Raw genomic sequence first — 72,089 nt, 5'->3', positions numbered from 1 at the left:
CTCGCTGAAAAAAGGTACACTTTTTCAGATTAATCAGCAGCTTGTTTTGCTGCAGCTTCCTCAACACACTCTGCAAATGCCTGAAATGCTCCTCTTTAGTCCTGCTAAAAATCAAAATATCATCCAGGTAAACTATCACGAATTTCCCATTAAATTCCTTCAATACCTCATTCATCAAGCGCATGAATGTGCTGGGAGCGTTACTCAATCCAAATGGCATCACCAGCCACTCATATAAGCCTTCGTTTGTCTTGAAAGCTGTCTTCCACTCGTCGCCTTCTCGTATTCGAATCTGGTGATATCCACTCTTCAGGTCAATTTTTGAGAAATAGGCTGCCCCACTCAAACAATCCATCATATCGTCCATCCTTGGTAAGGGAAACCTGTACCTGACAGTAATCTTGTTTATGGCTCTGGAGTCTGTGCACATTCGCCATTCTCCTCCCTTCTTTGGAGCCAAAACAGTCGGTACTGCACAAGGGCTCATACTCTCTCGAATCAACCCTTTATCAAGTAGTTCCTGAACTTGCTTCCTAATTTCCTCATGATCTTTGGGACTCATACGGTAAGCAGCCTTATTTGGTAAGCTTGCCCCTGGTATAAAGTCAATACAGTGACTAATACCCCTCCTTGGTGGTAATTCATTGGGAAGATCATCCACCACAATGTCCCCAAATTCTTGCAGCAACTGCTGAACTTCCTCAGGCAAATCTGATAGCTGTGTGTGTAATACTACTGCCTTTGGTCTCCTTATGACAGCAAAATTGATTTCGCTGTCCTCAATCTGTTTCACAAACTCCTTTCCTCCCAACAGCAATGCCTTCACTCCACTGGCTTCTGCTGTATTTTCCTCCTTGATGGGTACAAGCGTGTGCTTGATCCCATCTTTAACAAACTTATAGCAATTCTTTTTCCCGTCATGAACTGCACTTCTATCGAACTGCCAAGGTCGTCCCAACAGTAGGTGACAGACATCCATTGGCATGACATCACAAAGGATCTTATCCTTGTACTTACCAATCTGAAATTCTACCTCACATTGTTCGTCGACTAACAGCTGATGTCCTTTCTGCAGCCATGACACTTTGTAGGGTGTAGGGTGCTTTAATTTCTTCAATCCCAACTTTTCTACCATCTCCACCGCCACAAGATTGTCCGTACTCCCACTATCAATAATCAATTTGCAGCACTTGCCCCGCGACTTGCAGACAGTGCGGAACAAAGCTTTACGTTGATCTGGTTCTGCAATCTCCTTTGCTGGTTTCAACAGCACTTTGTTCAACACCAAAGCTTCACCTGTCTCTGGTGCATTTTCTGCTTCCTGAGGTGTTGTCTCAGCATCCTCTGGCTGAACAACATAAGTTCCTCTTCCGCCTGCTGGTTCAGCTTCAGGACATTCATAAGACTTGTGCCCCCATTTGTGGCAGCGATAGCACTGGACAGCTCCCCTGCCCCGACCATTTCCTCGCCCCCGCTGAGGTGGTCGTCCTCCTCTCGTGCTATTGTCTTTTTCTGTCGCTCCAGCAGATTTAGAGCTGCTGCTTTCTTCACTTGGACCTGTACCTCGGCCTCTTCCAAACACTTTACCCTTTCCCCTGCCAGTTCCACCTCCTCTCCTGGCATTCTGCTTCCGGTTAATCTTTTCTTCTGCCTTCAGTGCAAACTGATAGGCTTCTTCCAATGTCCGGGGTGAAAGGATACCAATTTCATCTAAGATTTCCCCCCTTAAGCCATTCACAAATCTGGTTGTTTTCTCCGGGGTGTCTTCCACATATCCTGCTCGCAAATTTAACTTGTAGAACTCTTCTGTAAATTCTTTCACAGTCATTCCCCTCTGCTTCAAGTTCTGTACCTGCCTGTACAGCATAATCTGATAATCCTGCGGTAAGAATTTCTCTTTCAGTTTGGCCTCCATTCTAGACCATTTCTTTATAGGCTGTTTGTTAAGCCTCCTCCGTTCCGCCTGAACGCTGTCCCACCATAAGGACGCATGTCCCTTCAGTTTGGTGGCGGCGAACTTCACCTGTTTATCCTCGCTGGTTTCCTCAAATTCGAAATATTTGTTGACTTCACTTAGCCAATCCAACAACACGTCTGCGGACAGACTTCCGTCATAAGTCGACAACTCATGTTTTGGCTTATGACTTGACAGCAAAACCGACTTCAACAGTCTGAATTCTGGTGTCACCCCCTCCAATTCTTCCTCTGGTTCTGCCTCATCTTCATCACTGTTATCTGCTGGGTTTCTTCTTCCCCCAGCTTCTATTGCTTCTAAACGTTCTCGCAAGACACGGATCTCGTCACGGAGTCCTTCTTCTGCAACCCTCCGGACTCTTCCTCTTCCCCTTCCTCTTCTGCCAACCTCCATCTTCTTTTACTCAAAACCTGCTCTGATACCACTTATGATGGCCCAGCCCTTTCGGTGACGTGGACACAGTCACGTGACTCACTTCAGTCCCACGGTGGTCACTTGTGCGCGGACAAATATCTTTGTAGACTTTACCTGGCCCCCAATCCGAGGCTCATTAAGACATATCTGCCGGTTCTTGGGTGTAGTCACCGGCTCGTCCAGTTAAGGAGTCTTCCCGCCTATGTTAAACCCTAAAGGGTTATCCTTAGCTCATTTTCACTCCGCCATTCTGCCGCTGCTCCCTCTGCATTTCTGTGACGATGCTCACTGTTCTATAGTCCAACGAACCCTATACTCGGTTGATGGTTACAGTTCTGGTTGTAATGCCATCCCTTCGCCTTCGCTGCTGTCTTCGGTGGTTCTGTTCGGAAATCTATGGTAAGTTACTCACGTTTTTATGGATTCTTTGTGGGAGTCTTTTCGTTTTCAACTTCTGAGCTTTAATTCTGTACAGGTATTCGTGACCACGAGGCTGCCGCTCTTCGGAACCCTTTCCGCCCTCGAGGTAAACTCTCGTGCTATGATTTACCTTACTCTGTCACCTGTTATCGACACTTACAGGTTTTTGTGCATTCTCAGCTCATGGAACTGGGCTTGGTCTCAGCAACCTCCGTCGACCTGTGGGTAAGTTTACAGTTCCTTCTCACTCGCACCTTGTTGCTCCTTTGTTTTCTTAGATTGATAATGGTTCTGGTTGATAGCTGGACTAATCTCACGTTATTTTTATGTGCAGGTTGACCTGGAGACTTGCTCGCGAGGGTTTCGAGTTATGCTGTCTTCAATCCCTTTCGACCCTGGTACCCTTTGCAACCGGGTAGGGTTTACTCCTGCTCCAGCATGTCTATAGTTTGCTCCATTTAGCTGTAGCTGTATTTTCTTGTTTGCTTAAGTTATGTTAGGGTTCGGCTGTGTTCCTTTGCCGGCGTTTACAGTCTCTGTGCTCGGTCCTTTTGAGTCAGTCTATGGTTTTTGATACAACAAGGGTTTGGAACTTTTGTAATGTTACGGCGATGCCGGGTTTAATACATGGTGCTGTGATGATTGTCAAACTTTCTGTATGTAAGACTATGAAATGCTTTATTAATAGAAACAGAAGGGTTTAATCTGTTACCTCTTCCTTTTAAGCTTATATATTTGATTTGTATGTGGCCGTGTTGCTCCTCGTATTCGGCTTGCGGGTTCTGTGCTTTACAACCGTAATCTAGGTTCACTTTGATGTCTGTGACGTCCTCTGTTCTTGTACTGCTCTGCAACTCATATGCTGTTAAAGTATGGCCGCTTTACGCTGTCTCGCTTGCGTGTTGGTTCTGGTAATATGGTTTATGGTCTTGACTTAATGCCTGTAACGCTCTTGAATTTATAGTTACAGTATAAAAATTCTTTCTGTCTCAATTCACTTCTAAAAACAACAAATACTCAGTAGTGCTTAGATGCACGATATGGGAAAGATAATTAACAGTAGATTATCTCAGAAAAGAATTCAATATTTCTGTTACAGAGGGTTTTGTATATCGTCTTGCTTTTCCTTCTTATTTCGTTATGAGGGGAACAAAAAAGTCCCTGTTACATCCGTCCTTTTCATTTTTAAACTACATGGAATATAACTGTCTATTGAACTGAATTCTGTAACTGTCACTTGCTTCTTTAAACAAAAAGTTAACTAAACAGTTTTTTGGTTTCCTAAGCTAACAACTAGTAACTTAAATTGTTCTGAAATAAAAAAGAAATAAACATTAATTAACAAAAGACAACAACCAGTTTTGATGACCTGTCCATCCACTCTTGGAGTCTTGTCGTGTTCTTGTTTCACCGTGAGTCAGTCAGCGATCTTCTGTCTCCTCGGAGCTGGATGCTCCTGCATCAAAGACTAACACTTCTTCTACACACCTCATTCTTACAATTCATCACATGAGAAATATATACATTAAACACACATTTAGGGAAGTTAAAACAACACCGTAGAGAACATGAGAAAACTCCTTAAGGTTTTCTTTGAATGTTCACACCATTCTACATTTCTTCATTAATATTTGGAGAAATGGATTCACGGATATGCTTAACGCTTCCCTAAACAACTCAAACTTGATTTTACCAAGAGTTTTGGTAAAAATATCACGAGCATTGTCACAACTATTACAATATGGATTTCTTTTCACTCAACTTTCTCTCTGAAAAAATGAAATACTTAATTATTTTCAAGTTTGATGGAGCTCTCGTTGTCCCGTTTGATCACTGTTGCAAACTTATGTTCTTATCCAACATCAAGGAGAAGTCTCCTCAACCAAACTACTTCACATCTTGCTGCACACATAGCTTGATATTCAGCTTCCACAGAAGACAAGGATACTGTGTTTTGCTTTTTGGTGCTCCATGTAATGACATGAGAGCCAATTCTAAATACAAAAATCCAAGGTTCCCTCGAGATTGCTTAAAACACCTTTTTCTGCAACCCAATGACTCCCAAGGGCCTTTGACATAAATTTGCTCAATGCACTCATTGCATAATCCAAATGAGGCCTACTTGTTGTCAAGTAGATTAGACTCCCAACGAGTTATCTAAACAAAGTCACATCTACCTCCTTAGATCCATCTTCATTCTCAAGTTTCAAATTCTGTTGTAAAGGAATTTTTGTAGATTTGCACTGATCCATTCTAAACTTTTCCAGTAAGCTCCTCACACACTTACATTCTGATAGAAAAGTTTGTCAAGAATCTCTCAAGACTTCAAGACCCAAACAATAATGTAGCTCCCTAAGGTCTTTCATCTCATAGACTTGTGACATCTCTTCCTTGATTTCTTTAATGAGATTATCAACATTCCTTGCAATTATTAGACCATCTACATATAAAGAAATCAAAACAATCCTTCCCTCTTTATCAAGCACGGTATAAATATTAGGGTCTTTTTTTTCTCCTTTTATAACCATTCTCTAGGAAAAATGAATAAATTTCGTCATACCATGAACTTGGTGTCTGTTTTAGTCCATACAATACTTTCTTAAACGTGCAAACTAAATGTTATTCACCGTGTTTGACAAACCCCTCAAGTTGCACTAACTAGACTTCTTCTTTCAAGTCCCCATTTTAAAATGCAGATTTAACATCTAGCTCACGAATCATCCAATGGTGTTTGGTAGCTAAAGAAATTATCATTCTAATTGTGTTTAATTTAGCTACATGGCCAAATGTTTCATCATAATCTATGCCTTCTTGCCGCGAATACCCCTTTGGAACCAACATAGCTTTATACTTATATATGCTCCCATCTGCTTTAAATTTAGGCTTATACAACCATTTTCATACTACGGGTCGTTTTCCTTTAGGTAATTGAGCTAAATACCAAGTTTTTTTTTGATGATTGATTCATATTCCTCATATATAGCAACCCTCCATTCACTATATTGACTCGCTTCTTTATAGCTCGAGGGTTTAAGAACATTCTTCATACTAGTTGTAAAAGCACTTTTCTTATATCTTGCTAGAAACTAAACCTTCCTACCTCATCCCCTATGTGGTGGGGTAGCTTCAAACCTTGTCTCATCATCATTTTCTAGACTTGTCTTGATAGCTACATCATCTTCTTTATCTTCCTGCTCCTGCTGCTACTCATTGTTGTCACTTGATTTATCACTTCCTTCTTCCCCCAACAATGGCATGTGTCGTTCTTCATTAGCACTATCACGGCTTCCATCACTAACCGGCTCATGAAACACTACATCTCTACTAACAAAAACTTTATGAGTAAAGGGATTAAACAATTTGTAAGCCTTAAATTCTGTATAATACCCAACAAAAATACATTTGATGGAATTTGAATTGAGTTTCTTTCTATCTTCCTTTAGGACATGGGCAAAGCCTTTATTGCCAAAAACTCCCAAATGCTTAAGCGCAGGCTTATCACCAAAAAAAGCTTCAAAAGGAGTTCTGAAATCTAAACTTCTTGTTGGACTCCTATTCTTTAGATATGCTGGAGTATTAATTGCTTCAGCCCAAAACCCATTAGAAATATTCTTCCCTTTCAACATTTTATGAGCACACTCCACAAGGGTTCTATTCTTCCTCTCTGCAACCTCTTTCTATTGAGGAGTGTGGGGTTCTATAAACTAGTATTGTATCCCATTATCTTTGCAGTATTTTACGACATAAGCTTTCTTGTACTCTCCACTTGATCCGAGCAGAGAATCTTGATGCCTTTAGGTGTGTGCTTTTCAACCATAATTCTCAACTCCTTGAAGTATTCAAGAGTTTGGCTCTTCTTCCTCAATAAATACACAAAATTAAATCTAGTACATTCATCAATAGATAGTAGAAAATAGTATGCACCACCTAACGATCTTATCTGCATAGGCCCGCATAAATCTGTGTGTACCATCTTGAGTATATCTCTCCTGCTTCTATTAACATTCACACGAAATTCATCTCTGTGCAGCTTTGCTAGTGCCTATGCATCAAAATCAATAAGAACGGGTTTTAAAATGGGAAGACCTTCGACCATACCTTTTTTCTCTAACAACAGTAGATCATTGAAGTTAATATGGACAAACCTTTGATGCCATAAGTCCACTGCAGTCATGGCAGATGATGTCAATGCCTACTGTGGTGCGCTTTTGACATTTATCTTGTAAAATCCCCCCATACAAATATGTGATGCAATAGGCTTCATATGGTCCAACAGGTCTTTAATAATATAATGTGATTTATAAAACTCTACCTTGAGATTCTGATGAGTTATCGTAGAGACAAAAATGAGATTCTTTTTTATCTCGGGTACATACATCACATTATGAATATGTCTAATATTTCCATCAAGAAAAACAATAGGAATATTACCATAACCTTTGATTTGGTACCCTCTATCATCGCCAAGATAGATGTTTGCTCCACTACTAGTCTCTTTGAAGTCTTCAAACCACTGTGTGTTCCATGTCATGTGGATGGATGCACGTGAGTCCACAAACTAGGTATTTGTTTCATCATCCTTAGTCGAAAGTGCTGAGTCATTTATGAACAGTCTCAGGTTCTGACTCTATTCCTCATCTACAAAATGACCTGCATGTTGTTTATGTCTCTTCTAGCCTTCATCAAACTTCTCCATGCAATATCTCGCTATATGGCTCGTTCTACCAAAATAAAAAAATTTGGTCGCAAAGTCATTTCTATTGAAAGATGTACCTTGAGGTGGGGGCATCCTTCGGTGTGGGGCTACACTGCTCCTCTGTGTTGCATTTGGATTTCTTCTAAAGGGATTCTTTTTCACCATCAAGGCCATATTTGAACTCTGAGGTTTATGAGTGAGATTACTTTCCTCCTTTTTTATGAGGATCCCTGTCAATTCTTCAAATACGGGGGATTTTTCTCTTGATTTCAAGCGAGTGATCAACATCTCATACTCGCGAGTCGTACCATTCATGGTAATTGTGACCAAATCTGTATCGAACACAACTTCCCCTATATCACGGAGCTTGTTCCTGAGCTCCTTGATTCGTGAATTAAATGCTACAATTGTTTCATTCTCCTCCATCTTGATGGAGGGAATCTTGCTCTTTAAGAACAATAATATATTGGTGTTGTTGACCTTATAGGGATCCTTGAGGGTCTTCTAGATATCTCGTGTAGTCTTGTAGTCACGGATATGGGAAATAACCCAATCTTTGACCGACAATTTCAGGAGAATTCTCGCCTTAGTCTCCCACTTGTCCTAGTGTTGGATTGTTGATGTTGTTCCTCCTGTAGTCTGGTTCGGCTTCACCTCATCATTATTCACAATTCTGCATGCATTATGTCCATTAAGCAAGGTCTACACCTTAAATTTCCAACCAAAATAATGGAATCCATCAAGCTTGTTATTCTTATTTAGGTATTCTTATGCTAACTGATTATTCATCTTGAATGAATAAAGAAACTTCAACCCCAACAATTTAAAAAAAACAACTCCAGATCTTCAAAACTACTCCAAATGCGAGATCCAAAAAAAAATAGCTCAAATCCTCTTTTTTTTTTAAAGATCACTTCAATTCCTTCCTTAAAGAAAAAACAATCGCCCCCTTGAAATAAAGAGCCCCTTGTTTTATTTAATTAAATAATTAAAAAAACTTTAATTGAAAAACTTAATTTGAAAAATTCCAATATCACCTTTCAATCACTGAATTTCTAGCACTTTTGAGCATCAAGATGAAAGAGGCGAGCAACGAAAAATCTCCCATTGGCAACACGACCCCAAAAACTGAGCCCAAATGCCGCTATTTCTTGATTGAACAAAGGAATGTGAACGTAAAATCTGAGTCTCAATTTATTAAAGTCTCGGATATTTTCTGTTTGAAAATTTAGGTAGCAGCAATGGCAGCCTCTGTTCTCAAGGCCGGTGTGAATTTGGGCCCTTCTCAATTGACTCGGGAGTCGCTCACACAAAATATCGATTCCCGTAAGCAACCGAAAGCACAGAGAGTCTCCTTTTCGATCATTCTTGGATCGTATGTCAAGCAACTCATTCAAACTATGAAAACTATAGCCATTTGTGGGAAGAGGTGTGCTTCCATCAGACTAAAAAACAATGAAACCAACCGCCAAGCATACAGGTGCAGAGAAACAAGTAAGGAGGCTCCCTACTACCAAAAAGAAAGGTTGCCAGCACTTACCACGTAGATAGCAGCAACTGATGAGCACACACGCTAGCAGCACGCACAAATCGCTCTCACCATAGTAGCATGAATAAATTGCACTGATCGACGTGTTAACACACACATGCTGCCCCCAAGGCTACATTCTTCCCACAACCAGTAGCAAGAAAAACTTTTCTCACACTGCACGCCACACAACAACGATCGAAAAATCATTAGCTGGATTTAGAACAAGGAACTCGTCCTTCCACCTCTTCATCGCAAGAGTGCTGGCTCTAGGTGGGGGGTTGTTAGTGAGATGGATAAGAAATATTTTTTGCCACTCAAAATTTAATTCTAAATCAGTTTTAACTAAGTGATGAAGATTATGGATGCAATGAGTTACTTGGAATTGTCCATTTTCCTAAGGTTTCTAATGTCTTGTTCTCCTTACAATTTACCAATTGGTCTAGCTTGGGGTTGTTAGTGAGATGGATAAGAAATATTTTTTGCCACTCAATACTCAATTCTAAATCAGTTTTAACAAGTGATGAAGATTATGGATGCATGAGTTACCTAGAATTGTCCATTTTCCTAAGGTTTCTAATGTCTTATTCTACTTAAAATTAACCAATTCAATGGAATTGTTTTTATTTACATTTTGTGTTTATTTTCTTTGTTCTGCATATCATTCCTAAACACTTCTAAACATATAGCTGATATTAATTCCTAAACACTTCTGAAGATATAGATGATATTAAGTGATTATTGTTTGGACTTAAGATGCTAGGTTGGAATACTCATGTGGTGAGAGGATTATGTGATATCTCATTATTTTTAATGAAGATTATACCAGAAAGTACAAACATACAATGGATTATGTGATATGATATTTGGTTTACAATGTTTTTTAGTTTTTTTCTTTTGTGGTGAGAGGATTATGTTATATCTCATTTTTTTAATGGAGATTAAATGCTCGCAAAATAGAAGCATAGAATGGAATATTTGATAAGAAAGATATGTTTCTTTTGTGGTGAGAGGATTATGTTGTATCTTATTTTTTGATGGAGATTAAATGTTGGGAAAAGACAAACATAGAATGGAATATGTGATATGCAAGATATGTTGCTTTTGAGGTGAGAGGATTATGTCATATCTCATTTTCTTAATGGAGATTAGATGCTAGGAAAATACAAGCACAAAATGGAATATGTGATACAAAAGATATGTTGCTTTTGTGGTGAGAGTATTATGTTATATCTCATTATTTTTAATGGAGATTAAATGTTGGGAAAATACAAACATAGAATGGAATATGTGGTATGCAAGATATGAGATTAAGAATCTTGTAGTGTTATTTCTTTGGGATATATGAATTGTGGCTGGGTGGAAGCTAGGTGGTAGAATATTTATTAAAAGTTTTAAACAATGATGGAAATGGGAGAATCTCACCCAACCAACATCTATGGCACCATCACACTTCCTTGTCACTATCTAAAGTGCCCGTGTGATATTTTTGTGGATAAGTAACCCTTCCTCATATTTCCTGCAGGATTGAGATCTTTGCAATAAACTTTCCTCTTGCGGGCAGGATTGGGATCTCTGCCATATTTTCATAGTATTGTTGTATTCTGCTGCTGAAATATGTTTTTGGTTATCAGATGTACTCATACAGATCTTGTTAGTTTCCAGTTTATTATTATTTGTGTAGGATTTTCATTCTCATGTATGTTGTGTTAAGGGTGTGCAATTGGCTGGAAATATCAGTTCATATATTAAAAATTACATTAGTTACCCATCTACAAGTGGTGAACATTTTGGTACCCATTCCTTAGTGATCAGTTTTTTAGTTATTAGTTGTACACATGTTTCTAGATTGTTTCCATTTTTTTTAATTATTCTAGTGTTTAAGTGTATGTAACTCACTCGAAAGATCAGCTCATAGATTAAAATTCCATCACAAGATCCAATCATATTGCTCATTAATTTGTTATATCGAGATGGCCATATATTGTTTCAAAAAAAACATTGATGGTAGATACCTCATAAATAGCCCTAAGTTGTTGTACAATATCTGCAATCCATGACACAAAATTACAACCACATTAATTAGTTGTACAGTAGTAACATTCCCACATACTTCATCATATTCAAAGGAAATTCACCATGACATCTCTACATGGTCACTACATATTGACAAATTCTCTAGAATTTCATTAAGGTAATTTGTTGAATTTGTGGTGTAGATATTTCCATTATTGTAGGTCACTTCTAATAAAAAGTGAAAATTGATCTTATTCTTGGAGTGCATTTTACCATAACTAAATTTTCTGGAGGTCCAATCTGTTATAATGTAATGTATGGAGGTCCAATCTGTTATAATGTAATGTATAGAAAACTGGAATAGAAAACTAGTTTGTAAATCAAAATCAAATTATCAATTGTGCAAAATGAACCCACAAACAAATGAGAAGAGGGATGAAGTGGTCACCAAATAGGAAGAAAACAAACTTAACAATGCTTAAAGTCCTAAGTTACTTCAACTCACAACCAATATTTCAAACCTCATGACGCCATAGTAAATTTTACCATACTTACCTTGCTCTTCCCTCCACCACAAAATTGTACTTCAATTTCTATAATTATATTTATAATTTTACCACACTTACCATTCTAGTTTCTCCACCAAAAAATTGTAATCCAATTTGTATAATTATATTTATAATTTTACCACACTTACCATTCTAGTTGCTCCACCACAAAATTGTACTCCAATTTGTATAATTATATTTATAATTTTACCACACCTATCATGCTGCCTACACCACCACAAAAATTGATTTTGATTTCAATGTTACCATTTGGCTAAATATTGTCTTATGTGCAATACATAAAATGAGATTAAAAGAATTAATAGCGCATTACATAAAATTATATTAAAAAGAAATTCAATGTATTAATGCAATTTAATTGGTAAATGTGATGGAAAGACCAGTTGAGTGGCTAATGGAAACATGAATTGACTAACTTAGATTAATGGCAAGAAACTAGATGATAGAAAAACATAGTTATTTGGAAAATTTATCCAATTTTAAAGAAAAATGATTTGGAAAATACATTAATATAAGAAATGATAGCATTGTCCATTTCAATGTTAATCTAAAAACAATTAGTTGAAGGTTATGTTTGTAAAAAAATACACGAATCAAATTTATTAAGAAACTTGACACATGTGGAACACCACGTGTAAGACTAACACTTCCTTTGCACACCTCAGTCTTATAATTCATCACATGAGAAATATAGACATGAAACACACATTTAGGGAAGTTAAAACAACACGATAGAAAAAATGAGCAAACTCCTTAAGGTTTTGTTTGAACGGTCACTCCATTACTAAATATCTTCATTAATATTTGGAGAAATGGATTCACGGATATGCTTAACGGTTCCCTAAATAACTCAAACTTGATTCTATCAAGAGTTTTGGTAAAAATATCACGAGCATTGTCACAACTATTACAATACTCAATATGGATTTCTATTTACTCAACTTTCTCCGTTAAAAGATGAAATTGTGTATGTATATGCTTTGCATTCTTATGAAATACTCGATTATTTTCAAGTTTGATGGAGCTTTAGTTGTCCCATTTGATCACTGCTGCAACCTTCCGTTCCTATCCAACATCAAGGAGAAGTCTCGTCAAACAAACTCCTTCACATCTTGCTTCACACATGGCTTGATATTTAGCTTCGACAGAAGACATGGATAGGGTGTTCTCCTTTTTGGTGGTCCATGTAATGACCTGAGATCCAATGCTAAATACCAAAATCTAAGGTTCCCACTAGATACCTTAAAATAACTTTTTCGCAACCCAATGACTCTCAATGGGCTTTGACGTAAATTGGCTCAATGCACTCACTACATAAGCCAAATGAGGCCTACATGTAGTCAAGTAGATTAGACTCCCAATGAGTTGTCTATACAAAGTCGCATCTACCTCATAATATCCAACTTCATTCTGAAGTTTTAAATTTTGTTGTAAAGGTATTATTGTAGCTTTGCACTGATCCATTCTAAACTTTTCCACTAAGCTCCTCACATACTTACTCTGTGACATAAACGTTTGTCAGGAATCCCTCAGGACTTCCACACCCAAACAATAATGTAGCTCTCCAAGGTGTTCCATCTCAAATACTTGTGACATCTCCGCCTTGATTTCTTTAATGAGATTATCAACATTCCTTGTAATGATTAGATCATCTACATATAAACAAATTAAAAAAATACTTCCCTCTTTATCAAACACGGTATAAAGATTAGGGTAATTTTTTCTCCTTTTACAACCATTATGTACGAAAAATGAATAAATTTTGTCATTCCATGAATTCGGTTCCTGTTTTAGTCCATACAACGCTTTCTTCAACATGAAGTCTGAATGTCCTTCACCCTGTTTGACAAACTCATCAAGTTTCACTAAGTATACTTCTTCGTTTGAGTCCCCATTTAAAAATGCAGATTTAAAATCTAGCTCGTGAATCATCCAATGGTGTCTAGTAGCTGAAGCAATTATCATTTTGATTGTGTTTAATTTAGCTACAAGGGGAAAATGTTTCATCGTAATCTATGCCTTCTTGCTACGAATACTCCTTTGCACCAAGCATAGCTTTACACTTATCTATGCTCCCATATACTTTAAATTTAGTCTTATACAACCATTTGCATCAAATGGGTCATTTGCCTTTAGGTAATTTAACTAAATCACAAGTTTTGGTTTTCATGATTGATTCATATTCCTCTTTTATAGCAGCCCTCCATTCACTATATTTACTCATTTTTTATAACTCGAGGGTTAAAAAACATTCATCATACTAGTTATCAAAGCATTTTTCCTATATCTTACTAGAAACTAAACCTTCCTACCTCATCTCCTCAGTGGTAGGGTAGCTTCAAGCCTTGTCTCATCATCATTTTCTGGACTTGTCTTGATAACTACATCATCTTCCTTCCCTTCCTACTACTATTGCTACTCAAAATTGTCACCTGATTCATCACTTCCTTCCTCCATCAACAAGGGCACGTGTCATTGTTCATTAGCACTCTCATGGCTTCCATCATTAACCTGCTCATGAAACACTACGTCTCTACTCACAAAAACTTTATGAGTAGAGGGATTAAACAATTTCTAAGCCTTAAATTTTTCTACAATACCAAACAAAAATGCATTTGATGGTCTTTGAATTGAGTTTCTTTTTATCTTCGTTTGGGACATGGGCAAAGGATTTGCTGCCAAAAACTCCCAAATGCTTAACTGTGGGCTTACAACCAAAAAAAGCTTCAAAAGGAGTTTTGAAATATAGACTTCTTTTTGGACTCCTATTCTTTAGATATATAGGAGTATTAATCGTTTTAGCCCAAAACACATTAGAAAGATCCTTACCTTTCAACATACTATGAGCACACTCCATAAGGATTTTGTTCTTCCTCTCTGCAACCCCTTTCTGTTGAGGAGTGTGGGCTACTGTAAACTGTTCATGTATCACATTATCTTTGCAGTATTTGAGGACACAAGCTTTCTTGCACTCTCCCCCTTGATCCGAGCGGAGAATCCTAATGCTTTTACCTGTGCGATTTTCAACCAAACTTCTGAACTCCTTGAAGTATTCAATAGTTTGGCTCTTCTTACTCAGAAAATACACTCAAGTAAATGTAGTAAATTCATCAATAAATAGTAAAAAATATCATGCACCCCCTAACGATCTTGTCTGCATAGGCCCGCATAAATCTGTGTTTACCATCTCGAGTATATCTCTCCTCCTTCTATCAGCATTCATAGGAAATTCATCTCTGTGCAACTTTCCTAGTGAACATGCATCACAATCAATATGAGTGGGTTTTAAAATAGGAATACCTTCAACCATACCTCTTTTCTCTAACAGAAACAGATCATTGAAGTTAATATGGACATCATTGTACCAGACTTACTTTGTGTGGTCGAATAAAGCCGTTTATTGGGTTGAAGGTTTGAACCTATTAGTTCCACCTATATAGCCCTCATCCCCAAGGTGGACTCCCCGATATCTTTCAATTATTTCAGACCTATATCCCATTGTAATTTCCTTTATAAAGTTATTATGAATATTATTAAAACCACATTAAACCGATCTTGTCAGGCCAAATCTACTATATCATTCTCTGTGTGTACTCAACAGGAAACCCACATTACAATACAAAATTTCTCGTTTCAAAACCTGTCATTGGAGGAAGGTTTGAAGTACTTGGGATTTACGATAAAAGAAGATGGATACAAAATTGCAGACTCGACATGGTTGATTGCCAAGGTGGAAAGAAGATTAAACATTTGTAGCCATCGTCTACTCTCCAGAGTCGGTAGACTGCTGCTCATTAAATCAGTTCTGTAAGCCACACCAGTCTTTTGGATGTCCCTGGCTTGGATCCCCCAAGGCATACTACAATGGATTCAATGAGTATGTTTTCATTTCATATGGAAGGGCCACAAGGAAGGAAAACCCTATGCATGTGTCAAATGGAGTAGAATTTCTACTCCCAAAAAATGGGGAGGTTGGGGCCTAAAAGTCCTCTCTACTTTTGTACAAGCACTTACAACAAAACTAGGTTTGTTTCTCTTGAGGCAAAAGAGACTTTGGTCAGAGGTGGTTACCTACAAATACATCTGGGCAAGCTTTGTGTTGGATTGGTTAAGGTTACATACCTAGAATAGGAAGGGTATATCAGTGATCTCGAGGGATGTAATAAATACCCTTCCCACCACAAGAAGCGGTCCCACATGGAGGATCGATAATCTGGGTCTGTCCGCAATGGAATCGATCCATGCATCGGCTCCAGAAACTCCTACCATATCTCACTTGACCTGATTACTTTCCTCAATCAAAACGGAGTGGTCAACATAGCGCAACTCAGAGACCCTCACAAGACAACTATATATTAGCAAGCATGGTTATCTGGGGAGGCCTTGGATATACCAACTCAATGGCACATGGAGTGCAGGACCTACATGCAGGCATTAATCGACTCCCATCTGAGATTAAAGGATGAGGATGATGACAAGATGTTAGGATTTGCATGGAAAGTAAACTATACCCCAAAGGATGGATATCCTATCATCGATACTGGCCACAAGCCCAAATCTCTGAAAAGCTGGCAGAGTAATATCTGGAAATTAAAAGGTACACCACACACTCGCTTGCTGATGTGGAACATAATTATGGATAAAACCCAGAATGGATCTAATCTTAGGAAATGATCGTATCTGGGGCCTACACGGTGTGTTTTATGTCAAGCAGAGGAGGAATCAAATCAACATCTCTTCCTCTCATACCCCACTACTCAAAAAGTATGGGCATAGGTCTTACACACACTAAACATACCACTTACATGGACTGGCGTTGATATACCAACTAGCTGGAATAGCTGGTGGGTAGCAGAAACTAACCCAAGAGCTGGAAACCTACCTTTAATATTATGCTCATACATTTGGATGTGCTAGAACAACAATATCTTTCAGGGGAAAAACATTGTCTCAACATAGATAATCCCCAAGATCTGTAATAGCTATTTTGAAATCTTGGTCAATGAACAAGTTGTCCGGGCTTGGAACATTACTCCGAAAGTCATTGAGAAGGTGCACCATTTCGCCTATTTCAATGGAGCAGCACAAGAATACGGCTGTGGGGGCAGAATTATCCTTCATTTGATTGAAACACACTATTTTCACATCTGTTTGGGGTTGGGGGATGGAACAAATAATTTCATGGAGCTCCTTACACTTTGTCATCTCTTATATTTTGTTATTTACAAAAATTACAGACAAATACAAATTTATGGGGATTCCAAGATTGTTATTAACTCGTTCAACTCCATATCAACATGCCATGCATATACACTCAGAACCATATTAGATGATGTTTTATTTCTAAAAACACAATTTGATCTTGTTTCATGTACTCATATCTATAGGGAGCACAATGAATCAGCGAACCGACTTTTCAAATAGTCCACAGTTGACCACGGTCACTTCTTATACATATTCCTGTGGCACTTACAACATGTTATTTTCTCTGTTAATGAAAATTATGATATTTCCCCTTAGGAAATATATATATTAACGTTTTATTTATTTATTTATTATTATTTATTATTTATTTATTTATTCATTTTTTTCATCTATTTTTAAAATGTTTATTTTTATTAATTTAGTTAAAATATATTCTCCCTTGTTTGGTTACAATAATATGTTTTATTTATTTGTTTTATATTATTTTTTAAGTCTACCGAGCTATTTAATAGAATAGGCCCTCTGATAACAAATAATATTATATAAATAATTATTAAATTCATTGAAATAGAATTTTCTAGATTTAGTTATTCCTAAGAGCTAGTTCTTAACTAAACTCTTACTATTTTAACATATTATATACATAATTATTAAATTCATTAAAATAGAATATTCTAGATTTAGTTATTCATAACACCTAATTTTTAACAAAATTTTTAATAATATTTTTCTTTCCTTAATAACTAATTTTTTAACGACTAACTCTCGCCAATGATGCATCCATGTTATTTATTTCCATAGATAGATTGATTTACACCTTGTTGTGAGGATGAACCACATTAGTTGGTTAGAAATGTCAACCAAATCCTAATAATGTGATTAATCCGAAAGACATATTTCAACATTATGGATCACAAAGTCTTAGATCTAACATGTTTATTCTTGTTTGGTTTTCTTTGAAGAATTGCCATGGATTGGTAGTTTGGAGGGTTCAATACACCATTAGGTTTCTAGCCTTGTTTATTTTTGCGTAAATAGCTTTAGATAGTAAGAAAAATACTCATACAAACAAAATTAGAATGTATCGGACATGAAATCTTGGTGAACATTGTATAAAAAATTGAGAACTTTGTTAGCTATCCTATGAGAGATGATTTATATGCTCAAAAATTATATCTCAAACAAGTGTCTCGGGGAAGATCATCATAACTCTCTTTTGATACATTAAAATTTAATTTTGTAAAAATTGGTCGAAATTTGAGAGAATCTAGGTTCATGGGTACTGTTTTAATTGTCAAATGTTGAAAGAGTGTCTTGTGGTAGTCCATAGAAGTTCGGTCTATTCCACGAGTCCATAAGGAGGTCATCTTTGGAGAATTGGTGTAACATTGACTTGAAGAATATAATCCCGATGTAACTAGTGTTGTTGGAAACACGATACCATAGGAGAAAATTTTGTATGTTGGAAGGCCAATATTATAGAGATACAATAATTTCAATATGAAGATCCAAAATCAAAGGGAAAAGCTATGCATTTTTAAAATTTGCATCACTTTTGTTTGAAAGAATAATATGAAGCATTTCGGATAGCATAGTAAAAGAAAAATAAGGGTTGAGTGGTGATAAATATTAAACAAAAATATTCAATGGTGGAGCATGTTAGGGTCCTATAATAATAGGATTCATAATTTTGAATTGGCTATGGTTAGTCTTGTAATGTTGTACATACTTGTGCTTTCTGCAAAATGTTTTCCATATTAAAAATTAAAAAATATAAAGAGGGTATGTCGTAAAAGAATAATCAAAGGACAAAAACAAAGAAGGATAAAAAAAAGTAAAAAATATGAACCCCAAAAATAAATAAAACTAGATCATGAAAGTGTGAAAATTTAAACGCCACTTCTTTCTACTATACTGTGCAAAATAAGATTGTGTGAATCTTGTAAGAAATGCCACAATCCATGATGGTCAAGTAGTTTAATCTTGACTCATCCATGCTTTAAATTTCATGTTGATAGATAAAGAATAAAGATCTAGCCAAACTGTTATATCTCGGTAGATCAATAGTTAGGTAGAAAATAAAAGTGAGCTCATGAGTTTAATGTGATCCATTGGAAATTATAAGGCTAGAATTAGATAGTTTGCTAATCAAAAGAAAATGAAATAAAGAGTCAGCAAGCTCAAATGCACCCATTGAAATTTAGAGAAAATGTTAGGGTAAATAAAGGGTAGGTAGAGGAAATGTTGCAAATGCACAAGGTTGCTAAGTCAAAAACACATTTATCATGCTTAATCATATGTTCCATGTGCATCAAGAATTGTGAGAAAGAAAGGATATTCACCAAGCTTATTTACTAATTTCCCCTCATTTCACTACACCCCACATACTTATTTTCTAATTTCCCCATTTTTCCCTTCATTACTTATAAATACCCTCTTCCCCTCATTCTCAAATTTACCCCTTGGTTTCACACACTCCCCTAGAAATTACACTTAAAAAATCATCCTCCTCCCTAAAAACCCCTTTCCTAGTGTGAAACCCATTCCCCATTACAAATATTACTTTCCCCAATTACTAATTTCTCTATTCCCCTTAAAAACCCACAAAAACATTTATCCTAAGTCTTTTCTATGCTCTCGCATTATCCAATTTCTGTCCCCCACTTTATATTTCCCTGATACCCCTTTTAACCCAATAACCCTTGGTGGAGTTAAAAAACCTCTGCCACATAACCCATGGTCCCATCTTTTTTTGTAGAGTCTAATTCTTCCTCCTTTAGCTTAAACTCTATCTTTTTAGGTTCCTTTAATAGGACTTCATGTTTAATAAAATATTTCACCTCTCTAAAGACCACATATCGGCTGTACACAACCTTCCTTGTTTCTAAGTTCCAAACCTTATAACCCTTTAAATCATCCTTATACCCAATGAAGATGCACTTTTCAAATTTACTATCCAACTTTTTCATTTTCTCATTTGGAACATGTACATATGCATCATATCGAAATACCCTCAAATGTGAAAGAGAAGGTTTCTTACGAGTCGATACCTATTGTGGAGACTTATGCTCCAACACTGATGATCGTGATATGTTAACCAGGTAACATGTAGTCTCCACTCCCTCTCCCAAGAACTCTTGTCCTAACCCCGCACCACTGACCATGCTTCTTGCCTTTTCCATCAACATCTTGTTCATTCTTTCTGCAACTCCATTTTGATGAGGTGTGTATGGAGTAGACTTTTGTGGTGTTATAACAGACTTCTTACAGAACTCTTCAAATTCCTTCTTGTAAAAGTCTCCACTATTATCTCCCCTCGACACCTTTATATTTTTATCTCTCTGGCTCTCCATGAGAGCCTTAACATATTTGAGCCTATCAAAAACTTCAAATTTCTTCTTGAGGAAATATATCCATGTATTCCTTGAGAAGTCATCTATAAATGATACATAGTAAACAAACTTTTCCAGCAATGGAACCGACATAGGTCCAAACACATCACTATGTATAAGCTTTAATATTTGTTTCGCTCTCTTACGACCAGAGGGAAAACTCACTCGACTCTGCTTCCCATATACACAATTTTCGCAAGAATCAAAATCTAGAGAGGACTTAGATGTAACTGCTACTATACCATTACCATGAGGTATTCGAAGACCCTTCTCTCCAGTATGTCCAAACCTTTGATTACATAGCATGGTATTTTCTTTATCCAACCATCTTGCATATATCTTTATCGAACATTGTTCTTAAACTTGCATGATCCAACTTTCTTACATAAATCAAATTTCTAGCCAATGAAAAAATATGCAGAACACCGGGAAGTGTTCTAATCCTTCTACCTTGAAACTTCAACTTGTATTTTTTGTGACCCACGATTCTAGACTTCATGTCATCCCCTAAGAAAAAATCACCACCATCATATTTGTCTTACTCGCAAAACCACTCCGTGTGGGGAGTGAAGTGAAAGGATGCACCTACATCAATCAACCATGCCTCATGATCTACATGTGTACATGAAGAAGAAGCCAAGCACACATCCCCACCTTCATCTAAGGTGGTTTTCACCTATGCAAATGAAGCATCATCACGTTCCTTTCCTTCCTAAGGAGGTTTAGATTTATAATCCCTTTTTAAGTGCCCTTCCATTCCGCATTTCCAACACACCTTTAATGTTTTTTCTAGAGATTTGGATCTCCCACTCGAGAAATTATTTTTATTCCTCTTTTGGGACGAACCTCGTACAGATAAGGCATCAACATTTTGGTCCTCCATATTTTTCTGTCTCATCTCCTCTAATAGCAAGGATGAGACTATTTCATCAAACTATAACATAGATGCATTGCTACTTATTGCAACAACCAGAATATCCCACGAATCTGGTAGAGAACAAAAAAAACTGATGCATTTATCTTCATCTCAAATTTTAATATCAGCAGATGATAACTTACTTACCAAAATATTAAAGGCATTTAGATTCTTTGTCACTGAGTCTCCATCTTTCATCCTCACGTTATACAGCTTTTTCCGTAGGAACAATTTATTGTCTATAGACTTAGATTGTTACAAAGTCACTAACTTGTCCAACAAAGCCTTCACCAAAGCTTCCCCTCATAAATTAGCAATAGTGAATGTGAGTCACGCAATCGTATTGTGCTTTTTGCCTTCCCTTACAACTTTGTTGAGTCTTCATCTCACATTATTGTTGGTTTAGTACTCAGATCTATTACGATCCATTGATCTTTATCCACCAATACATCTTGCATCTTGAGTTTCAGCAACTCAAAACTCTCACCATTAAATTTCTCAATCTCTATATTTCCACCACTCACCATATTCTTTCACCACAAGAATCAATCTTGCACATCTCCTAGTGAACAGGGTCTACCACACGCTTGAGCAAAAACCACTCAATAGCAAAGGCATCCCCTTGAAGCGAAAACAAATCTAGTACCAAATGTAGGTTTTAACCGTGTAGATAAATTATGTGCATATGAATTCTAAAAACATAAAACAAACAATGGGGAGAGCAAAAAACATAAAACAGATATACATAGAGATTCCCCCCTGAATCCTAAAACTACGAGATTGATCTTTCATTATGTCCCTTTCAATGTTACAATACATATATATACATGCAGAAGCAACCATAAACCTATTCCTTTAACCATGGATTAGAACATAACCGTAGTTCCCTTGACCAGATCTACAAAATACCATCGACAAAAAACCATCATGCCCAAAAAGCATGTGTGAAATCCATGCACAAAACCATGATGGTCGAATAGCTTAATCTTGAGTCAACCATGCTTTAAATTTCATTTTCATGGATAGAGAATAAAGATCTAGCTAAACTATTATATCTTAGCAGATCATTAGTTAGGTAGAGAATAAAAATGAGATCATGAGTTCAATTTGCGCCATTGGAAGTTATAAGGATAGAATTAGATAGTTTTCTAATCAAAAGTAAATGAACAAAAGGTCATCAAGCTCAAATGCACCCATTGAAATGAATAAAAAATGTTAGGTTAAATAAAAGGTGGGTAGAAGAAATGTTGCAAATGCACAAGGTTGGTAAGTCAATAACACATTTATCATGCTTAATCCTATGTTCCATGTGCATGAGGAATTGTGAGAAAGAAGGGATATTCACCAAGCTTCTTTATTAATTTCCCCTCATTTCACTACACCCCAACATATTTATTTGCTAATTTCCCCATTTTTCCCTTCATTACTTATAAATACCCTTTTCCCCTCATTCTGACCTTTGCCCTTTGGTTTCACACACTCCCCTAGAAATTACCCTTAAAAAAATCATCCCCATTCCTAAAAACACCTTTCCTAGTGTGAAACCCATTCCCCATTACAAATATTACTTCCCCACTTACTAATTTCCCTATTCCCCTTAAAAACCCACAAAACCATTTATCCTAAGTTTTTTTTATGCCCTCACATTATCTAATTACCCTCCCCCACTTTACATTTCCCTGATACCACTTTTAACCCAATAACCCTTGGTGTAATTAAAAAACCCCTACAACATAGCCCATGGTCTCATCTTCTGTTGTAGAGTCTAGTTCTTCCTCCTTTAGCTAAAACTCTATATTCTTAGGTTCCTTTAATAGGAATTCATGTTTAATAACATATTTCACCTCTCTAAAGACCACATCTCGGCTGTACACAACCTTCCTTGTTTCTGACTTTCAAAGCTTATAACCTTTTAAATCATCTTTATACCCAAATAAGATGCACTTTTGAGATATATTATCAAACTTTGTTATTTTCTCATTTGGAACATGTACATATTCATCACATAGAAATACCCTCAAATGTGAAAGACAAGGTTTCTTACGAGTCAAGACCTCTTGTGGAGACTTATCCTCCAACGTTGATGATGGTGATATGTTAGCGACGTAACATCTATTCTCCACTCCCTCTCCCCAGAACTCTTGTCCTAACCCCACACCACTGAGCATAATTCTTGCATTTTCCATCAACTTCTTGTTCATTCATTCTGCAACTCCATTTTGATGAGGTGTGTATGGAGTAGTCTTCCGTCGTGCTATACCACACTTCTTACAGAACGCTTCAAATTCCTTCTTGTAAAAGTCTTCACCATTATCTAACCGCAGCACCTTCATATTTTTATGTCTCTGGTTTTCATGAGATCCTTAACATATTTGAGCTTGTCAAAGACTTCAAATTTCTTCCTTAGGAAATATATCCATGTATTCCTTGAGAGGTGATCTATAAATGATACATAGTAAATAGACTTTCCCAGTGACAGAACCGACACAGGTGTAAACACATCACTATGTACAAGCTCTAAAATTTGTTTCACTCTCTTACCAACAGAGATGAAACTCACTCGTCTTTGCTTCCCATATACACAATTTTCACAAAAATCAAAATCTAGAGAGGAATTAGAAATAACTTCTACCATAACATTACCATGAGGTATTGGAATCTTACCCTTCTCTCCAATATGTCCATGCCTTTGATGCCATAGCATTGTCTTTTCTCGAGAGAGCACTAAATTTTTTGCTCCACTTTCAGGAATTACATAACTACTCCACCCATAAATAACAATGCTATCCTAATGCTTGTAAAAAGTTCCAATTCAAACTCCCCGCATCAATATGAGTGCTCCTTGAACCATCTTGCATGTATCTTTATAAAGCATTGTTCTTAAACCTACATCATCCAACTTGCTTACATAAATAAAATTTCTAGCCAATGAAAAAATATGTAGAACACTCGAAAATGTTCTAATCCTTCCACCATGAAACTTCAACTTGTATTCTCAGTGACCCATGATTCTAGCCTTCATGTCATCCCCTAAGAAGAAATCACCGCCATCATATTTGTTGTACTCACAAAACCACTCCCCATAGTGAAATGTTTCACCTACGTCAATCAACCATGCCTCATGATCTACATGTGTACATGAAGAAGAAGCCAAGTACACATCCCCACCTTCATCTGATGTGGTTTTCGCCTCTACAGAAAGAGCATCATCACATCCCTTTCTTTTCTAAGGAGCTCTAGATTTACAGTCCCTTTTGAAGTGCCCTTCATTTTGACATTTCGAGCACACCTTTAAACTTTTTTCTAGAGATTTAGATCTCCCACTCGAGGACTTATTTTTGTTTCTGTTTTGGGATGAACCTCGTATAGAAAAGGCATTAAAAGCTTGGAACTGCATATTTTTTTGTTTCATCTCCTTTGATAGCAAGGATGAGACTATTTCATCAAACTGCAAGGTAGATGCATTGCAACTTATTGGAACAACGAGAATATCCCATGAATCTGGTAGAAAACAAAAGAAACTGATGCATTTATTGTCATCTAAAATTTCAATATCAACAGATAATAACTTGCTTACCAAAATATTAAAGGCATTCAAATTCTTTGTCACTTAGTCTCCATATTTCATCCTCATGTTATAGAACTTTTTCCATAGGAACAGTTTATTGACTAGAGACTTAGATTGGTACAAAGTCCCTAATGTGCCCCATAAAGCCTTCACCTAAGCTTCCCCTCATACATTGGCAATATTGAATCTAAGTCACATAATTGTATTGTGCTCGTTGCCTTCCCATGCAATTTCATTGAGTCTTCATCTGACATTATTGTTGGTTTAGTACTTGGATGTACTATGATCCATTGATCTTTATCCACCAACACATCCTCCATCTTGAGTTTTGACAACTAAAAACTCTCACCATTAAATTTCTCAAACTCTATCTTTCCACTACTCGCCATATTCCTTCACCACAAGAATCAATCCTACAGATCTCCTAGTGAACAGTGTCTACCACACGCTCAAGCAAAAACCCCTCAACAGCAAAGGCATCCCCTTGAAGCCAAAACAAATCTAATACCAAATGTAGGTTTAACCGTGTACATCAATTATGTGCATACGAATTCTAAAAATAGAAAACAAGCAATGGGGAGAGCAAAAAAAATAAAACAGATATACATAGATATTTTCCCTTCAATCCTGAAACTATGAGATTGATTTTTCATTATGTTCCTTTCAATGTTACAATACATATATATACATGCAGAAGCAATCATAAACCCAATCCATTAACCATGGATTAGAACATAACCATAGTTCCCTTGACTTGATCTACCAAATACCATGGACCAAAAACCATCATGCCCAAAAACCATGTGTGAAATCCATGCAAAAAACAATCAGTAGGTTTTCCCACCTAATATAGGGTCCAAAAGCTTTTCTCGGGGCATTGCCCAACACCCCATGCAAGGGGGCTACCAGCCCCATACATATCCCCCGACACGGTGGAAGCCACCACCCTATGACCCTCGGTAGCACCCGATGCAACTTAGAGGGGGGAAGTTGACCTCGTGTGACCCTGTGCACGTGGGGTAGTTGTGGAAAGAATTATTTCATGTTGGGACTTTCATATTCTATATTTTGTTCTCTTTCCTTTTAAAAATTATATAGTTTATAAATACCCTTCCCACCATAAGAAGGGGTCTCACATGGAGGGTCGGTAATGTTGGGTCTGTCCACATTGGGATCGATCCATGGATTGGCTCTGAAAATTCCTACCATCTCCCACCTGACCTGATTACCTTCCTCAATCGAAACAGAGTGTTCAAAATAGCACAACTCGGAGACCCTCACAATACAGCTATATATTAGCAAGCATGGTTATCTAGGGAGGCCTTGGATATACTATTTCAATGGCACATGGAGTGGAGGACTTACATGTAGGCATTAATCGAATCCCATGTGAGATTAAGGGATGAGGATGATGACATGATGTGGGGATTTGCAGAGAAATGAAACTATACCCAAAAGGATGCATATCCTATCATCCATGCCAGCCACAACCCCGAATCTCTAAAAAGCTGGTGGAGTAATATATAGAAGTTAAAAGGTTTACCATGCGCTCACTTACTGATGTGGAACATCAGTATGGACAAAACCCTGAATGGATGTAATATTAGGAAATGATCCTATCTCGCGCCTACATGGTGTGTTATATGTCGAGCAGAGGAGGAAAAAAATCAACATCTCTTCCTCTCATGCCCCATTACTCAACATGTATGGGCATAGATATTACACACACTAAACTTACCACTTACATAGACTAGCGTTGATATAACAACTACCTAGAATAGGTGGTGGGCAACAGAAACTAACCCAAGAGCTTGGAACCTACCTTTAATAGTATGCTCATACATTTGGATTTGCTAGAACAATAATATCTTTCAGGGGAAAAACATTGTCTCGACATAGATAATCCCAGAGATCTGTAATAGCTATTTGGAAATGTCTGTCAATGAACAAGTTGTCCAGACTCAGAACATTACTCTAGAAGTCATTGACAAAGTGCATCCTCTGGCTTATTTAAATGGAGCAGCACAAGCATAGGGTTGTGGTGGTGGAATTATCCTTCACTTGACTAAAACACACTATTTTTACATTTGTTTGGGGTTGGGAGATGGGACAAATAATTTCATGGAGCTGTTTACACTCTGTCATCTCTTATATTTTGTTATATACAAAAATTGTAGACATATACAAATTTTTGCGGATTCAAAAATTGTTATTAACCAATTCAACTGCATATCAACATGCCATGCATATACACTCAGAACCATATTGGATGATGTTTTATTTCTAAAAGCACAATTAGATCTTGTTTCGTGTACTCATATCTACAGGGAGTGTAATGAATGTGTGAATCGACTTTCAGAGGAGGCAACACGTCATCCTAGAGGGGAATGGATGCTGAGGGAGCATACACATCAACAAATATATGAGTTCTTCCGTAGATCATACATGGATTAAGATCTACATAGGGTTGACACTCCCTAACTTATCAATTTTTTGCGTGTTATTATTTTTCCTAAAGAACAATAATCACCATGGGTGAATTTTTGAATATGTAAATAAAATGTATATGATTAGATACTAATAGAATACCCTACACAAGGCCTTTTTATAGTTTCTTTACACTTACAAATAGTCCACAGTTGACCATGGTCACTTTTTATGGATATGCCTATGGCGTTTACAACATGTAATTTTCTCTGTTAATGAAAATTAGGATATTTCTCCCTGGGAAATATATATATATATATATATATATATATATATATATATATATATATATTAGCGTTTTATTTATTTATTTATTCTTTTTTTCATCTATTTTTAAAAGCTTTATTTTTATTAATTTAGTTAAAATATATTTTCCCTTGTTTGGTTACAATAAGATGCTTTATTTATTTTTTTTATATTATTATTTTTTAAGTCTACCTAGCTATTTAATAGAATAGGCCCTCCGATAACAAATAATATTATATAAATAATTATTAAATTCACTCAAATATAATTTTCTAGATTTAGTTATTCCTAATGGCTAGTTCTTAACTAAACTCCTAATATTTTAACATTATAATATTATATACATAATTATTAAATTCATTAAAATAGAATATTCTAGATTTAGTTATTCATAACAACTAATTTTTAACAAAATTTTAAATAATATTTTTCTTACCTTAATAACTAATTTTCTAACGACTAACTCTGGGCAATGATGCATCCATGCGATTTATTCCTACAGATCGATTGATTTCTCACCTTGTCATGAGGATGAACCACATTAGTTGGTTAGAAACGTCGACCCAATCCTAATAATGTGATTAATTCAGAAGACATATCTCTACATTATGGATCAAAAAAGTCTTAGATCTAACATGTTTTTTCTTGTTTCATTTTCTTTGAAGAATGGCCATGGATTGGTAGTTTGGAGGGTTCAATGCACCCTTAGGTTTCTAGCTTTGTTTATTTTTGTGTAAATAGCTTTAGATAGTAAGAAAAATACTCATACAAACAAAATCAGAATCTATTGGACATGAAATCTCGGTGAACATCGTATAAAATTTTGAGAACTTTGTTAGCTATACTATGAGAGATGTTTTTATATGCTCGAAATTTCTATCTCAAACAAGTGTCTTGGGGAAGATAATCATAACTCTATTTTGATACATTAAAATTGAATTTTGTAAAAAATAGTCGAAATTTGAGAGACTCTATTTTCTTGGGTATTGTTTTAATTGCCAAATGTTGAAAGAGTGTCTTGTGGTACTCCATACAAGTTCGGTCTATTCCACAAGTCCATGAGGAGGTCACCTCTGGAGATTTGGTGTAACATTGACTTGAAGCATATAATCTCAATGTAACTAGTGTTGCTCGAAACAGGATACCATAGGAGAAAATTTTGTATGTTGGAAGGCCAATATTATAGATATAGAATAATTTCAAGCACAAGATCTAAAATCAAAGGGAAAAGCTATGTATTTTTAAAATTTGCATCACTTTTGTTTAAAAAAATAATATGAAGCAATTCAAACGACATAGTAAAAGAAAAAAACGGTTGAGTGGTGATAAATATCAAACAAAAATATTCAATGGTGGAGCATGTTAGGGTCCTATAATAATACGATTCACAATTTTGAATTGGCTATGGTTAGTCTTGTAATACTGTACATACTTTTGGTTTCTGCAAAATGTTATCTGTATTAAAAATTGAAAAACGTAAAGAGGGTATGTCCTAAAAGAATAATCAATGGAAAAAAAAATGAACAAGATAAAAAAAGTAAAAAATATGAACCCCCCAAAAAAAAATAGATCATGAAAGCGTGCAAATTTAAATTCCACTATTTTCTACTTCACTGTGAGATATAAGATTCTGTGGAGCTTGTAAGAAATTTCACAATCCATGATGGTAAAATAGCTTAATCTTGCCTCATCCATGCTTTAAATTTCATGTTGATAGATAGAGAATAAATATCTAGCCAAACTGTTTAATCTTGGGAGATCATTAGTTAGGTAGAGAATAAAAATGAGCTCATGAGTTTAATGTGAACCATTGAAAGTTATAAGGTTAGAATTAGATAGTTTTCTAATCAAAATAAAATGAAATAAAAGGTCAGCAAGCTCAAATGCACCCATTGAAATTAAGAGAAAATGCTCAGGTAAATAAAGGGTAGGTAGAAGAAATGTTGCTAATGGACAAGGTTGCTATGTCAAAATCACATTGATCATGCTTAATCCTATGTTCCATGTGCATGAGAAATTGTGAGAATGAAAGGATATTCACCAAGCTTCTTTAATAATTTCCCCTCATTTCACTACACCCCCACATACTTATTTGGTAATTTCCCCCTTTTTCCCTTCATTACTTATACATACCCTTTTCCCCTCATTCTGACTTTTATCCCTTGGTTTCACACACTCCCCTAGAATTTACCCTTAAAAAATCACCTCCCTTCCTAAAAACCCCTTTCCTTGTGTGAAACCCATTCCCCATTACAAATATTACTTTTCCCACTTATTAATTTCCCTATTCGCATTAAAAACCCACAAAACTATTTATCTTAAGTTTTTTCTATGCCCTTGCATTATCAAATTACTGTCCCCCACTTTATATTTCCCCGGTATCCTTTTTAACCCAATAACCCTTGGTGTAGTTAAAAAACCCCTGCCACATAACCCATGGTCCCATCGTATTACCCGCTGCCTATATTGAAAAACCCTGACTTTATTAGTTAATTATTTACAATCATCTGTAATTAAATCCTGAGCCGTGCCAAATCACTTTCCCGATTCCATCCGTGAAACTCAATTGTGCGATATCCCTCCAATCACCTGCCCCTAGATCCGACGGTGTACAGCCACATTGCATGGATTCATCGTCCCACCATTAACAACCTGAGAGAACGCGATATTTGTGGTTTTGGCAGAACACTCTTTGGCTACGCGATCGCACTGCGTTACATCATGTGCTTGCAAAAAATACTGCCAGCCATCCAAAAGCGGTTCGACGGCAAACAAAACCACCTCCCCGCCTGAACCAAAAACTACCCACTATTCATTTAATAATTTCCATGCCAAAATGTGATTGTTATCGGTTAAAAGGCAAAAAAGCTCCAATTCGCTCTTTTCTTGCATTTTCATTGTAAACCTTCACTAAGCTGTTTGTGACACCTTGAACCTTTGTGCAACCAAATTGACCACCTTTTTATGCGTGAAGACATTTCGAAGACCCAATTGAAGCAACCAATTGACAGTTGAAGTCTTATTACCTTCTGTAGTTGCCACAGAACCACTCTGCACACGAAAATTGCTAATTTCTAAGTATTCTTTGGAAAAAACTAGAACGACCCTTGAATTTGAAAACACACAGTTGTAATTAAGTGGTTAATTAGTTGAATTAATTAAGAAACCTTTCTAAACTTGAAGAGGAACTTATTTGTACATCCCAAACCCTTTTACAGACTGTAATTACCCTCCCACTATTATAAGCTTCTAAAACTCAATCCTGAAACCACTGAAAGCCTAAATTCAATTCAGTGAACCCAATTATGGCTTCCCATGCCTCATGATCTACATGTGTATATGAAGAAGAAGCCAAATACATATCCCCACCTTCATATGAGGTCGTTTTCACCTCTGCAGAAGGAGCATCATCACATCCCTTTCCTTTTTATAGAGCTTTAGATTTACAGTCCCTTTTGAAGTGCCATTTCTTTCCGCATTTCCTGCACACCTTTACAATTTCTTCTAGAGATTTAGATCTCCCTCTAGATATAGATCTCCCACTCAAGGAATTATTTTTGTTTCTATTCTAGGACGAACCTTGTACACACAAGGCATCAACATTTTGGCCCTCCATATTTTTCTGTCTCATCTCCTCTCATAGCAAGGATGAGACTATTTCATCAAACTGCAAGGTAGATGCATTGCTATTTATTACAAGAACCAAAATATCCAACGAATCACGTAGAGAACAAAAAAAACTAATGCATTTACCTTCATCTAAAATTTTAATATCAACAGATAATAACTTTCTTACCAAAATATTAAAGGCATTCAGTTTCTTTGTCACTGAGTCTCCATCTTTCATCCCCACATTATACAACTTTTTCCATAGGAACAATTTATTGACTAGAGACTTAGATTGGTACAAATTCCCTAACTTGGCCCACAAAGCCTTCGCCGAAGCTTTCCCTCATTAAATAGAAATATTAAATCCAAGGAACACAATCGTATTATGCTCGTCGGCTTCCCATGCAACTTCGTCGAGTCTTCATCTAACATTGTTGTTAGTTTAGTACCCGGATTTAGTGCGATCCATTGATTTTTAACCACCAACATATCCTCCATCTTGAGTTTCGACAACTCAAATCTCTCACCATTAAATTTCTCAATCTCTATCTTTCCACTACTTGCCATTCTTTCACCACAAGAATCGATCGTGTAGATCTCCTAGTGAACAAGGTCTAACACACACTCGAGAAAAAACCCCTCAGCAACAAAGGCATCCCCTTGAAGCCAAAACAAATCTAATACCAAATGTAGGTTTTAACCGTGTACATAAATTATGTGCATATGAATTCTAAAAACAGAAAACAAACAACGACGAGAGGAGAAAACATAAAACATATATACATAGAGATTTTCTCTTCAATACTAAAACTATGAGATTGATTTTTCATTATGCTCCTTTCAATGTTACAATATATATATATATATATATATATATATATATATATATATATATATATATATATATATATATATATATATATATACACATGCAGAAGCAACCATAAACCCAATCCTTTAACCATGGATTAGAACATAACCATAGTTCCCTTGACAAGATCTCCAAAATACCATGGAAAGAAAACCATCATGCCCAAAAACCATTTGTGAAATCTATGCACAAAACCATAGGTAGGTCCGCCCACCTAATATAGGGTCCAAAAAAATTCCCCGAGGCATTCCCTGAGACCCCGTGCAAGGGGGCTACCGTGACAACGGGGCAGTCATCCCCCTGGGACCCCTTGGTAGAACATGACGCAACGTATAGGGGGGCTGCTAACACCGTGTGACCCTGTGTGTGGGGTTGTCATGGAAAGAATATAAGAGAACTCAACAATGTTAATATGAATTATTATTACTAATAGAGCCTATAACAATATATAGTTATCATTGCAATTTTAAAATATTTCATGTTGGGTCTTTAGTATGCTACAGTTCGTTCTCTTTCTCTTTAAAAATTATATAGCTATTTTCATTTATATGAGGAGGTTATTTAAAGCATTCTATATATATATATATGATTTTATTATATCATATATAGATTATTTGGCGGAATTGGTATGTAATGCCCTTGTACACCCATGACACACAACTGATCTTGTTTGTTATTATTATGACCTCTATTGGTTCTCATGCTATCCCATACATGGCATAGAGGATTAATGGATGTTTTTACCAATGATATTATAAGGAGTGCCTTAAGAATGAACTCTCTGACACCCTTATCTATATCCTAGGGGATTTTCATAAAAGAAAGATGGGGTGAGCTTAATCCACTTATGTAAACATTGGTCACAAATCAATTAATATAATACCTTTGGGAGAAATTTGAGGGTTGAACCATTACTTCATGGTATTTCCGTAATTTTTAAAATTAGTGACATAATTAATGTGCTTATATGTGTTTGGGTTAGAAGACCATCAGTATAATGTCTAGGAATTCAACCACGGGGTTTTACAATTACCTCAAAGTAATTCCATAACTTTTAAAATAGGTAGCCCTCACTAGAATTATAATTCTACCAAAAAAAAGTCAGGTTAACATATCACATAACAATACCATGAGAAAAACCATAAACTCCAAAATTTTATGTTTTTAATTTTATTTTTAATTTAATTGTATTTTTTTTAAATGAAACTAAATTTATAGAATCTATAATATTTTAGCCATTCACACTCTACTTAGTTTAAAAAAAAAAAAACAATAAATTTTATTACAAAATTGAGTTGAAAATCAATTTTGGTAGTTTCTTGCAATCCTATTGGTAGACCACAATTCTCATGGGTGTGGCCATGCCCTTCCTTGACGTATAAAGCAAATTTGCATCTATAGTAAAATGCTTTTCATCGACTCGTGTAAAAACATCTGGGTGTTCTTTAGGCACACAATCGTGGACTTGTAATGGTCCTGGGGCAATCAGGCATCCCGTCGGTGTCAAATTCTTCATTGCCTTTGTGTTAAGGGGTTCTTGTTTCTTGTCTGATCGAACGACTTATGACCCTTATCCGTCCTCGATAATTTTCATCCATAATCACACTACCCTTCAGTCTGTGCTGGATTCCCCTATCAGCATAGGTTTTTATTTTGGAGGATCAGTGATATTTTCAGGCCAAGGTGCAGATATTTGTGAAGGCTCTCAAAGTGAGGACGATCGTCCTCGATGTTGAAAGCAGTGATACCATTGATAATGTGAAGAGAAAAATCCCGGTATTTCTCTTGAAATTGGAATCATGTTGTATCCCAATTAGGTTTTTTTTTTTTTTTTCAGTTGTTTGATGCGAGTGAGGTTTTGTATGACAGAATTTTTTTCTTACATGTGGGGTTTTGCTTTTCCTGATGGCTTTTTGTTATGAATGGATTCATTTATGAATTTCTTTCTGCTCTATGTGGTTTTGTTCCGGGCATTCATGCAACGTTGTTGCCGTTTTATTTAGTTTATTGCGTGATTTTGTTGTGTCATGTGAGCTTTGTGTATGCATACTTTTCTCTCACTTTTGATCCAAGGGGAATAAGGCTTTATTAATTTTTTTTAGATTCTGCAACTCTGTATTGTCAGTGATTGCGCTGTATTGTTATATTTTTACTTCTGTTAATGAAATTAAATGCTATTTGTGTAGAATTTTTTACTTTTAATTCTATAAAATGCCTCTCATGTATTGATTATCCACCATATATCCAGAGGTGAGATAAATTTTATATATGAATTGATCGTCCGCCATCTATCCGCTAATGAGATGCTACTTACATTATACACCTACGTTATCCACCATATATCCAGAGGTGAGATAACTTTTATATATGAATTGATCATCCGCCACTTCTTTGGTATATCTTTGAACCCTGGTGGCGGATATAATAGCTCCCCACATTCCCCCACTCCGATGACCTCTTAAATCTGGCAAGTCTTAATCAAAGCACAATTGTGAAACTCCCTTTATATGTTCACCTACAGACTTTTAAATCAGTGTGGATTTTTGTAACATCTATGGTGTTTCATGCTTGCTCATAGTCGTTTAAACTATTGATGAGTTTTAAGGTTTTGCGTAGTATTTGAAGTTTAAGCACTGCCTATACAGAGTGTTTTCTTTCCGTTGTAAAATGCAATTGCACTTAGGCTTTAACTGGGTGTGTTATTTGGATGTTGTGATAGTACAAGAGGGGTATCCCTCTACATAAGAAGCGATCAATATTTGCTGGAAAACAACTAGAAGATGGGCTCACTCTAGCTGATTATAATATGGAAAACTAATCAACTCTTCCCTTGGTTTTGCTGTTAAGGGGAGGCATTTCCATCTGTGGAGGTTTGCTGTTACACCAAAACCCTCATGTGGCTCACTCTAGCTGATTATAATATGGATAACGAATCAACTCTTCCCTTGGTTTTGCTGTTAAGGGGAGGCATTTCCATCTGTGGAAGTTTTCCGTTACACCAAAACCCTTAGGTGTTGGTAAACATTACAAACCAGTAACTAGGATACAGAGGGTGGAAATTATGGATTCGGTGATTCTTCCAACACGCCCCCTCAAACACAACTTGGGGTAATCGAACCTGGGTCCAAGCTGTGATACCATGTGGAGGTTTGCAATTACACCAAAACCCCCAGGTGTTGGTAAACTTTAAAAAACCAGTAACTATGATCCCCATGGTGGAAATTACGGATTCTATAGAGGTGCGGCGATTCTTCCAACACCATCAAGATCAAAACCCTTACATCAAAGGAAGGAGAGATAGATATCGAACCCAATGATACAATTGACCGAATTAAGCAGCGAGTTGAAGAAAAGGAAAGAATATCGCCTATACAGCAAAGGTATGAAATACTCCTAGATCCATGTGCAAGTATATTTGTGTGCCTTTTATAATATAATTTAGTTCTTTTATAGTATGATTTCATCTATTTGGGCCTCTTCTGTAATATAATTTAGTTATTTTATAGTATGATTTCATGGTGCAAGTTACTCTATCTTAGTATAAATTAAGCATATGTGTGTTCTTAGAGTCTAGAACATAACAAGTTCAATTTAATGTTGCAACACTAAGTTTTTAAGGCTCAAACCACATTTGCATTATTATGAGCTTTTAGGATTTTTTTGAAAATTTTGTATTTATTTGGGTTTTTAAATAGCTTTTACTATTTTCTTCAAAATTCTCTATTTATTTCGGTTTTTAAGTAGATGGTTTATTTCAAGTTTTTGTAATGTAAAGAATATCTTTCAATTTTATCTCTTGAGCCATTGGGGAGGAATGATTTAGGCAATAGGTTCAATTTTTGGTCTTTTTTTTGGAAGGTCATTATTGTTTCAAGTTTCTATTAGTATACTTTTCTCTGTAACACTTGATCCTTCTAGTTCTGGTCGGAGGTTTGATAACAACTTGTGTTGCAAGTTGCATCTACTTTTAGTGGTCTACATAGCAGATTGACTTCTAAGCCCAGAATCTTTTGCGAATTTGAAATTTGCTAGTCAACATGATTATACTATATATTTTGTGAGATTAGAAAGCTAAAAGATTTTTTTCCCTATAAGGTCATTTATAATAGATGTAATTTTGCATTTTATAGTAAATTCAAAGGAGGTACTTTGTTCAGGCTAAAATATTGAAATGTTGAATGATGTACATAAATAAATTTCTTATCTGTATTGAATGATTGATTTTTTTTTTTTTTTATGCTAAAAAACTTTGTTTTGATGCCCATTGCAGGCTCATCTATGGAGGAAAACAAATGAAGGATGAAAACATAGCGAGTGAGTACAACATTGGGGGTGGTTCTGTTCTTCATTTGGTGCTGGCTGGCTGTGGGTGGGGGTTGTTAGTGAGATGGATAAGAAATATTTTTTGCCACTCAATATTCAATTCTAAATCAGTTTTAACTAAGTGATGAAGATTGTGGATGCATTGAGTTACCTAGAATTGTCCATTTTCCTAAGGTTTCTAATGTCTTATTCTCCTTAAAATTAACCAATTCAAAATTTGTGGACTTGTTTTTATTTACATTTTGTGTTTATTTTCTTTGTTATGCATATCATTCCTAAAGACTTCTAAAGATATAGCTGATATTAATTCCTAGACACTTCTGAAGATATAGCTGATATTAATTCCTAAACACTTAGGAAGATATCGCTGATATTAAGTGATTATTGGTTGCAATTATGATGCTAGGATGGACTACTTCTATGGTGAGAGGATTATGTGATATCTCACCTTTTTTAGTGGAGATTATATGCCCAAAGTAAAAACATACAATGGAATATGTGATATGATATTTGGTTTACATTGTTTTTTTAGTTTTTTGCTTTTGTGGTGAGAGGATTATATCATATCTCATTTTTTAATGGAGATTAAATGCTGGGAAAATACAAGCATAGAGTGGAATATGTGATATGAAAGATATGTTACTTTTGTGGTGAGATGATTATGTTGTATCTCATTTTTTTAATGGAGATTAAATGGTGGGAAAATGCAAATATAGAATAGAATATGTGATATGCAAGATATGTTTCTTCTTTGGTGAGAGGAATATGCTATATCTCATTTTTTAATAGAGATTAAATGTTGGGAAAATACAAACATAGAATGGAATATGTGATATGCAACATATGTTGCTTTTGTGGTGAGAGGATTTATTATCTAAATGGTTAGCACCTAGAGAGTGCTCAAGCACTACACACATTGCACATACTATCTCTATCTAGAGAACACCCTAGTACATATAGGCTTTCAGACAATAGGCTTTCACACAATGAGGGTGGTTTCAAACACTCCCTAGATAGTAGGATCTGAGATCTAAGATTGGAGTCTCAATCCTATCATGACCATAAGGGTAATCTACGTTTAACTTTATCCATTAATTCCAGCACTCCAGCTTAATGGAGAAAGGGTACTTAACAATAACATACGCCTAGTCTCAGTCTTAGCTACACTGACATTAAAACATGAAACAACTTGGTAACAAAGGTTTTCATTTTTGTCTTCTTGCAGTAGAGCCCATACTTGTTCATTTGGAATAGAGCCTTCATATTCACTTTCCTCACCGTGAGGTAGTGATGTATCTTCACCTCATTTCTTTCGCACTCATGGAAAGCTTGAATTCTTATTGTCACCTTCTCAAAATTATGACACGCTCCATAGGAGAATTTTCCCTCTCATTATTTCTGGTGTCAACCTTCTGAAAGTCAAGTCAACTATGATGTCTTCGTCATTTATTGAATTAATGTATCTACACATAGAAATATTAATGAGATCATTACAATTTAAATTTAAATTCACTCTCGCTTTATCTTCTTATGCCACGTGGCTTCATATGGCTCTTCCAATTGATATTCAACACTTTGTTCCTCTTCACAACCTTCCGTAAGATTAGCTTGTGAATCTTACACAACATACTATGCCTCTCGATTCTCATGGTCATCAACATAACCACATTTTTCTGAAATTTTTGTCACTTGAGCATACTACCCATGCTAATTCCAAATGCCAACATGAGAAAATCAATAACCCCGTTACCTCGGAGGCCAGAAACTTCTCACTTTGGAAGCTCTTCAACTATAGAACCTTGTAGACTGTGGCTTCTGTGCCACACAGGTCTTAGCATCCTCACCTCTGGCAAAGAGCAACTACACGACCTCTCACAAGTTGGGAACGTTCTCAGTATTGATGCACATAATTATGAAGATTGGTTTAAATCAATAAAAAATTTCGCATTTTATATGGCATATAATAACTCAGAAGAAAATTTTCAAAATTAGTTTTTAGATCTCCACAACCTTCACCTTCTAAGTTACTCAAAATAATAAAATTTTCAAGACAAATCTGTTGGCAGCAATACTTGATCGTTGCTATCCAAACGCTCCCCTTATATCAAATAATAAGTCCTTCAAATAATAAATATAGCAATATCCTTGCACGTTACCTGTTATTTAAAATTTCATTTAGTCAACAAAATCATTGTAAATGACGTGGCACCATCGTGAATCTTCCTTCACAAGAAACAACCAACTGTCAGACGAACACTAAATATAGATGTGATAAAGCAGGCAGTGATGAAAGACGTTTACATTATGACGGTGACATTGGACTCCACCACTTGTAGCCATTCTGGAATAAAGAACTACTGCAAACCAAAATTTACTTCAAAAATAAACAAGCGTGTCCTTCTCTCTCGAAGATTATCTCACATAGAAACTACAGGATGCTCACACATTTTACATTCCATTCTACTGGATCGAGCTATCATCCGCCCCTCTATATCTCCCTTGCCTCAGAAAATTTATGGGTTAATGGCATACAGACAATTCGCAGCATGAATTTTTTTGAATGCCCACAATACATACAAAATTTATGGAATTATTCTATCTATACATTCCATTAACGAGAAGCCCTTTTCATCCACACCCACAGTCTTCTTGAATCTCTCATTTTGATTTCAATGGCGAAGCTTGTGATCACACTGATGTTATTAGTGGCAGCTGTAGTATTTGTTTCTGTCCCTCCACTCGGAGCGAATGCAGAGGCAATACTATGGCAAAAGGGCTATTTTCTTTCCAAACACACCGGCCTTATAGCAATGGGAAGCCATTGAAGGAACCTTCAGACTTGCAGTGGACAATAAGGGAAAGACAATTGCAGGCGGAAATTACGCAGTCTACTTTTTCAGCTCAACATCCACGCTCACCGCACCAAATCCGACCTCTAGGCATCCCCTCTCTTGTTTGGATAGTTGGTGCACTTATACACCACGGTCTCAGGAAGATCTTCGCAATTGTACACTTGAAATCTACGATGAATGACAAAGTAAAAAATGTGTGTAGTTTCATTGTGGGGTGGGCGCACTTATGCACCTAAAACATGTGATGCTTTCGTCTCAGTGGCTGTCTCCACTTGGCTTACAGGATCAACAACACTGAATCTCTGATACCTTGATAAACTATGAATTTGTTAATTAAACTAATTGCCACCTGAGATACCTGGAGAGTTCCCAAGCACTCATACACAAACCCTACTATCTGTATTCATCTGTATTCAACAACCTAGTACATATAGGCTTTCACATAATCAGGGTGGTTTGAACCACTCCCTAGATAGTAGGATCTGAAATCTTAGATTAGAGTCCCAATACTATCATCATCATAACAGTAATCTAAGTTTAGCTTTCTCCATTAATTCCAAGAGGGTTATGTTATATTTCATTATTTTTAATGGAGATTAAATGTTGGGAAAATACAAACATAGAATGGAATATGGGATATGCAAGATATGACATTAAGAATCTTGTAGTGTGATTTCTTTGTGGATATATGAATTGTGGCAGGGTGGAAGTTGGGTGGGTAGAATTTTTATGAAAAGTTATGCTAATAATCTTATTTCTTTAGATATAGTGGAATCTTTGACAAAATCTACATACTCATTTAAAACAATGATGGACATGGGAGAATCTCACCCAACCAACATCTATGGCACCATCACACTTCCTTGTCACTTTCTAAAATGCTTGTGTGATATTTTTGTGCATAAGTAACATTTCCTCATATTTTGGCAGGATTGAGATCTCTGCCATAAACCTTCCTTAGTTTACTGGCACGATTGGGATCTCGGCCATATTTTCATTGTATTGTTGTATTCTGTTGCTGAAATATGTTTTTTGTTATGAGATGTACTCATATAGATCTTGTTAGTTTCTAGTTTATTTTTGTTTGTGTAGGATTTTCATTCTCATGTATGTTGTGTTAAGGGTGTGCAGTTGGCTGGAAAGGTTAGTTCATATATTAAAAATTACATTAGTTACCCATCTACAATTGGTGAACATTTTGGTACCACATTCCTTAGGGATCAAGTTTTTAGTTTTTAGGACATTTTTTTAGATTGTTTCCATTTTTTTATTATTATTCTAGTGCTTAAGTGTATGTAACTGAAATATCAGCTCATAGATTAAAAATCCATCACAAGATCAAATCATGTTGCTCATTAATTTGTTATATCGAGATGGCCATATGCTGCAAAAAAAACACTGATGGTAGATACATCATAAATAGCCCCACTTTTTTGTACAATATCTGCAATCCATGACACAACATCACAACCACTCTAATTAGTTGTAGAGTAGTAACATTCTAGCGTACTTTATCATATTCAAAGGAAATTCACCATGACATCTGCAAGTGGTCACTACATATTGAAAAATTCTGTGGAATTTCATCAAAGTAATTTGTTGAATTTGTGGTGTAGATCTTTCCATTACTATATGTCTCTTCAAAAAAAATTTGGAAATTGATCTTATTTTTCGAGTGCATTTTACCATAACTAAATTTTCTCGAGGTCCAATGTTTTATAATGTAAGGTATAGAAAACTGGTATAAAAAACTAGTTTGTAAACCAAAATCAAATAATGAACCCAAAAACCAATGGGGAAAGGGACGAAGTGGTCACCAAACAAGAAGAAAACAATGTTAACAATGCTTAAATTCCTAAGTTACTTCAACTCACAACCAATATTTCAAACTTCTTTGAGGCCCTAGTAAATTTTACCATACTTACATTGCTCTTCCCTCCACCACAAAATTGTACTTCACTTTCTATAATTATATTTATAATTTTGCCACACTTACCGTGCTAGTTTCTCCACCACAAAATTGTACTCCAATTTGTATAATTATATTCATATTTTTACCACACTTATCATGCTGCCTAGACCACCAGAAAATTTTAATTTGATTTGGATGTTGCATTAATACATTTATAATTTTTTTAATCTCATTTTATGTAATGTGATGGAAAGACCAATTGAGTGGGTAATGGAAACATGAACTAACTAACTTAGATTAATGGCAAGAAACTAGAGGATAGAAAAACTAAGTTAATCGAAATGCTCATCCAATTTTAAAGAAAAAATGATTTGGAAAATACATTAGGATAAGAAATAATAGTAGTCTCCATCTCAATGTTAATACAATAACAACTAGTTGAAGGTTATGTTTGTCAAAAAATACGCAAATTAAATTTATTAAGAAACCTCACACCTCTCGAACACCACCTGTAATACTAACACTTCTTCTGCACACCTCAGCCTTACAATTCATCACATGAGAAATATATACATGAAACACACATTTAGGGAAGTTAAAACAACACCGTAGAGGACATGAGAAAACTCCTTAAGGATTTCTTTGAATGTTCACTCCATTACTACTTTTCTTCATTAATCTTTGGAGAAATGGATTCACAGATATGCCTAATGCTTCCCTAAACAACTCAAACTTGATTTTACCAAGAGTTTTGGTAAAAATATCACAAGCATTGTCACAACTATTACAATACTCAATATGGATTTCTTTTCATTCAACTTTCTCCGTGAAAAAATAAAATTATGTATCTATATGCTTTGTGTTCTTATGAAATACTCCATTATTTTCAAGTTTGATGGAGCTCTCGTTGTCCCATTTGATCGCTGTTGCAAACTTCTGTTCTTATCCAACATCAAGGAGAAGTATCCTCAACCAAACTACTTCACATCTTGCTGCACACATAGCTTGATATTCAGCTTCCACAGAAGACAAGGATACTGTGTTTTTCTTTTTGGGGCTCCATGTAATGACACGAGAGACAATGCTAAATACATAAATCCAAGGTTCCCCCGAGATAGCTCAAAACACCTTTTTCTGCAACCCAATGACTCTCAAGGGCCTTTGACATAAATTGGCTCAATGCACTCACTGCATAATCCAAATGAGGCCTACTTGTCATCAAGTAGATTAGACTCCCAACGAGTTATCTAAACAAAGTCGCATCTACCTCCTTAGATCCTTCTTCATTCTCAAGTTTAAAATTCCGTTGTAAAGGAATTGTTGTAGATTTGCACTGGTCCATTCTAAACTTTTCTAGTAAGCTCCTCACATACTTACATTGTGACAGAAAAGTTTGTCAAGAATCATTCAAGACTTCAAGACCCAAACAATAATGTAGCTCCCTAAGGTCTTTCATCTCATAGACTTGTGACGTCTCTGCCTTGATTTCTTTAATGAGATTATCAACATTCCTTGCAATAATTAGACCATCTACATAGAAAGAAATCAAAACAATCCTTCCCTCTTTATCAAACACGGTATAAAGATTAGGGTCTTTTTTTTCTCCTTTTATAACCATTCTCTAGGAAAAATGAATAAATTTCATCATACAATGAACTTGGTGTCTGTTTTAGTCCATACAACACTTTCTTCAATGTGCAAACTAAATGTTATTCACCCTCTTTGACAAACCCCTCAAGTTGCACTAACTAGAATTCTTCTTTCAAGTCCCCATTTAAAATGCATATTTAACATCTAGCTCATGAATCATCCAATGGTGCTTGGTAGCTAAAGAAATTATCATTCTAATTGTGTTTAATTTAGCTACATGGCCAAATGTTTCATCATAATCTATGCCTTCTTGCCACGAATACCCCTTTGGAACCAGCATAACTTTATACTTACATATGCTCCCATCTACTTTAAATTTAGGCTTATACAACCATTTTCATCCTACGGGTCGTTTTCCTTTAGGTAATTTAACTAAACCCCAAGTTTTGTTTTTGATGATTGATTCATATTCCTCTTATATAGCAGCCCTCCATTTCGAATCGCTTCTTTATAGCTCGAGGGTTCAAGAACATTATTCATACTAGTTATAAAAGCACTTATCCTATATCTTGCTAGAAACTAAACCTTCCTACCTCATCTCCTGTGTGGTGGGGTAGCTTCAAACCTTGTCTCATCATCATTTTGTAGACTTGTCTTGATAGCCACATCATCTTGTTTCCCTTCCTGCTACGGCTGCTGCTCATTGTTGTCACCTGATTTATCACTTCCTTCTTCCCCCAACAAGGGCACATTTCGTTCTTCATTAGCACTATCATGGCTTCCATCACTAACCTGGTCATGAAACACTACATCTCTACTCACAAAAACTTTATGAGTGAAGGGATTAAACAATTTTTAAGTCTTAAATTCTTTATAATACCCAACAAAAATACATTTGGTGGCATTTGAATTGAGTTTATTTCTATCTTCCTTTAGGACACGGGAAAAGGCTTTACTGCGAAAAACTCGCAAATGCTTAAGCGCGGGCTTATCACCAAAAAAAGCTTTAAAAGGAGTTTTGAAATCTAAACTTCTTGTTGGACTCCTATTCTTTAGATATACTGGAGTATTAATTCCCAAAACCCATTAGAAATATTCTTACCTTTCAACATATTACGAGCACACTCCACAAGGGTTTTGTTCTTCCTCTCTACAACCTCGTTCAATTGAGGAGCGTGGGGTTCTATAAACTACTGTTGTATCCCATTATCTTTGCAGTATTTTAGGACATAAGATTTCTTATACTCTCCACTTGTATAACTATATTCTTAATTTTACCACACTTATCATGCTGCCTACACCACCACAAAAATTGAATTTGATTTGAATGTTACCATTTGGCTAAATATTGTGTTGTGTGCAATACATAAAATGAGATTAAAAGAATTAAGAGTGCATTACATAAAATTAGATTAAAAAAAAATCAATGTATTAATGCAATTTAATTGGTAAATGTGATGGAGAGACCACTTGAGTGGGTAATGGAAACATCAATTGACTAACTTAGATCAATGACAAGAAACTAGATGATAGAAAAACAGAGTTATTTTGAAAATTTATCCAATTTTAAAGAAAAATGATTTGGAAAATACATTAATATAAGAAATGATAGCATTGTCCATTTCAATGTTAATCTAAAAACAATTAGTTGAATGTTATGTTTGTAAAAAAATACACAAATCAAATTTATTAAGAAACTTGACACTTGTGGAACACCACGTGTAAGACTAACACTTCCTTTGCGCACCTCAGTCTTACAATTCATCACATGAGAAATATATACATGAAACACACATTTAGGGAAGTTAAAACAACACGGTAGAAAAAATGAACAAACTCCTTAAGGTTTTGTTTGAACGGTCACTCCATTACTACATTTATTCATTAATCTTTGGAGAAATGGATTCACGGATATGCTTAACGCCTCCCTAAATAACTCAAACTTGATTCTATCAAGAGTTTTGGTAAAAATATCATGAGCATTGTCACAACTATTACAATACTCAATATGGATTTCTCTTTACTCCACTTTCTCCGTTAAAAAATGAAATTGCGTATGGATATGCTTTGCATTCTTATGAAATACTCGATTATTTTAAAGTCTGATGGAGCTCTAGTTGTCCCATTTGATCACTGTTGCAACCTTCTGTTCTTATCCAACATCAAGAAGAGGTCTCCTCAACCAAACTCCTTCACATCTTGTTGCACACATGGCTTGATATTTAGCTTCGACAGAAGACATGGATAGGGTGTTCTCCTTTTTGGTGGTCCATGTAATTACATGAGAGCCAATGCTAAATACCAAAATCTAAGGTTCCCTCGAGATACCTTAAAACACCTTTTGCCGCAACCCAATGACTCTCAGTGGGCTTTGACGTAAATTGGTTCAATGCACTCACTGCATAAACCAAATGAGGCCTACATGTAGTCAAGTAGATTAGACTCCCAATGAGTTGTCTATACAAAGTCGCATCTACCTCCTTAGATCCATCTTCATTCTGAAGTTTAAAATTTTGTTGTAAAGGTATTGCTGTAGCTTTGCACTGATCCATTCTAAACTTTTCCACTAAGCTCCTCACATACTTACTCTGTGACATAAAAGTTTGTCAAGAATCCCTCAGGACTTCCACACCCAAGCAATAATGTAGCTCTCCAAGGTGTTCCATCTCAAATACTTGTGACATCTCCACCTTGATTTCTTTAATGAGATTATCGACATTCCTTGTAATGATTAGATCATCTACATATAAAGAAATTAAAAAAATACTTCCCTCTTTATCAAACATGGTATAAAGATTAGGGTAATTTTTTCTCCTTTTACAACCATTATGTAGGAAAAACGAATAAATTTTGTCATACCATGAATTTGGTTCCTATTTTAGTCCATTCAACGCTTTCTTCAACGTGCAGTCTAAATGTTCTTCACCCTGTTTGACAAACTCCTCAAGTTTCACTAAGTAGACTTCTTCTTTTAAGTCCCCATTTAAAAATGCAGATTTAACATCTAGCTCGTGAATCATCCAATGGTGTCTGGTAGCTGAAGCAATTATCATTCTAATTGTGTTTAATTTAGCTACAGGGGAAAATGTTTCATCATAATCTATGCCTTCCTGCTACAAATACTCCTTTGCAACAAGCATAGTTTTATACTTATCTATGCTCCCATATACTTTAAATTTAGTCTTAGACAACCATTTGCATTAAATGGGTCATTTTCCTTTAGGTAATTTAACTAAATCACAAGTTTTGGTTTTGATGATTGATTCATATTCCTCTTCTATAGCAGCCCTCCATTCACTATATTTACTCGTTTTTCTATAACTCGAGGGTTAAAAAACATTCATCATACTAGTTATCAAATCATTTTTCCTATATCTTACTAGAAACTACACCTTCCTACCTCATATACTCAGTGGTAGGGTAGCTTCAAGCCTTGTCTCATCATCATTTTCCAGACTTGTCTTGATAACTACATCATCTTCTTTCCCTTCCTACTACTACTGCTGCTCATTGCTGTCACCTGATTCATCACTTCCTTCTTCCATCAACAAGGGCACGTGTCATTGTTCATTAGCACTCTCATGGCTTCCATCACTAACCTGCTCATGAAACACTACATCTCTACTCACAAAAACTTTATGAGTAGAGGGATTAAACAATTTCTAAGCCTTAAATTCTGTACAATACCCAACAAAAATGCATTTGATGGTCTTTGAGTTGAGTTTCTTTTTATCTTCCTTTGGGACATGGGAAAAGGATTTGCTGCCAAAAACTCTCAAATGCTTAACTGTGGGCTTATAACTAAAAGAAGCTTCAAAAGGAGTTTTGAAATATAAACTTCTTGTTGGACTCCTATTCTTTAGATATACTGGAGTATTAATCGGTTTAGCCCAAAACCCATTAGAAAGATCCTTACCTTTCAACATACTACGAGCACACTCCATAAGGATTTTGTTCTTCTTCTCTGCAACCCCTTTCTGTTGAGGAGCGTGGGGTACTGTAAACTGTTCATGTATCCCATTATCTTTGTAGTATTTGAGGACACAAGCTTTCTTGTACTCTCCCCCTTGATCCGAGCGAAGAATCCTAATGCTTTTACCTAAGCGCTTTTCAACCAAACTTCTGAACTCCTTGAAGTATTCAATAGTTTGGCTCTTTTTACTCAGGACATACACTCAAGTAAATCTAGTACATTCATCAAGAAATAGAAAAAATCGCATGCACCCCCTAACGATCTTGTCTGCATAGGGCTGCATAAATCTGTGTGTACCATCTCGAGTATATCTCTCCTCATTATATCAGCATTCATTCATCTTTGTGCAACTTTCCTAGTGAACATGCATCACAATCAATATGAGAGGGTTTTAAAATAGGAATACCTTCAACCATACCTCTTTTCTCTAACAACAATAGATCATTGAATTTAATATGGACATCATTGTACGAGACTTACTTTGTGTGGTCGAATAAAGCCGTTTATTGGGTTGAAGGTTTGAACCTATCAATTCCACCTATATAGCCCTCATCCCCAAGGTGGACTCCCTCATATCTTTCAATCATTTCAGACCTATATCTCGTTGTAATTTTCTTTATAAAATTATTGCGAATATTATTGCAAACCACATTAAACCAATCTTGTCGGGCCACATCTATCCAGAACAATTTTCCTTTCTACAAAACCAACAAATCCATGAGGCCATAGGCACGACGCAAGAGGCCCTTCACTCCATCAAACTGAAGAAACTCAAATGGGTGTTGCTAAAAATTAACCTCTCAAAGGCCTTTGACACGGTGAGCTGGTTATACCTAAGGATGATACTTACCCATCTCGGGTTCCCACGATTCTATATCAAATGGATTATGTGTTGCATCACCTCTGTATCGTTCGCAATCTTAATCAATGGATCAACCTCCCACTCTTTCTAGGTGGAGCGTGGAATCAAGCAAGGGTGCCCACTATCCCCTCTGCTATTTCTCTTGGTCATGGAAGGCATAACATGTTTGATTGCATCAAAGAAATGAGCAATGCAACTCATGGGTCTCAAGATGACGGATCAATGCACCTTTTCTCGTCCGGTCTTTGTTGATGACATTCACATTTTCCTAGATGGGGGAATACAGGACAACATCACACTCTGTGAAGTGCTTAAACTATTTAGCATTGCAACAAATATGGAAATAAATGGGGCCAAATCTACTATATCATTCTCTGCGTGTACTCAACACGAAACCCACATTACAATACAAAATTTCTCGTTTCAAAACCTGTCAATGGAGGAAGGTTTGAAGTACTTGGGATTTACGATAAAAGAAGATGGATACAAAATTGCAGACTCGACATGGTTGATTGCCAAGGTGGAAAGAAGATTAAACATTTGGAGCCATCGTCTACTCTCCAGAGTCGGTAGACTGCTGCTCATTAAATTAGTTCTGGAAGCCACACCAGTCTTTTGGATGTCCCTGGCTTGGATACCCCAAGGCATACTACAACGGATTCAATGAGTATGTTTTCATTTCTTATGGAAGGGCCACAAGGAAGGAAAACCCTATGCATGGGTCAAATGGAGTATAATTTCTACTCCCAAAAAATGGGGAGGTTGGGCCCTAAAAATCCGCTCTACTTTTGTACAAGCACTTGCAGCAAAACTAGCTTGGTTGCTCTTGAAGCAAAAGAGCCTTTGGTCAGAGGTGGTCACCTACAAATACATCTAGGCAAGCTTTGTGTTGGATTGGTTAAGGTTACATACCTAAAATAGGAAGGGTATATCAGTGATCTCGAGGGATGTAATAAATACCCTTCCCACCATAAGAAGGGGTCCCACATGGAGGATCGGTAATCTGGGTTTGTCCGCAATGGAATCGATCCATGCATCGGCTCCGGAAACTCCTACCATATCCCACCTAACCTGATTACCTTCCTCAATCAAAACGGAGTGGTCAACATAGCACAACTCGGAGACCCTCACAATATAACTATATATTAGCAAGCATGGTTATCTGGGGAGGCCTTGCATATACCAGCTCAATGGCACATGGAGTGCAGGACTTACATGCAGGCATTAATCGAGTCCCATGTGAGATTAAAGGATGAGGATGATGACAAGATCTCAGGATTTGCACAGAAAGTAAACTATACCCCAAAGGATGGATATCCTATCATCCATGCTGGCCATAAGCCCAAATCTCTGAAAAGCTGGTGGAGTAATATGTGGAAGCTAAAAGGTCCACCACACACTCGCTTACTGATGTGGAACATCATTATGGATAAAACCCCGAATTGATCTAATCTTAGGAAATGATCGTATCTGGGGCCTACACGGTGTGTTTTATGTCAAGAAGAGGAGGAATCAAATCAACATCTCTTCCTCTCATGCCCCACTACTCAACAAGTATGGGCATAGGTCTTACACACACTAAACTTACCACTTACATGGACTGGCGTTGATATACCAACTGCCTGGAACAGGTGGTGGGCAGCAGAAACTAACCCAAGAGCTCGAAACCTACCTTTAATATTATGCTTGTACATTTCGATGTGCCAGAACAACAATATCTTTTAGGGGAAAAACATTGTCTCAACACAGATAATCCCCAAGATCTGTAATAGCTATTTGGAAATCCTAGTCAATGAACAGGTTGTCTGGACATGGAACATTACTCCGAAAGTCATTGAGAAGGTGCACCCTTTGGCCTATTTCAACGGAGCAGCACAAGAATACAGTTGTGGTGGCGAAATTATCCTTCATTTGACTGAAACACACTATTTGCACATCTGTTTGGGGTTGGGTGATGGAACAAATAATTTCGTGGAGCTCCTTACACTCTGTCATCTCTTATATTTTGTTATTTACAAAAATTACAGACAAATACAAATTTATGGGGATTCCAAGATTGTTATTAACTGGTTCAACTCCATATCAACATGCCATGAATATACACTCAGAACCATATTAGATGATGTTTTATTTCTAAAAACACAATTTGATCTTCTTTCATGTACTCATATCTACAGGGAGCGCAATGAATCAGCGAACCAACTTTACAAATAGTCCACAGTTCACCACGGTCACTTCTTATGCATATGCCTATGGCATTTACAACATGTTATTTTCTCTGTTAATGAAAATTATGATATTTCACCCTAGGAAATATATATATATATATATATATATATATATATATATATAGATAGATATAGATAGATAGATATATATGTTTTATTTATTTATTATTATTTTATTTATTTATTCATTTTTTCATCTATTCTTAAAATGTTTATTTTTATTAATCTAGTTAACATATATTCTCCCTTGTTTGGTTACAATAAGATGCTTTATTTATTTCTTTTATATTATTATTTTTTAAGTCTACCGAGCTATTTAATAGAATAGGCCCTCCCATAACAAATAATATTATATAAATAATTATAAATTCATTGAAATAGAATTTTCTAGATTTAATTATCGCTAACACCTAGTTCTTAACTAAACTCTTAATATTTTAATATTTTATAAATAATTATTAAATTCATTGAAATAGAATTTTCTAGATTTAGTTATTCCTAAGAGCTAGTTCTTAACTAAACTCTTACTATTTTAACATATTATATACATAATTATTAAATTCATTAAAGTAGAATATTCTAGATTTAGTTATTCATAACACCTAATTTTTAACAAAATTTTAAATAATATTTTTCTTACCTTAATAACTAATTTTTTAACGACTAACTCTCGCCAATGATGCATCCATGCTATTTATTTCCACAGATCGATTGATTTCCACCTTGTTGTGAGGATGAACCACATTAGTTGGTTAGAAATGTCAACCAAATCCTAATAATGTGATTAATCCGGAAGACATATTTCAACATTATGGATCACAAAGTCTTAGATCTAACATGTTTAATCTTGTTTGGTTTTCTTTGAAGAATTTCCATGGATTGGTAGTTTGGAGGGTTCAATACACCATTCCTTGTTTCTTTTTGCGTAAATAGCTTTAGATAGTAAGAAAAATACTCATACAAACAAAATTAGAATGTATCGGACATGAAATCTTGGTGAACATTGTATAAAAAATTGAGAACTTTGTTAGCTATACTATGAGAGATGATTTTATATGCTCGAAAATTCTATCTCAAACAAGTGTCTCGGGGAAGATCATCATAACTCTCCTTTGATACATTAAAATTGAATTTTGTAAAAATTGGTCTAAATTTGAGAGAATCTAGTTTCATGGGTACTTTTTTAATTGCCAAATGTTGAAAGAGTGTCTTTTGGTAGTCCATAGAAGTTCGTTCTATTCCATGAGTCCATAAGAAGGTCATCTTTGGAGAATTGGTGTAACATTGACTTGAAGAATATAATCTCGATGTAACTAGTGTTGTTGGAAACACGATACTACAGGAGAAAATTTTGTATGTTGGAAGGCCAATATTACAGATATACAATAATTTCAAGATCAAGATCAAAAATCAAAGGGAAAAGCTATGCATTTTTAAAATTTGCATCACTTTTATTTGAAAGAATAATATGAAGCATTTTGGACACCATAGTAAAAGAAAAATAAGGGTTGAGTGGTGATAAATATCAAACAAAAATATTCAATGGTGGAGCATGTTAGGGCCTATAATAATAGGATTCATAATTTTAAATCCGCTATGGTTAGTCTTGTAATATTGTACGTACTTTTGCTTTCTGCAAAATGTTTTCCATATTAAAAATTAAAAAATATAAAGAGGGTATGTTCTAAAAGAATAATCAAAGGACAAAAATAAAGGAGAAGGATAAAAAAAAAAGTAAAAAATATGAACCCAAAAAATAAATAAAAATAGATCATGAAAGTGTGAAAATTTAAACGTCACTACTTTCTACTTTACTGTGCAAAATAAGATTGTGTGCATCTTGTAAGAAATGCCACAATCCATGATGGTCAAATTGTTTAATCTTGACTCATCCATGCTTAAATTTCATGTTGATAGATAAAGAATAAACATCTAGACAAATTGTTATATCTTGGCAGATCAATAGTTAGGTAGAAAATAAAAATGAGCTCATGAGTTTAATGTGAGCCATTGGAAATTATAAGATTAGAATTAGATAGTTTTCAAATCAAAAGAAAATGAAATAAAGAGTGAGCAAGCTCAAATGCACCCATTAAAATTTAGAGAAAATGCTAGGGTAAATAAAGGGTAGGTAGAAGAAATGTTGCAAATGCACATGGTTGCTAAGTCAAAAACACATTTATCATGCTTAATCATATGTTCCATGTGCATGAAGAATTGTGAGAAAGAAAGGATATTCACCAAGCTTATTTACTAATTTCCCCTCATTTCACTACACGCCACATACTTATTTGCTAATTTCCCCATTTATCCCTTCATTACTTATAAATTCCCTTTCCCTCATTCTCACATTTACCCCTTGGTTTCACACACTCCCCTAGAAATTACGCTTAAAAAAATCATCCCCCTCCCTAAAAACCCCTTTCCTAGTGCGAAACCCATTCCCCATTACAAATATTACTTTCCCCAATTATTAATTTCTCTATTCCCCTTAAAAACCCACAAAACCATTTATCCTAAGTTTTTTCTATGCTCTCGCATTATCCAATTTCTGTTCCCCACTTTATATTTCCCCGATACCCTTTTTAACCCAATAACCATTGGTGGAGTTAAAGAACCTCTCCCACATAACCCATGGTCCCATCTTTTGTTGTAGAGTCTAATTCTTCCTCCTTTAGCTTAAACTCTATCTTCTTAGGTTCCTTTAATAGGACTTCATGTTTAATAAAATATTTCACCTCTCTAAAAACCACATATCCGATGTACACAACCTTCCTTGTTTCTAAGTTCCAAATCTTATAACCTTTTAAATCATCCTTATACCCAATGAAGATGCACTTTTCAGATTTACTATCCAACTTTTTTATTTTCTCATTTGGAACATGTACATATGCATCATATCGAAATACCCTCAAATGTGAAAGAGAAGGTTTCTTACGAGTCAATACCTCTTGTGGAGACTTATCCTCCAACGCTGATGATAGTGAAATGTTAACCAGGTAACATGTAGTCTCCACTCCCTCTCCCGAGAACTCTTGTCCTAACCCCGCACCACCGAGCATGCTTCTTGCCTTTTCCATCAATGTCTTGTCATTCTTTCTGCAACTCCATTTTAATGAGGTGTGTATGGAGTAGACTTCTACGGTGTTATACCACACTTCTTACAGAACTCTTCAAATTCCTTCTTGTAAAAGTCTCCACCATTATCTACCCTCGGCACCTTTATATTTTTATCTCTCTGGTTTTTCATGAGAGCCTTAACATATTTGGGCCTGTCAAAGACTTCAAATTTCTTCTTGAGGAAATATATCCATGTATTCCTTAAGAAGTCATCTATAAATGATACATAGTAAACAAACTTTCCGAGCAATGGAACCGACATAGGTCCAAACACATCACTATGTATAAGCTTTAATATTTGTTTCGCTCTCTTACGACTAGAGCAGAAACTCACCCGACTCTGCTTCCCATATACACAATCTTCACAAGAATCAAAATCTAGAGACGACTTAGACGTAACTGCTACTATACCATTACCATGAGGTATTCGAAGACCCTTCTCTCCAGTATGTCCAAACCTTTGATTACATAGCATGTTCTTTTCTTTATCTAACCATCTTGCATATATCTTTATCGAACATTGTTCTTAAACTTGCATGATCCAACTTTCTTACATAAATCAAATTTCTAGCCAATGAAAAAATATGCACAACACCGGGAAGTGTTCTAATCCTTCCACCTTGAAAATTCAACTTGTATTTTTTGCGTCCCACGATTATAGACTTCATGTCATCCCCTAAGAAAACATCACCACCATCATATTTGTCTTACTCGCAAAACCACTCCGTGTGGGGAGTGAAGTGAAAGGATGCACCTACGTCAATCAACCATGCCTCATGATCTACATGTGTACATGAAGAAGAAGCCAGGTACACATCCCCACTTTCATCTAAGGTGGTTTTTGCCTGTGCAGAAGAAGCATCATCACATCCCTTTCCTTCCTAAGGAGATTTAGATTTATAATCCCTTTTTAAGTGCCCTTCCGTTCCACATTTCCAGCACACCTTTAATGTTTTTTCTAGAGATTTAGATCTCCTACTCGAGAACTTATTTTTGTTTCTCTCTTGGGACAAACCTCGTACAGATAAGGCATCAACATTTTGGTCCTCCATATTTTTCTGTCTCATCTCCTCTGATAGCAAGGATGAGACTATTTCATCAAACTATAACATAGATGCATTGCTACTTAGTGCAACAACCAGAATATCCCACAATCTGGTAGAGAACAAAAAAAACTGATGCATTTATCTTCATTTCAAATTTTAATATCAACAGATGATAACCTACTTACCAAAATATTAAAGGCATTTAGATTCTTTGTCACTGAGTCTCCATCTTTCATCCTCACGTTATACAGCTTTTTCCGTAGGAACAATTTATTGTCTAGAGACTTAGATTAGTACAAAGTCACTAACTTGTCCCACAAAGCCTTCACCAAAGCTTCCCCTCATACATTAGCAATAGTGAATCTGAGTCATGCAATCGTATTGTGCTTGTTGCCTTCTCATACAACTTTGTTGAGTCTCCATCTCACATTATTGTTGGTTTAGTACTCGGATCTATTACGATCAATTGATCTTTATCCACCAACACATCTTGCATCTTGAGTTTCAACAACTCAAAACTCTCACCATTAAATTTCTCAATCTCTATCTTTCCACCACTCACCATATTCTTTCACCACAAGAATCAATCGCGCACAACTCCTAGTGAACAGGGTCTACCACACGCTTGAGCAAAAACCACTGAGTAGCAAAGGCATCCCCTTGAAGCAAAACAACTCTAATACCAAATGTAGGTTTTAACCGTGTACATAAATTATGTGCATATGAATTCTAAAAACAGAAAACAAACAATGGGGAGAGCAGAAAACATAAAACAGATATACATAGAGATTTTCCTTTGAATCCTAAAACTACGAGATTGATTTTTCATTATGTCCCTTTCATTGTTACAATACACATATATACATGTAGAAGCAACCATAAACCCAATCCTTTAACCATGGATTAGAACATAACCATACTTCCCTTGACCGGATCTACAAAATACCGTGGACAAAAATCCATCATGCCAAAAAAGCATGTGTGAAATCCATGCACAAAACCATAGGTAGGTTTGCCCACCTAATATAGGGTCCAAAAAATTTTCTCGACGCATTGCCCGAGATCCTGTGCAAGGGGGATACCGTCCCCGTGCATACCCCTCGACACGAAGACAGCCGCCCCCCTATGACCCACAGCAGCACCCGATGCAATGTACAGGGGGCTGCTCACCCCGTGTGACCTTGTGCGTGTAGAGTAGTCTCAAAAGAATTATTTCATGTTGGGTCTTTAGTACACTAGAGTTTGTTCTCTTTCTTTTTAAAAAATATATAGGTATTTTCATTTATATGTGGAGGTTATTCAAAACATTATATATATATGATTTTATTATATCATATATAGATTATTTGGTGGAATTGGTATGTAACGCCCTTTTACACCCATGACACAGGGTTGGTCTTGTTTATTATTATTATAACCTCTATAGGTTCTCATACTATCCCATACTTGGCATATAGGGTTAACTCATGTTTTTACCAATGATATTATAAGGAGTGACTTAAGAATGCACTCTCTCACACGATATCTAGGGGATTTTCATAAAAGAAATATGGGGTGAGCTTCATCCACTTATGTATACATAGGTCACAAATCCATTAATATAATACCTTTGGGAGCAATTTGAGGGTTCAACCATTACTTCAAGGTATTTCCATAATTTTTAAAATTAGTGACATAATTAATGTGCTTATATGTGTTTGTGTTAGAAGACCATTAGTATAATGTCTAAGAATGCAACCATGAAGTTTGACCATTACCTCAAGGTAATCCCATAACTTTTAAGATAATTAGCCCTCACTAGAAATATACTTCTACCAAAAAATGTCTTAGTTGGCAAAATTACCTCTAATTCCTTCAAATAATTTCTATTTTGAAATTTCTTTGAATTCATTTTAAAAATATACTATACTAATTATTCATAAAAGGGACTTTAATTATTAAGCTACCATATCACATAACAATACCATGAGAAAAACCAAAAACTCCAAAATTTTATGTTTTTAATTGTATTTATAATTTAATTGTATTTTTTTTGAACTAGTCAAAATTTATAGAATTCACACTATACTTAGTTAAATTAAAAAAAAAAAAAAAACACAATAAATTTCATTACAAAATTGAGTTGAAAATAAATTTTGGTAGTTTCTTGCAATCCTATTGGTGGACCACAATTCTCATGGTTGTGGCCAAGCCCTTCCTTGACGTATAAAGCAAATATGCATCTATAGTAAAATGCTTTTCATCGACTCGAGTAAAATCATCTCGGTGTTCTTTAGGGACACAATCGTGGACTTATGAGGGTCCTGGGTCGGTGTCAAATTCTTCATTGCCTTTGTGTTAAGGGGTTCTTGTTTCTTGTCGGATCAAACAACTTATCGTTGCATAAACCTTATATGAATCTATTCCGTCCTCGATAATTTTCATTTCAAGAGAGACTGCTCCATTTCACTCGTAATCTCACCACCCTTCAATCTGGGCTGGATTCCCCTATCTCGCACAGGTTTTTTTTGGAGGATCAGTGATATTTTGAGGCCAAGATGCAGATATTTGTGGAGACTCTCAAAGCGAGGACGATCATCCTCGATGTTGAAAGCAGCGATACCATTCATAATGTGAAGAGAAAAATCCAGGTATTGGAATCATGTTGTATCCCAATTAGGTATCATGTTGTATCCCAATTAGGTTTATGTTTTTTTTTTTTTAGTTGTATGATGCGAGTGGGGTTTTGTATGACAGAATTGTAGAACTTAGTTTTTGTTTTCGAATTTTTTTGTTGCTTGTCGGGTTTTTCTATTACTGATGGCTTTTGGTTATCAATGGATTCTTTTATGATTTTCTTTATGGTCTCTGTGGTTTTATTCAGGGCATTCATGCCGCGTTGTTGCCGTTATATTTTATTTATTGCGGGTTTTTTTTGTGTCATGTGAACTTTGTGTATGCATACTTTTCCTTCACTTTTGATCCAAGGGGAATACGGATTTATTATTTTTTTAGATTCTGCAACTCTGTATTGTCAGTGATTGCGCTCTTAACCATTGGGCATTCTATCATGCATTTTTTGTTTTTTTTTTTACTTGTGTTGATGAAATTAAATGCTATTTGCGTAGAATTTTTGACTTTTACTTCTATAAAATGCCTCTCATGTATTGATTAGCCACCATATATCCAGAGGTGAGATAACTTTTATATATGCATTGATCATCCGCCATCTATTCGCTAATGAGATCCTACTTACATTATACACCTACGTACTCACCTGGACTTAACTCCGTGTAGGTTGTGTGTCCGCCACTTCTTTGGTATATCTTTGAACCCTGGTGGAGGATACAACAACTCCCCACTTTCCCCCCTCTGCTGACCTCTTAAATCTGGCAAGTCTTAACGAAAACACAATCGTGAAACTCCCTTTATATGTTCACCTGGTATTCTTCTCCGGGTGTCATAAGTTTGAGCCATATCTCCAAGTGAGCCAAAGCTGGTGGGGATGGAACCTTACCCTGTCGTGAGAAGCTTCTAACTCCTCACTGTTACTCCCGAGCCTATCACGCGTACCAAAATTTGATTATTTGGTATTGGTACTTACAAATACTCGTTAAAATCATTGTGGATTTTTACTGCTTCTATAGTGCTTGCTGATAGCCTTTTGAATCTTTGCAAATTTTGAAGCATATGTAAAGTAGTCATTGACAGTCTTTTAAATCACTGTGGATTTTTGTAATATCTATGGTGTATCGTAATTGCTGATAGTCGTTTAAACTATTGATGAGTTTTAAGGTTTTGCGTAGTATTTGAAGTTTAAGCACTGTGTATACAGAGTGTTTTCCTTCTGTTGTAAATTGCAATTGCACTTGGGCTTTAACTAGGTGTGTTATTTGGTTGTTGTGACAGTATAAGGAGGGTATCCCTCCACATGAGCAGCGATTAATATTTGGTGGAAAACAACTAGAAGATGGGCTCACTCTAGCTGATTATAATATGGAAAACCACTCGACTCTTCGCTTACTTTTGCGGTTAAGGGGAGGAATTTCCATCAAGATGAAAACCCTTATAGGAAAGGAAGTCGAGATAGATATTGAACCCAATGATACAATTGATCAAATTAAGCAGCCAGTTGAGGAAAAGGAAGGAATACCGCCTATACAGCAAAGGTATGCAATACTCCTAGATCCAGGTGCAAGTTTATTTGTGTGCCTTTTATAATATAATTTAGTTCTTCTATAATATGATTTCATCTATTTCAGTGTCTTCCTTAATATAATTTAGTTATTTTATAGTATGATTTCATTGTGCAAGTGACTCTATATTATTGTAAGTTAAGCATATGTGTTCTTAGAGTCTAGACGATAACTGGTTTAATTCAATGTTGCAGCACTGAGTTTTTCAAGCTCAAACCACATTTGGATTATCATCAGCTTTTAGTATTTTTGTCAAAATTTTGTATTTATTTGGGTTTTTAAGTAGCTTCTAGGATTTTCTTCAAAATTCTGTATTTATTTGGGTTTTGAAGTAGCTGGTCTGTTTCATGGTTCTGTAATGTAAAGAATATCTTTCAATTTTATCTCTTCAGCCACTGGGGAGGAAATACTTAGGCAATAGGTGCAATTTCTGGTCTTTTTTTGGGGGAAGGTCATTAGTGTTTCATGTTTTTGTTAGTATACTTTTCTCTCTAACACTTGATCCTTCTAGTTCTCTGGGGAGGTTTGATAACAATTTGTGTTGTAAGTTGTATATGCTTTTAGTAATCTACATAGCAGATTGACTTCTAACTTGAGAATCTTTTGTGAATTCTAAATTCGCTAGTCAACATGATTATACTATATATGTTGTCAGATTATAAAACTAAAAAAATTGTTTACCTATAAACTCATTTATAATAGAAGTAATTTTGCATTTTATATTAAATTCAAAAGAGATACTTTGTGCAGGATAAAATATTGAAATGTTGAATGAAGTACATAAATAAATTTCCTATCTGTATTGAAGGATTGATTTTTTCTAATACTAAGTTTTTTTGTTTTGATGCCCATTGCAGGCTCATCTATGTAGGAAACTAAATGAATGATGAAAAGATACGGAGTGAGTACAACATTGGGGGTGGTTATGTTCTTGGTTATGTTCTTCATCTGGTGCTAGCTCTGGGTGGGGGTTGTTAGTGATATGGATAAGAAATATTTTTTGTCACTCAATATTCAATTCTAAATCAGTTTTAACTAAGTGATGAAGATTATGGATGCATTGAGTTACTTGGAATTATCCATTTTTGTAAGGTTTCTAATGTCTTATTCTCATTAAAATTAACCAATTAGGTGGGGGTTGTTAGTGAGATGGATAAGAAATATCTTTTGCAACTCAATATTAAATTCTAATTCAGTTTTAACTAAGTGATGAAGAATATGGATGCATTGAGTTACCTAGATTGTTCATTTTCCTAAGGTTTCTAATGTCTTATTCTCCTTAAAATTAACCAATTCAAAATTTGTGGACTTGATTTTTGTTTACATTTTGTGTTTATTTTCTTTGTTCTGCATATCATTAGTAAACACTTTTGAAGATATAGCTGATATTAATTTCTAAACACTTCTCAAGATATAGCTGATATTAAGTGATTATTGGTTGGAATTATGATGCTAGGTTGGAATACTTGTGTGGTGAGAGGATTATGTGATATATCACTTTTTCTAATGGAGATTATATGCCCAGAAAGTACAAACATACAATGGAATATGTGATATGATATTTGTTTTACATTGTTTTTTTTTCTTTTGTGGTGAGAGGATTATGTTATATTTCATTTTTTCAATGGAGATTAAATCCTGGGAAAATACAAACATAGAATGGAATATGTGATATGCAAGATATGTTTCTTTTGTCGTGATAGGATTATGTTGTATCTCATTTTTTTAATGGAGATTAAATGATGGAAAAATAGAAACATAGAATGGAATATGTGATATTCAAGATATGTTGCTTTTGTGGTGAGAGGATTATGCTATATCTCAGTTTTTTAATGGAGATTAGATGCTAGGAAAATACAAATATAGAATGGAATACGATGATATGCAAGATATGTTGCTTTTGTGGTGAGGGTATTATGCTATATCTCATTATTTTTAATGGAGATTAAATGCTAGGAAAATACAAACATATAATGGAATATGTGATATGCAAGATAGGAGATTAAGAATCTTGTAGTGTGATTTCTTTGGGATATATGAATTGTGGCTGGGTGAAAGTTGGGTGGGTAGGATCTTTATTAAAAGTTATAAACAATGATGGACATGGGAGAATGTCTCCCAACCAACATCTATGGCACCACCACACTTCCTTGTCACTGTCTGAAATGCTGGTGTGATATTTTTGTTGATAAGTAACCTTTCCTCTTGAAGGATTCAGATCTCTGCCATAACCTTTCCTCACATTACCCTCAGGATTGGGATCTCCCCCATATTTTGGTAGTCTTCTTGTTAGTTTCTAGTTTATTTTTGTTTGTGTAGGATTTTCATTCTCATGTATATTGTGTTATGGGTGTGCAATTAGCTAGAAAGATCAGTTCATATATTAAAAATTACATTAGTTACCCATCTACAAATGGTGAACATTTTTTTACCCATTCCTTAGTTATCAAGTTTTTAGTTATGAGTTGTACACATGTTTCTAGATTGTTTCCATTTTTTTAGATCAGCTCATATCTCAAAAATCCATCACAGGATCCAATCATGTTGCTCATTAATTTTTTATATCAAGATGGGCATATGTTGTTGCAGAAAAAAACATTGATGGTAGATACATCATAAATAGCCCCACTCTCTTGTACAATACCTGCAATCCATGACACAACATCACAACCACTCTAATTAGTTGTACAGTAGTAACATTCCATCATACTTCATCATATTCAAAGGAAATTCACCATTCCATCATATTCAAAGGAAATTCACCATGACATCTATAAATGGTCACTACATATTGACAAATTCTCTAGAATTTCATCAATGTATTTGTTGAATTTGTGGTGTAGATCTTTCCATAACTAAATTTTCTTGAGGTCCAATCTTTTATAATGTAAGGTATAGAAAATTGGTATAGAAAAGTAGTTTGAAAATCAAAATCAAATTAACAATTGTGCAAAATGAACCCAAAAACCAATGAGAAAAGGGATGAAGTGGTCACCAAACAGGAAGAAAACAAAGTTAATTCTTAAAGTCATATGTTACTTCAACTCACAACCAATATTTCAAACCTCATTGAGGCCCAAGTAAATTTTACCATACTTACCTTGCTCTTCCCTCCACCACAAAATTGTACTTCAATTTCTGTAATTATATTTATAATTTTACCACACTTACCATTCTAGTTGCTCCACCACAAAATTGTACTCCAATTTGTATAATTATATTTATAATTTTACCACACTTATCATGCTGCCTACACCACCACAAAATTTGAATTTGATTTGGATGTTACAATGCTAAATATTGTGTTATGTGCAATACATAAAATGAGATTAAAAGAATTAACAACGCATTACATAAAATGAGATTAAAAAAATTATAAATTGATTAATGCAATTTAATTGTTAAATGTGATGGAAAGACCAATTGACTCGGTAATGGAAACATGAATTGACTAACTTAGATTGATGGCAAGAAACTAGAGGATAGAAAAACTGAGTTATTTGAAAAATTTATCAAATTTTAAAGAAAAAATTATTTGGAAAATACATTAATATAACAAATAATAGCAGTGTCCATCTCAATGTTAATCCAATAACAATTAGTTGAGGGTTATGTTTGTCAAAAAATACACTAATCAAATTTATTAAGAAAACTCACACCCAACTAACACTTCCTCTCCACAGGTCAGTCTTATAATTCATCACAAGAGAAATATATACATCAAACACACATTTAGGTAAGTTAAAACAATACCATAGAAAAAATGAACAAACTACTTAAGGTTTTGTTTGAACGGTCACTCCATTACTACATTTCTTCATTAACATTTGGAGAAATGGATTCGTAGATATGCCTAAAGCTTCCCTAAACAACTCAAACTTGATTCTACCAAGAGTTTTGGTAAAAATATCATGAGCATTGTCACAACTATTACAATACCCAATATGGATTTATTTTCGCTCAACTTTCTCCATGAAAAAATGAAATTGTGTATCAATATTCTTTGTGTTATTATGAAATACTGGATTATTTGCAAGTTTGATGGAGCACTAGTTGTCCCATTTCATCACTTTTGCAACCTTATGTTCTTATCAACATCAAGGAGAAGTCTCCTCAACCAAGCTGCTTCACATCTTGTTGCACACATAGCTTGATATTAAGCTTCCACATAATACAAGGATAGTGTGTTCTACTTTTTTGTTGTCCATGTAATGACCTGAGAGCCAATGCTAAATACCAAAATCTTTGGTTTCCTCCAAATACCTTAAAACACCTTTTGCTGCAACCCAATGACTCTCAAGAGGCTTTGACATAAATTGGCTCAATGCATTCACTCCATAAGCCAAATGAGGCGTACATGTAGTCAAGTGGATTAGAATCCCAATGAGTTGTCCATACAAGGTAACATCTACCTCCTTAGATCCATGTTCATTCTCAAGTTTTAAATTTTGCTGTAAAGGTATTGCTGTAGAGGTATTGATGTAGCTTTGCACTGATCCATTCTGAACTTTTCCGCTAACATCATCACATACTTACACTGTGACATAAGTTTGTCAAGAATCCCTAGGGACTTCCACACCCAAACAAAAATGTAGCTCTCCAAGGTCTTTCATCTCAAAGGCTTGTGACATCTCTGCATTGATATCTTTAATAAGATTATCAACATTCTTTATAATGATTAGATCATCTACATATAAAGAAATAAAAACAATACTTCCCTCTTTATCAAACACGGTATAAAGATTAGGGTCATTTTTGCTCCTTTTATAACCATTCTATAGGAAAAATGAATAAATTTTGTCATACCATGAACTTGGTGCCTATTTTAGTCCATACAACACTTTCTTCAATGTGCAATCTAAATGTTCTTCACCCTATTCGACAAACTCCTGAATTTGCACTAAGTAGACTTCTTCTTTTAAGTCCCCATTTAAAAATGTAGATTTAACATCTAGCTCGTGAATCATCCAATGGTGTTTTGTAGCTGAAGCAATTATCATTCTCATTGTGTTTAATTTAGCTACAGGGGAAAATGTTTCATAATAACCTATGCCTTCTTGCTGCGAATAATCCTTTGCAACAAGCATTGCTTTATACTTATCTATGCTCCCATCCGCTTTAAATTTAGTCTTATACAACCATTTGCATCATACGGGTCATTTGCCTTTATGTAATTTAACTAAATCCCAAGTTTTGTTTTTGATGATTGATTCATATTACTCTTCTATAGCAACCCTCCATTCAATATATTGACTCACTTTTTTATAACTCGAGGGTTAAAAAACTTTCATCATACTAGTTATCAAAGATTTTTTCCTATATCTTGGTAGAAACGAAACCTTCCTACCTCATCTCCTTATTGGCGGGGTAGCTTCAAACCTTGTCTGATCATCATTTTCTAGACTTGTCTTGATAGCTACATCATCTTCTTTCCCTTGCTACTCTTGTTTCTGCTCATTGTTGTCACCGGATTCATCACTTCCTTCTTCCACCAACAAGGGCACATGTTTTTCTCCATTAGCACTCTCATGGCTTCCATCACTAACCTGCTCATGAAACACTACATCTCTACTCACAAAAACTTTGTGAGTAGAGGGACTAAACAATTTCTAAGCCTTAAATTCTGTACAATACCCAACAAAAATGAATTTCATGGCCTTTGAATTGAGTTTCTTTCTATCTTTCTTTAGGACATGGGCAAAGGCTTTACTCCCAAAAACTCTCAAATGCTTAACTGCGGGCTTATAACCAAATAAAGCTTCAAAAGTAGTTTTTAAATATAAACTTCTCGTTGGATTCCTGTTCTTTAGATATACTCGAGTATTAATTGCTTCAGCCCAAAACCCATTAGAAAGATTCTTACCTTTCAACATACTACGAGCACACTCCACAAGGGTTTTGTTCTTCCACTCTGCAACCCTGTTCTTTTGAGGAGTGTGGGGTGCTGTAAACAGTTGTTGTATACCATTATCTTTGCAGTATTTGAGGACACAAGCTTTCTTGTACTCTACCCCTTGATCTGAGGGGAGAATCCTCATGCTTTTACCTGTGTACTTTTCAACCATACTTCTAAACTCGTTGAAGTATTCAAGAGTTTGGCTCTTCTTCCTCAGGAAATACACTCAAGTAAATCTAGTACATTCATCAATAAATAGTTAAAAATAGTATGCATCACCTAACGATCTTGTGTGCATAGGCCCACATGAATCTGTGTGTACCATGTCGAGTATATCTTTGCCCCTTCTATCAACATTCACAGGAAATTCATCTCTATGCAACTTTCCTAGTGCACATGCATCACAATCAATATGAACGGGTTTTAAAATAGGAAGACCTTCGACCATACCTCTTTCCTCTAATAGCAATAGATCATTGAAGTTAATATGGACATCATTGTACTGGACTTACTTGTTGTGGTCGAACAAAGCCGTTTATTGGATAGAATGTTAGAACTTATCAATTCCACCTATATATCCCTCATCCCCAAGTCATATTCCCTACTATCTTTCAATGAATTCAGACCTATATCCCTATGTAATTTCCTTTATAAAATTATCGTGAATATTATTGCAAACCACATTAAACCAATGTTGTCGGGCCACATCTCTCCGGAACAGTTTTCCTTTCTACAAAACCGACAAATCCATGAGGCCATAGCCATGACCCAAGAGGCCCTTCACTCCATCAAATTGAAGAAACTCAAAGGGGTGTTGCTAAAAATTGACCTCTCAAAGGCCTTTGACACGGTGAGCTAGTTATACATAAGGATGGTACTTACCCATCTCGGGTTCCCACTATTTTATATCAGATGGATTATGTGTTGTATCACCTCTATATCATTTGCAATCTTAATCAATGGATTAACCTCCCACTCTTTCTGGGCAGAGTGTGGAATTAGGCAAGGGTGACCACTATCCCCTCTGTTATTTCTCTTGGTCATGGAAGGCCTAAGAAGGTTGATTGCATCGGAGAAGTGAGCAAGGCGACTCTTGGGCCTCAAGATGACGGATCAATGCACACTATCTCATCTGCTCTTTATTGATGACATTCACATTTTCCTAGATGTGGGAATACAAGAAAGCATTACACTCTCTTAAGTGCTTAAGCTATTTAGTGTTGCAACAGAGATGGAAATAAATGGGGCCAAATCTACTATATTATTCTCTGTGTGTACTCAATAGGAAACCCACATTGCAATACAAAATTTCCCCTTCCAAAACTTGTCATTGGAGGATTGTTTGAAGTAATTGGGCTTTAGGATAAAAGAAGATGGATACAAAATTGTAGACTCGACATGGTTGATTTCCAAGGTGGAAAGAAGATTAAACATTTGGAGTCGTCATCTACTCTCCAAAGTCAGTAGACTAGTGCTCATTAAATCGATTTTGGAAGCCACACCGATATTTTGGATGTCCCTGGCCTGGATCCCCCAAGGCATACTACAATGGATTCAATGAGTATGTTTTCATTTCTTCGGAAGGGCCACAATGTAGGAAAACCCTATGCATGGGTCAAATGGAGTAGAATTTCTACTCCCAAAAAATGGGGAGGTTGGGGCCTAAAAGTCCGCTCTACTTTTCTACAATCACTTGCAGCAAAACTAGGTTGGTTGCTCCTGAAGCAAAAGAGCCTTTGGTCAGAGATGGTTACCTACAAATACATCTCGCCAAGCTTTTTTTTGGATTGGTTAAGGTTACCTACCTCAAACAAGAAGGGTATATCAGTGATCTCGAGGGTTGTAATAAATACCCTTCCCACCATAAGTAGGGGTCTCATATGGCAGATCGGTAATGTGGGGTCTGTCCACATCGGGATCGATCCATGGATTGGCTCTGGAAACTCCTACCATCTCCCACCTGACCTCATTACCTTCCTCAATCAAAACAGAGTGGTCAACATAGCATAACTCGAAGACCCTCACAATACAACTATATATCAACAAGTGTGGTTATCTGGGGAGGCCTTGGATATACCAGCTCAATGGCACATGGAGTGGAGGACTTACATGCAGGCATTAATTGAATCCCATGTGAGATTAAGGGATGAGGATGATGACATGATCTGGGGATTTTCGGAGAAAGGAAACTATACCCCAAATGATGGATATCCTATCATCCATGCCAGCCATGAGCCCGAATCTCTAAAAAGCTATTGGAGTAATATCTAGAAGTTAAAAGGCCCACCATGCACTCGCTTACTGATGTGGAACATCATTATGGATAAAACCCTGAATGGATCTAATCTTAGGAAATCATCGTATCTGGGGCCTACATGGTGTGTTTTATGTCGAGCAGAGGAGGAATCAAATCAACATCTCTTCCTCTCATGCCCCACTACTCAACAGGTATGGGCATAGGTTTTACACACACTAAAATTAGCACTTACATGGACTGGCATTGATATACCAACTGCTTGGAACAGGTGGTGGGTAGTAGAAACTTAGCCAAGAGCTCATAACGTGCCATTAATAGTATTCTCATATATTTGAATGTGCCAGAACAAAAATATCTTTCGAGGGAAAAACATTGTCTGGACACAGATAATCCCCAAGATATGTAATAGCTATTTGGAAATCCTGGTCAATGAACAGGTTGCCCGGACTCGGAACATTACTCTGGAAGTCATTAACAAAGTGCACTCTGTGGCCTATTTCAATGGAGCAGCACAAGAATAGGTTTGTGGTGGCATGATTATCCTTCATTTGACACAAATTTTAAATAATAATTTTCTTACCTTAATAACTAATTTTTTAACGACTAACTCTCGCCAATGATGAACCCATGCTATTTATTTCCACAGATCGATTGATTTCCACCTTGTTGTGAGGATGAACCACATTAGTTGGTTAGAAATGTCAACCAAATCCTAATAATGTGATTAATTCGGAAGACATATTTCAACATTATGGATCACAAAATCTTAGATCTAACATGCTTATTCTTGTTTGGTTTTCTTTGAAGAATTGCCATGGATTGGTAGTTTGGAGGGTTCAATACACCATTAGGTTTCTAGCCTTGTTTGTTTTTGCGTAAATAGCTTTAGATAGTAAGAAAAATACTCATACAAACAAAATTAGAATGTATCGGACATGAAATCTTGGTGAACATTGTATAAAAAATTGAGAATTTTGTTAGCTATACTATGAGAGATGATTTTATATGCTCAACAAGTGTCTCGTGGAAGATCATCATAACTCTCTTTTGATACATTAAAATTGAATTTTGTAAAAATTGGTCGAAATTTGAGAGAATCTAGTTTCATGGGTACTGTTTTAATTGCCAAATGTTGAAAGAGTGTCTTTTGGTAGTCCATAGAAGTTCGGTCTATTCCACGAGTCCATAAGGAGGTCATCTTTGGAGAATTGGTGTAAAATTTACTTGAAGAATATAATCTCGATGTAACTAGTGTTGTTGGAAACACGATACCATAGGAGAAATTTTGTATGTTCGAAGGCCAATATTATAGAGATACAATAATTTCAAGATCAAGATCAAAAATCAAAGGGAAAAGCTATGCATTTTTAAAATTTGCATGACTTTTGTTTGAAAGAATAATATGATTTTTGGATAGCATAGTAAAAGAAAAATAAGGGTTTAGTGGTGATAAATATCAAACAAAAATATTCAATGGTGGAGCACGTTAGGGTCCTATAATAATAGGATTCAAAATTTTGAATTGGCTATGGTTAGTCTTGTAATATTGTACATACTTTTGCTTTCTGCAAAATGTTTTCCATATTAAAAATTAAAAAATATAAAGAGGGTATGTCCTAAAAGAATAATCAAAGGACAAAAAGAAAGGAGAAGGATAAAAAAAAGTAAAAAATATGAACCCAAAAAATAAATAAAAATAGATCATGAAAGTGTGAAAATTTAAACGCCACTACTTTCTACTTTACTGTGCAAAATAAGATTGTGTGCATCTTGTAAGAAATTCCACAATCCATGATGGTCAAATAGTTTAATCTTGACTCATCCATGCTTTAAATTTCATGTTGGTAGATAAAGAATAAAGATCTAGCCAAACTGTTATATCTTGGGAGATCAATAGTTCGGTAGAAAATAAAAATGAGCTCATGAGTTTAATGTGAGCCATTAGAAATTATAAGGTTAGAATTAGATAGTTTTCAAATCAAAAGAAAATGAAATAAAGAGTCACCAAGCTCAAATGCACCCATTGAAATTTAGAGAAAATTTTAGGGTAAATAAAGGGTAGGTAGAAGAAATGTTGCAAACGCACAAGGTTGCTAAGTCAAAAACACATTTATCATGCTTAATCATATGTTCCATGTGCATGAAGAATTGTGAGAAAGAAAGGATATTCACCAAGCTTATTTACTAATTTCCCCTCATTTCACTACACCCCACATACTTATTTGCTAATTTTCCCATTTTTCCCTTCATTACTTATAAATACCACTTTCCTCTCATTCTGACCTTTACCCCTTGGTTTCACACACTCCCCTAGAAATTACACTTAAAAAAGTCATCCCCCTCGCTAAAAACCCCTTTCCTGGTGTGAAACCCATTCCCCATTACAAATATTACTTTCCCCAATTATTGATTTCTCTATTCCCCTTAAAAACCCACAAAACCATTTATCCTAAGATTTTTCATATGCTCTCGCATTATCCAATTTCTGTCCCCCACTTTATATTTCCCCGATACCCCTTTTAACACAATAACCCTTGGTAGAGTTAAAAAACCTCTGCCACATAACCCATGGTCCCATCTTTTGTTGTAGAGTCTAATTCTTCCTCCTTTAGTTTAAACTCTATCTTCTTAGGTTCCTTTAATAGGACTTCATGTTTAATAAAATATTTCACCTCTCTAAAGACCACATATCGGTTGTACACAACCTTCCTTGTTTCTAAGTTCCAAACCTTATAACCTTTTAAATCATCCTTATACCCAATGAAGATGCACTTTTCAGATTTACTATCCAACTTTTTTATTTTCTCATTTGGAACATGTACATATGCATCATATCGAAATACCCTCAAATGTGAAGGAGAAGGTTTCTTACAAGTCAATACCTCTTGTGGAGACTTATCCTCCAATGCTGATGATAGTGATATGTTAACCAGGTAACATGTAGTCTCCACTCCCTCTCCCGAGAACTCTTGTCCTAACCCCGCACCACTGAGCATGCTTCTTGCCTTTCACTAAGGTGTGTATGGAGTAGACTTCTACGGTGTTATACCATACTTCTTACAGAACTCTTCAAATTCCTTCTTGTAAAAGTCTCCACCATTATCTACCCTCGGCACCTTTATATTTTTATCTCTCTAGTTTTCCATGAGAGCCTTAACATATTTGAGCCTGTCAAAGACTTCAAATTTCTTCTTGAGGAAATATATCCATGTATTCCTTGAGAAGTCATCTATAAATGATACATAGTAAACAAACTTTCCCAGCAATGGGACCGAAATAGGTCCAAACACATCACTATGTATAAGCTTTAATATTTGTTTCGCTCTCTTACGACCAGAGGGAAAACTCACTCGACTCTGCTTCCCATATACACAATTTTCGCAAGAATCAAAATCTAGAGAGGACTTATACGTAACTGCTACTATACCGTTACCATGAGGTATTCGAAGACCCTTCTCTCGAGTATGTCCAAACCTTTGATTACATAGAATGGTCTTTTCTTTATCAAACCATCTTGCATATATCTTTATCGAACATTGTTCTTAAATTTGCATGATCCAACTTTCTTACATAAATCAAATTTCTAGCCAATGAAAAAATATGCAGAACACCGGGAAGTGTTCTAATCCTTCCACCTTGAAACTTCAACTTGTATTTTTTGCGACCCATGATTCTAGACTTCATGTCATCCCCTAATAAAACATCACCACCATCATATTTGTCTTACTCGCAAAACCACTCCATGTGGGGAGTGAAGTGAAAGGATGCACCTACGTCAATCAACCATGCCTCATGATCTACATGTGTACATGAAGAAGAAGCCAGGCACACATCCCCACCTTCATCTAAGGTGGTTTTCACCTATGCAAAAGAAGCATCATCACATTCCTTTCCTTCCTAAGGAGGTTTAGATTTATAATCCCTTTTTAAGTGCCCTTCCGTTCCGCATTTCCAACACACCTTTAATGTTTTTTCTAGAGATTTGGATCTCCCACTTGAGAACTTATTTTTATTCCTCTTTTGGGACGAACCTCATACAGATAAGGCATCAACATTTTGGTCCTCCATATTTTTCTGTCTCATCTCCTCTGATAGCAAGGATGAGACTATTTCATCAAACTATAACATAGATGCATTGCTACTTATTGCAACAACCAGAATATCCCACGAATCTGGTAGAGAACAAAAAAAACTGATGCATTTATCTTCATCTGAAATTTTAATATCAGTAGATGATAACTTACTTACCAAAATATTAAAGGCATTTAGATTCTTTGTCACTGAGTCTCCATCTTTCATCCTCACGTTATACAGCTTTTTCCGTAGGAACAATTTATTGTCTATAGACTTAGATTGTTACAAAGTCACTAACTTGTCCCACAAAGCCTTCACCAAAGCTTCCCCTCATACATTAGCAATAGTGAATCTGAGTCACACAATCGTATTGTGCTTTTTGCCTTCCCATACAGCTTTGTTGAGTCTTCATCTCACATTATTGTTGGTTTAGTACTCAGATCTATTACGATCCATTGATCTTTATCCACCAACACATCTTGCATCTTGAGTTTTAGCAACTCAAAACTCTCACCATTAAATTTCTCAATCTCTATATTTCCACCACTCGCCATATTCTTTCACCACAAGAATCAATATTGCACATCTCCTAGTGAACAGGGTCTACCACACGCTTGAGCAAAAACCACTCAATAGCAAAGGCATCCCCTTGAAGCGAAAACAACTCTAGTACCAAATGTAGGTTTTAACCGTGTACATAAATTATGTGCATATGAATTCTAAAAACAGAAAACAAACAATGGGGAGAGCAGAAAACATAAAACAGATATACATAGAGATTTCCCCCTGAATCCTAAAACTACGAGATTGATTTTTCATTATGTCCCTTTCAATGTTACAATACACATATATACATGCAGAAGCAACCATAAACCTAATCCTTTAACCATGGATTAGAACATAACCATAGTTCCCTTGACCAGATCTACAAAATACCGTCGACAAAAAACCATCATGCCCAAAAAGCATGTGTGAAATCCATGCACAAAACCATGATGGTCAAATAGCTTAATCTTGAGTCAACCATGCTTTAAATTTAATTTTCATGGATAGAGAATAAAGATCTAGCTAAACTATTATATCTTAGCAGATCATTAGTTAGGTAGAGAATAAAAATGAGATCATGAGTTTAATTTGCGCCATTGGAAGTTATAAGGTTAGAATTAGATAGTTTTCTAATCAAAAGTAAATGAACAAAAGGTCATCAAGCTCAAATGCACCCATTGAAATGAATAAAAAATGTTAGGGTAAATAAAAGGTAGGTAGAAGAAATGTTGCAAATGCACAAGGTTGGTAAGTCAATAACACATTTATCATGCTTAATCCTATGTTCCATGTGCATGAGGAATTGTGAGAAAGAAAGGATATTCACCAAGCTTCTTTATTAATTTCCTCTCATTTCACTACACCCCGACATATTTAGTTGCTAATTTCCCCATTTTTCCCTTCATTACTTATAAATACCCTTTTCCCCTCATTCTGACCTTTACCCTTTGGTTTCACACACTCCCCTAGAAATTACCCTTAAGAAAATCATCCCCATTCCTAAAAACACCTTTCCTAGTGTGAAACCCATTCCCCATTACAAATATTACTTCCCCACTTATTAATTTCCCTATTCCCCTTAAAAACCCACAAAACCATTTATCCTAAGTTTTTTTTATGCCCTCACATTATCTAATTACCGTCCCCTAATTTATATTTCCCTGATACCATTTTTAACCCAATAACCCTTGGTGTAATTAAAAAACCCCTACAACATAGCCCATGGTCTCATCTTCTGTTGTAGAGTCTAGTTCTTCCTCCTTTAGCTCAAACTCTATATTCTTAGGTTCCTTTAATAGGAATTCATGTTTAATAACATATTTC

The 72,089-nt window shown here is 35.7% G+C and overlaps 1 protein-coding gene and 1 pseudogene across 1 annotated transcript in view; one reads left to right on the top strand and one right to left on the bottom strand.

Moving 5' to 3' along the window:
* LOC149181560 (uncharacterized) overlaps positions 1–2,368 on the bottom strand; it is a 5,410-nt gene extending 3,042 nt beyond the window's left edge. The window contains exons 1-3 of the mRNA XM_089414250.1: positions 974–2,368; positions 504–853; positions 1–101 (exon numbers count right to left, since the gene is read on the bottom strand). The exon at positions 1–101 is cut by the window's left edge and continues 16 nt beyond it. Of these exons, the coding sequence (XP_089270376.1) occupies positions 1–101; positions 504–853; positions 974–2,368 (1,846 nt within the window). The remainder of the gene's footprint in view (positions 102–503; positions 854–973) is intronic.
* Positions 2,369–56,355: 53,987 nt separating this feature from the next.
* LOC149181559 (ubiquitin-NEDD8-like protein RUB2) lies at positions 56,356–58,971 on the top strand (annotated as a pseudogene).
* Positions 58,972–72,089: the final 13,118 nt, after the last annotated feature.

This window comes from Pinus tabuliformis, chromosome 3_2 (assembly GCF_031772625.1).
Source record: "Pinus tabuliformis cultivar Carrire ecotype Pingquan chromosome 3_2, CPIR1, whole genome shotgun sequence".
Taxonomy (NCBI): domain Eukaryota; kingdom Viridiplantae; phylum Streptophyta; class Pinopsida; order Pinales; family Pinaceae; genus Pinus; species Pinus tabuliformis.
The sequence above is the reverse complement of the archived record's forward strand: the minus strand, read 5'-3'. Positions and strand labels throughout refer to the sequence as shown.